This window comes from Pecten maximus, chromosome 14 (genome assembly GCF_902652985.1).
Source record: "Pecten maximus chromosome 14, xPecMax1.1, whole genome shotgun sequence".
Lineage (NCBI taxonomy): Eukaryota > Metazoa > Mollusca > Bivalvia > Pectinida > Pectinidae > Pecten > Pecten maximus.
In genome coordinates, this window is record NC_047028.1 from 12,224,574 (window position 1) to 12,296,662 (window position 72,089).

A 72,089-nucleotide genomic window follows, 5' to 3' on the forward strand; every position below is an offset into this window, starting at 1 on the left:
GCATCAGACCACACCTGTTACATCATAACACACCTGTTACGTCATAAAACGCTTGTTCCGTCATAACACACAACCGTTCGGGCACGTTACCTTGTGCCATCTTGTTAATCTGTTATTTAAACAACGACATTGCACTCTATATTTAAAATAATGATACTCCGGTCTATACTGTATGATTGAATTGCAAATAAATAGAGGAATACGTCTTTTCCATTCATATCTTATCCATTGTAACGACGTCACGATACAATCCCTATCCATATTAAATAATACAATACAATACAGTATTTTATTTATTAGAGTGTCACACATTTTACAACATGGTAAAAACACAGTCATGATAGATAAAAATACCAATTAGAGTAAAAAAATGTCCAGCCATATTTGGCTTACGAGACACTTAAAAAATTGTACCTATTAAGAATATCAAGTATCTTCTTAAATTTATTTAGGATTAAACAACTTTGGGCCGCTACTTCCAGCATAACGTCATACCGCCTATGTCATTATTACTGATCCCAATGTCAGAGTTTATGATCATGTCCCTGTCAGATTTTCGCCTGAAATCCAAATTTAGATATTGCTTTAAATTCAAGCCAGAATTCAAATATATTTACATATTTGTTTAAGGATATAGATTATATCGCCTAATTTAGATAAATTCCTCAGGAATAAAAACCGGCTTTAGTTGGTTTGCACAGTGGAACAGAATTAGAATAGTTTCTTATAAAAATATTTATGCAAATACAGTATTAGGATACCAAACAACGTTAACTATGCCGTTATATAAAACTATTCAAATGCATAATGCCTTCAATTATAAGGTAAAAACACTTTATTCAAATATACATTCAAATACATAATAATATTCCTTTATACAATTTTCGTATCCAGCTGCAGTGATATCCTACAGTTATCAAAAACTCTCCTCTTCAATACATTATATGACTCTTCAACTGTTTTTTTGTTTTTATTATACAGTTATTCAGTATACCAGGATATGTATACCATTATTGCTGTAAAAAGCACGTGGTGTATGATGGGCGTGGACAAGTTGTGTGTTTACCAATAAGATAATAAACATTAAAACAGGTATTTTTAAAATAACATAAAACAACGTTAAAATTGAAAAGAAATGCTGTCACTTTTCACGGTTCGTTGCTGAAATCGTCGCTATCCTTTCGATTTTATCGTGTGATCTCTAAGAGCAGACATTTTGCCAAGATAAACTCCTAAAACAACAGTTTATAGTGTGTCAATCTAGTAAACAAACATTGATCCTTTACCTGGGTCTGACCGTCATACGACATGGGCTTGGACAATAAACTGACATGCGCGATTTCAAAATGTCAGCGTCGTATTTCCTCGAGTTTTACTTACATTCCAGGTGAAAAAATCCCCTAAAGGGGCATTGTCAAACTCCTTACGAAAACAAATGGATCGTTAGGTCACCACGTGACGGGGTGAGAAAGGGAGCCCGGCGGTTGGAGAGCCACGCCGAACTAAGCCCTTGTCTAAACACTTTCTGCCACAAAAAACGAGTCGGGCGCTAATTAGTTTAGTGGTGTCGGCCTATTAAGGGGTCTGAGACCGTGTGAACCCTTTGTAACACCGACTGATAATCCATTTGTATCGTCCGCACGTTATAATTAACGGTTATTGTTTATTTGCGCCGCGGGATCCCCTCCGGACACGTTTTCCGCGCCATCATAGGGAGCCGATCACGTAACAAACAGCATGATGTCGCTACTTCCGGTCCTTATTTGTTATTTTTTACACCTTCTCTTTGCGTCAGATGAAGAGCATTCGACAATTTTCTCCCTTTGAAGAAAACTACCCCGGAATGCAATTAACAGTTTCAATAGGTGTATTATTAAGCATATAGAAATACCTGTATATGATCAAATAATAAATAATATTATAACGCCGAACGGTGTTCAGTCAATGTGTGAAATTTAAAACAGTGCTATCTCAATTATTATTGTTAAATTTTTTTAAAGTCTAAATTCTTGAAAAATTTTGAAATTGGTTATCCTGAATTATTGAGAGTAATGAAAAGTGTCATGAAATACATTAAGAAGAAGCGAAGAGAGGTTATATGTCAATGTTTCCTGACGAACGCATGAAGGGTCATGATTAATAGAGTTTATAAACAGAGATTATCAACAGATCAATACATCGATTTTATGATGTCCCGGTCGAAAGGTAAACTGGCGTCTTCCATTGGAATGTTTAAGATACAGAAGTATCATATTTAAAAACCGTGTCCCTAACGGTATGTATGTTTAGGGAGCTGTACAGGCCAGGATAAAAGGGCGGGGATTTGGAAAGTTAATCGAAGGAATTGTACTGATCAACCCAGAGTTTCTAGAAAAGCGGGATTATTCGCACCTAGGGACTGGTCGGAATGTCAATTACATTTCCGCAGTTGTCTGGGTTCTTTTAATGCACCGTAGCTGCTTGAATACGTTAGTGAAGTACGATTATAACTCTGGTAATTGGAAAGTTAATCGTGGAAACACTAGTCTTGTTAGAAAAGCAAAACAAATTCTAGCAAATATAGCCCCGTGTTACCGTGAAAACATACGTCGATGAATAATTCATTAAATGTCGACTTGCGCGTTAGATTTCTCACTTAATCTGTTTATAACAAGGAATGGCAAAATACACTTTTTATTTATGTCTTTTCTCTTTGAAATATGATCTTATACATACATTGCAAAAGTGTTGAAAAATGGCATAAATATCTTATATTGAAAAGTTTATTCTATCCGTGTGACCAGGTCAGTAATTTGCGATGTATATAATACATGAACATGGCTTATGATATATCTGTGTATAAATCTGATAACAGCAATTATCCCATTATGAACGGTTATGCCTGTGGCATTTTACAATTTGAAAACAATTTTCTAGTTGTAGCTAGATATCTATGATATATAGGTTCCTTTTTTTCCCGTGCGTTCTTCAAAGACAAAATATGGATTTCCCTTTCAATATTAATTAATAATAATTATTATATGTAGCTATAGTATTGTCACTCTAGATGTCCATACATAACTGAACACACGAGAAAGACGAAGTTTATCTTTTCATCTTTTTTTTTTAATTATTATTTTCTTATTCAAATGATTTACGCTTGTGTTAGAGGAATTTGTATATATGGCCTATTGACCTACAGAAATGTTTAACATCGCTTCCTTGCACTCCCGCGTTAATCCTTTTTGGTAAAAGTTTTATATTTTTGCTTGCGGACAAAATTCCCCGCCGAATTCTGTTATGTTTTCATAGCCTTGTTCCTCCAGCTCACACTATTTCCATATAATTTCAATTATAATTTGGGGAATTACAAACAAAGTTTTAGTAAGTTGTTACAAAAACACACCATGAATTTAAATCCTTGGCCGGAATATTGTACGTTGACAGAGGGCGCTGTTGTCTTCGGTAGTTCTCGTTTAAGTCGACTGAGGGCGCTGTAGTTTTCTACCTTGCTTTTAACTGCAGAGGGCGCTGTTACTTTCTTTCTAGTTGATAGTACATTTACACATTTAATGTTTTCATTGTAAGTCGGCAGAGGGCACTGTTGTTGCCCTTTTCGTTTGTAGCACATATCTATACAAATTGAATGTCCCAAATTTGTAAGTCGACAGAGGGCGCTTTTGCTTTCTCTCTCGTTTGTAGAGCAGTGCATATATACAAACATTGAATGTCGACAGAGGGCGCTTGTAGTTTTTTGTTTCTCGTTTGTTGTAAATGTCTTGTAGTAGTCGTGTTTTAAGTCCGCAGAGAGCGCTGTTGTTTTCGCTCTCGTTTGACAAATGAATGTAAGATATTTATATCTTAAGTCGCTGAGTAGATAAGCTGATTACAGGTTGAACCCTAGGACCGCCATCATTATTTCTCGGCATGTCGCATGTAGGTGGCGAAATAAGTAGATCTCTCTCAAGAGCAAATAGCGTATGTAAATAACCAGGGCCCACTCCGATCTCCTGGCTGACCAAATACCATTAGGTAATATGGCCTCTTAGTAGCGGTATACCTGAAGGCTAGATTATTTAAATAAACACCACATTTTATGTACAGTAGCAATTCTTGTCCAAATAGGTATCCATTTCTACGCTTAATGGACGTCTGTGAGTTCCGCCAATGGAAGTAAGGCGATTTCTGTCTATTGGGCCAATACTAAATATGCATTGATCACTGCTTCGGGTTATTTACATACAAGGAACAATGGGGCAGATAGTTTCGCTCAGCCATCATACGGAAACACTGTTAAACTGAACAAATTGAATTATATCATAACTAAATGCATTTGTACTAAATACTCGTTAAATATCATATTCATAGTTAGTTGAATGAATAGCTGTAACGAGCCGAAATCCCGAGCCAATTGTTCGAACTCGCTGGCAATGCTAAGTCCCCCAGTGTTATTGGTGTGCTGGTATTGTATAGAAGAGCGTGAAAATCCATAGACGGCTCTCCATTGAGCTAGTATGAAAAGAATTTTCGCCTATTATCTGGTAGTACAAAATATATTGTTGGGTTTCTGAAAGAGACGTTTCTTTATCTCGTTACATATTACATTGCCTAAGAGAGCCTTCCATTTAAAATGGAGAATAAAAGTTTATTGATAACATACAATTAGCCGCCAAGGCGCTTTATAGGAGAGTATTTTACTAGCATTTGTAGCATTAAACCCGAAACATGTGGACGTTCGAGCCATTGCTAAATGTTGTGACTTACAGGATCTGGATACATTCATATTTGTACAAATGGATATATACATATATAGATATATTTATTTAAAATACTCTTATATTTGATGATGGATTTTAGGTCGGTGTACATATAGCCAGCACTGTTCCGAGTGTAAGGTAAGTCCTTACGTAATAAACATGTGGGTAGAATTATTAGGTAATCATCAATATTTACCATTTTTAGTTACCCAAAATGCTTAGAGAACTTCCGTTAAAACCAACTGACGGTGTCACAACAGTTATAATTATGTTTTCTTATTTTAAAGAATACACAACAGCCTAAAAACTTTTTTTCTGTAAAGGAATGATACTGCAGAAAGTTTATTTATATTTTTATTTTTATTCAGACATCCGAAACCATACCGACGTAAGGGCGAAGTTTTATCAATATGTATACTGTTATAAATACACATGACAAAGATTAATTATATCTATATAAGAAAAATAAGATTTCGATCTTAAAATGTTTAAAACATATTGAATTTCTTTCCGTCGTGTTTCAAACACCTTATCTCGCGGATTTCAATGTGTATATAACTCCGGGTTGTCAGATATAAAATCCAAAATGGCGGCGACTGTCGACCTACTGCTTGTCGAGTGTAGAGTTTTAAACACAAATTCCTCGTGTCGAGCTGAGGTGGCCATGTTCCGCTCGACTGATTTCACAGCCAAATCTCTTCTCTCTAACCCTACCGCTTAGTTATAAAAGTGTGTGGGGATTTTAGGTTAAAACATACCAAGAAGTACTGAATTTCTAAACGGTGTATGTTCACATGACCTCCGCGAACATTTTACTTCATATTATTATGCTTGAATGGGTTTGAAAATTTAACACTCTTTTTCAAAATAAATGACTTCTTAGCACGAGACATACCTGTACCCTAAATGTAAACTCACATCTAGTGCTTAGCTCATATATACCACTAAGTTTCTGCTGGTCATGTCGCTTTATCTAGATTCACGTCTCTTTGTCGTAAATTACGGAGATGTTGATGTCATGATTTTGGAGATTTCCAGTGTAATACTGGATATTGTCCAGTTTGACCTCTTCCGTTGATGACCAATCCTAGTGTCATACACAGGCATGGTTCTGTCAAAATAGGGACAGAATTGTCATTTTAAAGTGTCGGGCTTTGGTCTTTTATTTGGTTATTGGATAAGATGTCTTCATTTCATCAAGGTATATATTTGTTTCTTTTCCTTGTTTTTCATTTCTATTCATCTCAACCACCTGCTGAAAATTTGACAAGACACGAATAGCACTTAAATAAGACACATACAACACTAAACAAGTCACATACAACACTTTAACAAGATAATACAACATTTTAACAAGATAATACAACATTTTAACAAGAAACATACAACACTTCAACAAGACATATACAACATTCAAACAAGACACGCACAACATTCAAACAAGACACGCACAACATTCAAACAAGACACGCACAACATTCAAACAAGACACGCACAACATTCAAACAAGACACATACAACATTCAAACAAGACACATATAACATTCAAACAAGACACATATAACATTCAAACAAGACACATACAACATTCAAACAAGACACATACAACATTCAAACAAGACACATACGATACTTCAACAAGACATATTCAACATTTGAACATGACACATACAACATTTAAACAAGACACACACAACATTTTAGCAAGACAACATTCAAACAAGACACATTCAAACAAGACACATACAACATTCAAACAAGACACGCACAACATTCAAACAAGACACGCACAACATTCAAACAAGACACGCACAACATTCAAACAAGACACATACGATACTTCAACAAGACACATGCAACACATAAAAAGACACATACAACATTTAAACAAGACACGCACAACGTTTTAGCAAGAAAAATACAACACATAAACAAAACACATACAACACTTTAACAAAATAATACAACACTTAAACAAGACACATACTGCACTTAAACAAGACACATACAACATCAAAACGAAACACGTGCAACAATGATACAAGACATGTCTCGCACAAGAACTAGACACGGCTAGAACCAAAACAAGACACTTATCGCCAAAACAAGACATTTACATGATGAACAGATGGACAAGACGCGCCTAATACTAGACTCCAGACCCAGACGTCAGTATGACAGGACAAGAACTATATCTAACGAAACCATCATACGTTAAGTTAAACAAGACAAACCTAACACCAGATCAAAGGCAGCGTGATCCCTTCACGTGGCTTTTCGCATCATTTATGTTAAATATGAAAATAATTTTAACTCGTGCCCTACCAGGGGCTCGAACTCATGACCAGATCCAAGCTTCCTAGCCGAAAACACTTACATTTAGCACCACAACATCACCAGTCCCCTCAAAAAGGATGTATGCTACTATAAAGAAAGGTCTGCTACTTCCGACATGACCATAGCTATTTATAACATTTGTGTATGATTTAAAGAGGATATTGAGGCAGCGTTATAAGTTAACACGTGACAAGGAGAATGATACTGAGAATAGACATTTGTTATTAGGAGTTGGGAAGGGAAAAGGGGGGGGGGGGGCGCGTATATTGGGAGGAAGTGTACATGGGGAGGGGAGAGTGTGATGGAGTGGTTTGAAATGACTAGGGTCGGGTGTTAGATGATAGATATATTGATGGGGGGGGGGGGGGGGGGGGGGGGGTTGCGGAGGTTGTTACGGACTATATAGTTCCTTGGGAGGGGGATAATAAGCTACATGTCTATAAGTGGATGGATGTTGAGTTGAAGTAGATAGGTGTCGTTAGTAGGAATACAATGACCAGGGGTTGAGGCTGGGGTAGGGGGTGTTATGGGAGTGTAGTATTTGATACACGGGGGTGACGGGTAGATATGTAGATACGTATATACGTATGATGATATGTATTTACAAATGTTAAACAGATTGTGAAGAATAGTCTATATACATTAGGGGCATTCCTTACTTAGTAATCACATTTAATACAAGTTGATATGATTCAATAGCCCACGCGTATACACACGAGTCTGTTAACCAATACCAACGTTAACGCCGCGAACTCACACTATTTTAATAGGGTTTTTCGTTGTAAATGATTTTTAAAAGTTTTGTATATAAAACTTTTCATGGTTAATTACTCTGAAACTTTGATAAATGAATGATAACATCTTTTCTAATTGTTCGCACGGTTAATGGTTCAAATGTGAAACAATATAAAGTCATACCTGACATTGATGTTCAATTTCTCGATTTATTCAGAGAGGTAATTTCAGAGATTTGCTCAATTAACCTAAATTATAAATATATGCATACGCCAGTGGTTAATTTGAAATAACCTGTTTAATAATTTAAATTTTAACTGTTAATTCATCAGTTATATGATATTTTTTCATTACCTTACCCAAACTCGTTTGACATACTTCCCATTGATAAGGCTTTTTACCTGAGTTTTTTCTAGATAAAGATGTGTGTCTGTTTACCAACAATCGACTTATGTCTGGAACAACTTGTACATACAAATTAACACGAGTATAAATTTCATGTTTTATTTACAAACAAAGCTGAGAAATGATTGTAGTTGTATATGGACATAAACTCGTTCTGCAGTGTGTCAACATCGTGTAAGGACACGACCGACAACAATCAACGTTACGGCACAGGTGTGATGTTTACATGTACTCGACGGACATGTACCCCAGGGGTCGGGCAGTCGTACCGCTAACGGCCATCACCCACACCCTGGTATGACAAGAAGATGTCATTTTCACCTGTCATCCTTTACCAATTAGCCACCTGAGCACTTTTCTGTAATGACATTTTCTTACCTGTCGCCCTGGTTTGAGTTGAGTACGCCGGGTGATTGTATTGATTTTAACAATGATACGATTTGAATGTAAAATGTAGAAATCTCCGTAGATATTTTCCGTTATTGACAAAATACATTCCACATTATCATGATATTTAATAAAAATTTCAAGATAAACGAGGGTAAAACAAAAATATGAACACTATAGTAACATTTTTTTCAATATACATATTTCTAAATAATAGTTATTTTTTATGACACAATAGATTACTTTTACTGGTTATTAAACACAAACAATTACATATTGTCTTCTCTGCACAATTTCTCCTTTTAGTTTTCACGAAAATCTCTCCCGAAATCCGGATATCTGGTCACGGCTCCTAATTTGTCTTTACAGCATACCCGCCGCCCCTTTAATACATGACGGTATGAAGTGACAATCTCGGTATTTACGGCATCTCGCTCAAAACAAGGAATGAAAGAGCCTCACGTCTATCTTTGTTATACCTATATTTGAATAAACAACACATGAATTTGATTATCAAATAATTATCATAAAAACTCCCACATGTTTAAAATAGGCAAATTTACAACACGTTATTTATTTATTTTTACATTCGTCGAAAACGAAATATTTTATTTCCTCTCAAACACGCAACAGCTTGATCGTTTAGGATTTTCACTCTTCGCGACTTTTCCCTTTCCACTGCACACTGATTTGTCGGAATCCCTCTGCCTGCGCATCTTTCGGTAGCGTCAGAACACGTGCAAGGCTGAGTGATGCACGTGTATTTGATTAATCGTATTATTTTTCCTCGTAAAAATCTGACAGCTGATCCAAAAAGCTTTTAGATAAAATAGAAATAATAATTCCCTCTGTAAGATTCAATTAACAAATTGAAGAAAATGCAATAGTTAAAATACTGTAATCCTGATTGATAATTATGAAATAAATACTAATCTGTTTGAATAATATCAATAAAACATTAAAAAAAATGGAAACCATCATGTATAGATATTTATACAAAAACAATGGAAATCAACATTATAGACATTTATACAAAAAAATGAAAACCATCATTAATAAATATTTATACAAAGACAATGGAAATCAACATTAATAGATATTTATATAAAAACAATGGAAATGATCATTTATAGACATTATACAAAAAACAATGGAAACCATCATTAATAAATATTTATATGAAAACAATGGAAATCATCATTTTTAGACATTTAAACAAAAACATGTTTTATTGTTTATATAAATTTATATATTTTTCATTAACGGTGAAATGAACTATGAAAATCAACGGGCATAGACATTTATAAATTTTCCTGTTATAACAAAAGCTGGTATTTAGAATTTATCAACTTTTACCTTAGTATCGCCTTCTGGTTATCTATTTCATTATAATACGTACATACATATTCAATGTATATTTACCTACAACCCTGCCAGTACAATTTTCCGATACATTATCTATAGATTATTTGTAGCAGATAGTTTGTTTTCTCCTTGTCTATAAGAGATGTCAAATCCAACCGTCTGTTGAAGATGAAATTTAATATTCTAAAATAAAAGTAGTCGTGATGTATGATTGTAGAAACCTCGAGCTCATTCCGTGACAGTGCAGAGAGTTTTATCAATTATGTATAACCCAGAAATACACCAAGGCACTTTGCTAATAATTTTCAGGTTTTGGACTTGTACTATATATTCATGGCCGTTCAATTTCACGGATAGAAAAAATAGGTTCGCCTCATCAATTAGAATGTCTCTCATCATTTCATAATTAATAGAACTTCCGCTCGATACCAATCTGGGTTTGCCAGGTATATCTGTATACTATTTACTTATAAATAATCGAAAACAGTTTGTAGTTGACATCTGGGAGACAGATAAACTTAAATCCCTCCGAGTAAAAAATACTTCAGGTACATGTACATGTATTAAAATTATTTCTTTTCTCGAAACAATGCCCCAAATCCATCCCAAGTTTGGCTGTATGTCCATTAGTTTCGGTTTTTGAAATGTTTCTAATTTAGACAGCTATATAAATATAACTGAAATATGTGCATGACATCTGTGCACGACCTTAATCCCTTCAGTAGTGGGATGACAATCCGTAGGTGTTCCTCAAGAGACAGAGGATCAGGGCCGTAAATAATAGACAGTATTCCGACATATAGTGTAAACAGTTTAAACTCCTACATGTATTCTATAGAAACAAAAGTGTCTTCAATGAATAAATCATGATTTTCTACCAATGAAATGATCCGCTATGCAATTCCATTTCTGAATGAAATGTTGGTATACAGAAGAATGTTATAAATAAACTATAGTAATGATTCCAAATATAACAATACCTTATTGTTCCGTTAGTATTGTATTTTATTTACATGTCAATATATATGTATAAATATATAATCGTTTAATTCCCTCAAATGTACTGATATTGTTGACAAGCTCACTTACCAGTAACACATTTACTATAAAATATGCGTGAAGTAATCAATTTCAGGTCACTTACTCCGTAACTGCAGTCAGACACACATTTCCCATTCATGAATGGCCATAGTTGTTGATTTCATTCAACTCAAATCTTTAGCAGGACACAACGAGGCAGTGAAGTTACGATTGTACACATTGTTTCCTACATACAATGCGATAGATATTACAGTCACAATACCCATTCTTGTCCGCTTTATATCGGGGTAATAGGACCGTGTATAGAAGATGGCGATAGGTTATATTGTAACATTATACCTCTATACAGTTAGGAATTACTCTCTATTGAAATCTAAAGTTGGAGTAGCACAATATGTAACGGTTTGTACGCTCGGCTGTCAGAACTTTTTATTGCATCATGATAGTTGAAAAAACAAATGTTAAAAAGTGTGTTTTCCTAATTGGTTGACCGTTCAGATATAATAGCATTTTAATGCTGAAAGCAAATAAAGCCCACCCCGTTAGTAAATGGGGTAGACCTAAGTGCGATCAGGAGATATGTACATATACTCGGGTTAGACCTAAACTCTACACTATTTACAAACAGGTGTCTGAAATAAGGATCTTTCTTGGTAGAGCTAACTGTTTCCTTCTACAAAAATAATATTATTTTGTTTGATGGCATAAAAATGAAATATGCTATAGACATTTCCCTCCCTCTCTTTCTTTCTTTTTTAAAATGACATGCAATTTACATTTATATATTTTATTTATAAGCTTTATGTGTTTTAGTTAAATATTAAACACATATGTCAATCTTGTAAAGTACATTCCAATATTTTTAACTATTCCGCCTCAAAATTTATTCATTGAATCTTAATACATATGACAGCAAAGATTTTTTTAAAACTTTATAAGAGAACTTTGTAAGTGTCCTTCAGCTATGGTGTGTCCATAGCACAGATGCCTAATGGGGTGGAAAATACAATTTTCAGGGAAAAAATCCCAGATAAAATTTATTAAAAACGTGGCATTTGTGGGGTTTCAAAAAGTATATTTCTGCTATTTGATAACACTACAATTGATTGATACAATAAAATATTCAAAAATGGTTTTATAAGATGATTTTTTTCGGCTCTAATGAAACTAGATCGCTTCATTCAATGGTAATTACAACAAAAGTAAATGTTTGATTATTCTATAACATTTAAAAAAAATCTCTAACCTTTCTTTTGTAAATGACAGAGTAAACTTTATTAAAATATGTATTTGGGTTTGATTGGCATAAACTCTCGTTTCATTCCACAAGTTGTTGTATGTATTTTGTATGACACCCGGTCGAGAAATCTGCATTTCAATTCTTGGCACGGCCCCATTTTCCATGAGTTGAACGAAGTTCAGTTGAAACTATTCACTCAGTTGAGCCGTCGGACAATGCCGGTTACCTGTAAGCTCCGCCCACAATTTTTCTCACCTTGCCCACCACTGAAATTCATTCGTGGCGGTGACACGCAGGACTCAGGAAATTAGCATAGCCTAATTTGATTGGCCGAGAGCGTTTCTGTTTGTTCGCCTCACAATCAATAACCATGTGTTCACTAAAGCATATTAGGCAAAGAAAAAGAGGTGCTTGACTATTGGAGACGTTCTTTTGAAACGCAGAGAAAAGCTGTGGAGATTTATCAATTCTATCTTCTTCTGTTAGACCCGGGTCATATTCATAGGCATTGGACTTCAACAATACCGGGAGTTATAAAGAAGTTTGTGAGGCAGTATTGGAAGCTCCTGTTTATTTACTCGACAAACGTGACTTGTATTACCCGACAAACTCTATCGTGTGTTGTGTGTTTGTGACCCACGGAATATGGAACAGGACATGTCGAAAGCTCAGTTACAACAGACTTTGGCGGGGGTACCGGTATCAAACCCGGGGATGGGGCAACCTCATCAGGCCCACCAGGGTCACCCCCAGAACCACCAGGTACACCAACCCCACCCCCACCAACCTCACTCGCCACCCGAGCAAACGAACATTTCAAACGGACAGAGTGGGGGCCTTACGGCTCAACAGAAGAAAGACTTGGATAGGGTAAAACGCCCTATGAACGCTTTTATGGTGTGGTCAAGGGGTCAAAGAAGGAAAATGGCACAGGAAAACCCCAAAATGCACAACTCTGAAATCAGTAAGAGGCTCGGGGCAGAATGGAAACTTCTGACCGAAACTGAAAAACGTCCGTTTATTGATGAAGCTAAGAGACTCCGTGCTATTCATATGAAGGAACATCCCGATTATAAGTACAGGCCACGCAGGAAGACAAAAACTCTTATGAAAAAGGACAAATACGCACTACCCGGTATGCCGACCGGTGCCCCTCTTCAGCCCGGGCGTGAGGGAGCGGGTATGTATCCTATGAACGGGTACATGCCGAACGGTTACATGATGCACGATCCTAATGCCTATCACATGGCTAACCAAATGGGACTCGCTGGACAATATGGTTATCCTAATATGGCTACACAACCGATGCCTTCAAACCAAATGACCACAGGATCATACATGAACGGAACACAGAGTTACACCATGTCCATGGCGTACGGCGGCATGGCACCCTCCCAAGTCCCCCAATCGTCGATCAAACGAGAACCACAGACCGGAGGGCCGGGACAGCCCGTCCCCACGGGAGGAAGGAACCCAGGCGACCTACGAGAAATGATCAGTATGTATTTACCGGGGGACGCGGGGGATCACCATAGTGCTGCAGCTCAGCAAAGACTTATGCATCAGTCACATTATCAACAGTCTGCAACGGAAAATAGTACCGTTCCACTAACTCATATGTAACTTTTTATCAAACGAAAAAATCCAATTTACATCCTACACAGTATATAAGTTAGTGTGTGTGTGTTTAAATATTATTATGAACTGATTTTAAATCTGTAATCTTCACGAACTTTTACTAGACGTGAATATGAACTAATCTGTCCCATTTGAATCATCATATAATTAGACAAATTAACTGTTTCTATGTTTATATATGATGATTATTATGAACAATACACCATTAAGACGGAATTCCTCAATTTTTACTTGTAGGAGGTGATCAAGTACCGGTACACTACGAAAACCCCTGGAGGGACTGAGAAAATGGTGGCACGATTCTAGTGTGGGAAAAGTTTCAAAAAAGTTTAATAAGTTGCTCATCCTTGAAAGCGGAGACTGAAGAACAAATGTGGTGCTCGCGTGTGTGAAAGTTCGTCTGTACTTTTTCCTGGGACATATATTTGAGGAAACGTTTTACCAGGCAGGAAATCCAATATACAATTGTGCTATTTTACGTTTTATGTTAAATATTGAAAAGTACAGTAGCATTTGTTTATAAATTCAATTTATTGTTTATAACGAGAGTTTTTGCAAACTTATTTGTGGCATAATATGTTGTATGAATGTATATCTGTTGTAAGAATGGCGTAAAAGGGAATTCGTGAGCAAAAAAAATCATCATTCAAACATTTCTGTTTGCTCATTTTGTATTTAGAAAACGAAACTATTTTTGTAATTATACTTTCTAAATTTTGTACAAATAATTGTGTGAGAAGCGTTGTTAGCATTCTACATAGTACAGTTTTTGTTTTTTTCCTAAAAAGATAATGTTAAACCAAAGGTATTTTTATTATATTTAATTTTATACAATTATAAATTGCAGTAAGAAAGTAATTTTGGTATAAACTGCTGATTTTCTTTACTAGTAGAAAATTATTTGGTAACCAAAAAAATAATTATATGTATTTCGAAGTTTGAATGTTTAAAAGTGGCTCAGTATTTTCTATGCGAGAAATACTTAAATTATTATAACTATTTCCTTCAAAAAATATAGAAAATTTTATTAATAGATTTGCATTTTTTATTTTCAAGCTTTCTATAATTATGCTAATTTGTAAATATTTATAGAAGAAATGGCTGTTTATGGAATGAACAGTTTACGCCATGGCGTACAAACAAATAGAATAAATTAAAAAAAAATCTGAACAAAATTTATATCTTTTGGTTTGTTTTAGTGATTACTGTTGATGGTTTTTTGACAGAGGTATTTTCCTTTTTCTTTAACCATAGCTGTAAAACTATTCCACCTTGGTGTTGTTGACGTGTGTGTAAACACAATACAGGGCTGGAGTGCCTCATGTTGACAAATGTAGGGGCTGATTTAAACTGTTTGACAAGTGAAAACCATCCACTTTAGGTAGCGGCCCTCTTATAGATACTAAAATGGCATTCAATTATGGATAAGTTTGTCTAGTTTATACCCAGAGAAAAGTTTCTAAATTACATAGCCAACATTTCACACTTTAAACAAAAAATGATTATATTCCATACTTCAAATAATCTTTGTATTTTCTCATGTATTTCAGTTAAGATTGACATGTCATTCCTTTTCACTTCCAAAAGTCAATACTAGAATTCAACTTGTATTTGAAATTTTGTGTAAACTTTGGTCTCAAATTCTAGGCTTAAAATTAGTTTTGTTTTAAGGCTGTGATAGGTAGTATATATGAGTAAATTCTGAGGAGACTAGAGGGCGGTTTGGACACTAGAACAAATCCACTTAGCCTATAATGGGAGAGATGGGATTTGGTGTTCTAGTCCATTATATGTTTCCTTTCCACACAAACTAATCTAGCCTTAATTGAATGCCATGTCCAGTGGTTTCTTAATACATAGATGTCAAAATACTGTATAAATACTGGTTTGATGCTGCACACAGGGGAGGCCTGATCATAATAATTATACATTAAATAATATAAACCAAACCAGTATTTTTACAGGATTTTTCACACCAAAAGAACTTGAAAAAATGATGAAAAAAAGAAGAAAAATATTGCATGTTTAATTGTATACTTTTTAATGGCAGGTTACATTAACGAATTTTTAAACATTTTTGCAAGTTCTTTTTGTGAATTTAAGAAGTTCATAGTTTGTACATACCAGACTACAGGATGTGACACATACTACTTGATTTATTGGAGGACATTTCAGATTCAACACACCCCATTTAATTTTACCAAGTAAAGAACCGATATTTTTAACATCCTCAAATGAAAACAATACTGCGCTTGTCTTGTTCTGACCGGAGCGGATTTTAGTATCGTCTCCTTAACACCAGACCTCGAACTAATTAATAGTTTAGCCGTCTTAGAAGTTTATGGCGGTATATGGCACCAAAATCTCGTTATCTTAATTCACTTGGCGTGAAACACGTGGTGAGAGATTCCGTAACTGCGACAAATATGATGGAGAGTTTTTACACTGAAAGCGGTATGAGTAAATTAGCCCTGGAATAATTCCTTTTATTAATGTGGCCAGGGGTTCTCCGACTTTGATAACAGATAGCCGTTTAATCTGTTGTAATCTCGTAAATCTTGTTTTGTTTCGTGTAGCGGTTTTCTATTGATAAGGGATACTGGCTAATCTAAAAACCGTTAAAACCTGACCTGAGGGACAGTTACAAAGTTGATGCGAGCAAATTGATTATTATTATTATTGAGAATTAATATTTTCGCGGATTTTCTTCCAAATTATAAGATTAATATTTTACGAACCGTACACATAATCAAAATCGAACAAATTATATTAATAAATAAATGGTTTCAATTTTTAAATAGAACCTATTGGTTATATTTAAAAAAAAATGCACAACTAATTATTAAGGGTATTTCAGCTAGACATCTGTTAGAAGTACACTGGATGCACCCATGTGCGACTCCCTTTGAATAAAGATGGCGGAGGTTAATTGTTTTAATTAGTCATTTATTTCTATAATTAAAATTTCTATTTTTTTCTGGCTCCAACATTTTACATAATGTCTCTGGGATGTTCTGGTCACCAAGTTCAGTAAAACTAAAACAACAGTTTGAAACGTTTTTAGTCAGACATATAAAACTATGTTGAATCCGTGTTTATGAGGAGTGTAGGGGCATTTCTTTGTAGAAGTGATCTTTATTATTTTATTGGGGAATAAGTCCGGTTCTCAATTTCATGTTAAACAATTAAATACATACTTGAAACATTCCCAAGTCCTTCAACATCTATAATATTTCTTTTGGACAAGCTTTTCAATTGTCTTATGAAATGAAAATTCAAAGAATACAGTTATAAACATGTACTTATAAAACACTGCGTTTGATAATTGAACACATATAAGAAAAGGTATTACAAACACTGTTAAATGTTGACAACATGCCTGTGGTTTTTACACTCTGGCTTTGTGAGTACGGAAATCTCGTGGAGCTGTTGGTGAAGGGACCGAGGTATGAGTCAGGCGGCCAGGCCAGGTGTAAACCTGAAATTAAACCAGCCATCGGCTTATTTTCCCTGGTCGTTTGCAAGATGTCTGTTTATAATGTCCAAACCTCGGCGTATAAGGCGACCTAACACTCGCTATTTATACGTCTGTTCAGACCGGTGTTTATTTTAAATTGTCGACAGTTATAACCGGATACCTGTATGTCGAGAACGAGACGGCTACTCCCGACTCTAAAACAAGTAAAACAAGTTTTTATAAATTAGATATCGCCATTTTCCACGAGTTTAACTTGAGCCGCTATAACTCCCTGGTTGGAATATATTACATTAAATATGACACTACCCTCGGGTGATTACCGATGTTAAACCGCCAAGTTCTAGGTAGTAATCTCTATGGCTTTAATAACATACATAGGCATATTAGAGGAAATTTCAGTCTATTTAAACGACCTGAAAGACATCTCTTGATTAAGCACGGTATTTTTTTTTATTAAAAATGATAATAGTTCTACTGGTGGTGAAATCCTGACGGGAATGATAATGATGCATAATTACCGATATTTAAAAACAAGAACAAATGTTATTTAGAGGTTTTCCGAGGCTTTGTCGCTCATCGAACCTGCTTATGGAGATTTGAAAAATGTAAACAAAAACAACATTTGAGGAAGTCAAGTTAGTTTGAACATTTTATTTATTTACCTAAACAATGACTAGAGGATTGGGCACCAGGTATGATAAAAGCATCCACGCTTTCTACATTTACGGAATCACGTATTGTAGCCACAGATGCCCATTAGAGTCTCCCAAAGAGGATATTTTGATAATGATAGATAAAATTACTGATTTAAAAACTTTATTTTTACTCATATAAACGTTCGGATAAGTGTATTTTTATATATTCTTTTAAATTCACTCTAATAGTTGATAGTGGATCCTAAACCCGACACACGAGTTGATCCTCAACTCAACACTTGAGTGGTGGATCTTCAACACGACACGTGAGTCTATACTCAAATCAACACTTAGTTGATTCGTAAATGGTTTGGTTTATTTTGTTTAACCAAACCAAACCAGTTACGAGTCAACTAAGTGTTGATTTGAGTATAGACTAACTGGACACATGACTTGACCTCAACACGACACTTGAGTTGATCCTCAATTCGACACTTAAGTTGATCCTCAATTCGACACTTGAGTTGATCCTCAATTCGACACTTGAGTTGATCCTCAATTCGACACTTGAGTTGGTCCTCAATTTGACACTCGAGTGGATACTCAATTCGACACTCGAGTGGATACTCAATTCGACACTTGAGTTGATCCTCAATTCGACACTTGAGTTGATCCTCAATTTGACACTCGAGTGGTGGATCTTCAACACGACACGTGAGTCGATACTCAAATCAAACCTTAGTTGATTCGTAACTGGACGCATGACTCGACCTCAATACGACACTTGAGTTGATCCTCAATTCGACACTTGGGTCGATACTCAACACGACACTTGAGTGGATCCTCAACATGACGTGTCGATTCTCAACACGACACTTGAATGGGTCATCAACACGACGCGTGAGTGGATCCTCAACACGACATTTGAATGGAAATTCATCACGACACTTGAGTGGATTCTCAACTCAACACTTGAGTGGATCCTCAACACGACACTTTAGTGGATCCGTAACTGGACATATGACGCGACATCAACACAATGCTTGAATGGGTCATAGACACGACAGCAGACACGACACTTGAGTGGATTCTTAACTCGACACGAGTAGAGTTTCAACACGACACGTGAGTGGATTCTTAACTCGACACGAGTAGAGTTTCAACACGACACGTGAGTGGATTCTTAACTCGACACGAGTGGAGTTTCAACACGACACGTGAGTGGATTCTTAACTCGACACGAGTGGAGTTTCAACACGACACGTGAGTGGATTCTTAACTCGACACGAGTGGAGTTTCAACACGACACGTGAGTGGATTCTTAACTCGACACGAGTAGAGTTTCAACACAACACGTGAGTGGATTCTTAACTCGACACGAGTGGAGTTTCAACACGACACTTGAGTGGATTCTCTTCATATGTGACTCGACCTCATGAATAAATCCCCAAGCCGACACGATGTGGAACTGTGATAATATCCTCAAAAGGATACCTAATTGGAACTTCAGCAAATCTTAGCTCGACACAAGAATGAAACCTATGTCGAACAGGGAAGTGAAAGCGTCGTCATTCAGAAATTATCAAAATAATAATGTTTCATATAAAAAAAGTTGTGAACGCATTTTAATCGGTCATTGAATTGAGATACCTGCTGTGTTTTGCTGGCTATGAAATATTACGGTATACGCTAGCACTTTCATTGTAAACATTAATAATTCATTGCACAAGACTGAAGTACTGTGCATGACAGCACAAGGGTTTAATTTACCGTGACGGGTTGTAAATGGATACACGGGCAAAATGGCGGTCATTTAGTAGGAACAGAAATAATTGGACATGCCTACTGTACATTACTTTGTATGGTACACCACAGTCTGTTGACAATCGACATGAACTTTTCCATTTTCTGTTGATTCAGTTCTGTAAATATTGGGGGTATTTGTTTTAATTAAGGACAACCTAAGACATGTACCAAACCCATTGTTTATACACGTGTATACACCTACACGTGTATACACCACGTGTATACACCTACACGTGTATACACCTACATAACACAAATAAATATAGTGTCACATTCTAGAGAAAAGTTTCACACTTGAAGTTTTATCGGGATAAAGTTTCAAATGAAGACATATCAGAAACAACAAAATATTTAGTTATGTTATTAATCATTTACAATTCCATATTCATCTGAGAGAAACATCCAACTTGTTTAGATTCGACCGTTTTCGTCTTAGCAGAGTTGAACACGTCACCTTAATGGACGGATTGACATGCTAATCCATAAGCCTAAAATACCTGTTGAAACAAATACACAAATTACAGGTAGTGGCGGTGGTCAGGGGGTGTAACAGTATCACTTAGACCAAAGGAAATATTCCATACATTTATCAGATATTTAAAAACCTGTCAGGTAGCTGATCTTGCTGGTAATATTTTCATTTTGTTGTAAGATTTTGCCAGAGTTTATCTTCCGAGAGTCGCCGAGAAATGCGTTGTTAGGTACAGTTCCGTATTACTTTTAACGCAGTTTCATACCATGTCATGATAGAGGGGCCTTAATCACACTGACGACTTGATACAACGATCGGCCCCGTCAAACGGTACACAGGGGCCCCACTATGGGAAACTACTTCGTCAAACGGTAGTTTGGGGTCTTACAAAGGGGATTTCCTCCGTCAAACGGAAGTCAGGTGTCTTTCCAAATGGAGACTACTTCATGGAAAGGTAGACAGAGGCCTTAAAAAGGGCGATTACTCTATCAAACGGACGTCAGAGGCCTTACAAAGGGGAAGTACTCTGTGAAAGGGGGCATAATAAATGAAGACACAAACTAGCTAGTGCCTTTCAAAAGATGCACTACTTCGGCTTACGATAGGAGTCTTAAAAAAACTGCACCGTTGAACTGAAATTTTAAATAGTGCAAATAACTGTCTTTTCGAAACATTTGTTTAAAAGTGTTTTTTTGAGTATTGCACAAATAATAGTCTTTTGATGGTTTCATTATAAAAATGGAGGAGATGCTTGTGTTTATTAACTTCCGGTGTCACCATTACGCTACTCTTCTTGTCATCACTAGAACAATAATCATTTCAGTTTGTGTATATATAAAATAATACATACTATTGATGTTTAAATCCACAAACATAGAAATAAGTCGCATGGTAGATGACACATCTAGTATGGTAGGATATCTACGCTGTAACATTGCCCCGAGGTTCCCAGATACCTGTTAAATACTCGTCCTAAAGAACATGATCTAGCGAGGAAGTGTTGCTGCCAGTATTGTTGAACGAGAATGTTTGAAAATCCGAGCATAGGTGTTACATGACAAATACTGGCACGTGCTTTTTGTGAAATAGGGTTGATTAAAAACCATCCTCTAATATTTACTCGGAGTGGAAATATTTCCAGTAACCGATGCGTGCTTCCAGGCGGACCTTTGTAAACACAGTATCGTACCTGGCCAGGCCCCATGTTTGTCAAACAATTTCGATTTTGTTTTTACTCCAGATGATTGCGGTGAGCTGGGCGATCTTGTCTGGGTGTCACTACTTTGTTTAGAGGACAGAACATCACGTGGGTGACCTACTTCGACGACATCTGCCTTCTTATATAAAAAATACTTTATTTCCTTTCGTTTACACTGTGTTGGACGCGTAGAACGTTCGTGTCTGTCTGAAAAAAAGAACTGAACTCGATAGAAGATAGGATTGGTGATGTGTCATAGGTCATAGGGATTCTGTATCTCGTTTGTATTCTAGAATCAGGACTCCCTTTATATAATAAATGTTACTATGGTAACATTTTTAGGATTTGCCTGTGTCTCAAGGGAGACCACTTCTTCGTGAGATGTAACTTTTGCTTATGGTAAGGTTTCCTTAACTTTTGTTTCAGGGGCATAACTCGTTAGTGATATGTTAGTTGTTGGCATGATTATATTATTTTTGTGGTTATGCTCTGTTATAGATCCTGTGTTATGATATGTAGGCTGTTAGTGATGATTTCCTCTTTTGTTTTAGGAGAAGAAACAAATCCTTCAGCATTGACTTTCGTAGATGACAGACGAAGAGATTTATCAACATTTCTCTGAAAATGGTAAGTTGTTTATATTTCAAAGTAAACTGACACTATCCCTACACGTGCAGTGTACTTTACAAGAACTGTTGACATGCTACTCGTGGCGGGGAAAATAACATGTAAACAAGGGCATTAACATGTCTCACAAGTAATACTAACAGGCTACAGGTCACATCAATACGTTGGCTGTGCTAGTTATAATAGGTAAGGGTTTTTTTATATTTCCCTTCGTGAAACATAATTCACTGATACATTTGTTTTAGAATGTGTTATATGGTTTGATTGCATTCAGAAAATGATCACTGTCTAAGTAGTCATTAGCGAGTGTATCGACGTTACTATGGGGATACATCTAGTGGTTCCATTGTCACAAATCTGGTTCTCTTTTTGAGAACATGGCATTACCCAGATTTGACCAGAATTATTGGTGAAGGTAATTGATGAAACAGAAGACGATAACCCCTCCGGAACACCTGGTCTAGTTCAGCTGACTCAGTAGAACTGTTTCCCGTGGGCGCGTGTCTCGAGAGATTTTATACAATTTGTCTTTTTTTCTGGACGGTATCGACATTTATAAGATGACATTCTGTCTAGATGCCAATATTTGAGATCTCAGTTCTGTCTGATGTTTGGTTGAACCAGATGTTGAAACCGTCATAATTTGACGTTATTACGAAAAACTAACAATCAAACAACCAGCGAATGACCCATCTTTGTGAGGCAGCACCTCCACCATGTCTGTACTGTGGTCTGGACGGTGAGGGACTGTTAGGGAGTTATACCAATTCACTCACTGATGTTATTATTGTGATAGATAAACTGTGACTATACCCCTGTGCTTTGCTACTAAGGCTACTTAATCCCACTTATATTTTAATCCGTTAGCCTGTCGTCGCTTAGATACGGGTATAATTTTCACGTGCACACGTGGTTTCTAAAATTAATACATCCTAATCACTCGGTATATGTTTTATCACGGGTGTGGAATTGATAGTGTCATGTATGTACCCGTCCCCCGGGGAGATAAAAATAAACTGATATTAAACAGTCGGAGGGGTATCCCTCCGCAGATCTCAATTCTTATTAATTATTTAAAACAAACGAGTTTAATGGCATGAGGGGCGCCGGTCGTATGTCGAGTAGCTACCCAGATATCTGGGGAATTCCCCCGAAACACTGTCGGTTCGGCGCTCACCTTTGCGCCTTCCCTGAAGCAACACCAAAGAAATACAGGTAAAGCACGTGCAAATATTCCATGTGTTCATAGTCGTTCAAATTACACTATGAAATGGCATGATTCATTTTAAATGGCGTATGAATAATCATAAATAAATTAATCCATTTCTAAATAAAAAGCGACAGTTTTGTTGACGTGAAATGTGACATAATGTAAGCGTTAAATTAAAATGTATGATTTACACGCTTCAGATGTAACCATTTAATATTTATTGAAATTAAAAAGACACTTCACGCTACCATAACCGCAGACCGAGTGCCGGAGTTGTATCTGATAATGTAAACGAGATTTTTTGTTTCACGTTGTGACTTTCGCAGATCGATTTTAAAACCTCATCCGAGACTCGTCGACCGTCGATGTGTTTAAAAATGTATATACTCGTGTTATTATTGTCACGGATGACTTCAGCTTCATGAATCACTCAGTCGTGAACCGTATCAACAGGATTTCTGTACACATTTTACTTGTCTGTCAGACTGATTTGAATGTCTATTTTTAAACTAGCCTATGCAAAATATAAAAAAAAAAATAGAAATAGAAAATAATATCTTACTCACTGGTAGAAAGACGTTTGATTGTGTTTCCTTCCTTTACAGCACTGTCATAATCAGAAACATACTAAGTTCAATTTAATTCAGCTTATTTCCGTAAGTAAATATCGAACAGCGATGTAAAACGATTTAAATATTATCATTATTTAGACGTATCATTTAAATAGTTCTCACGATGGCATGTTTGTCGATCGGAGAAAAGAATTGAGGATAAAGTTTGAGATAGGTAAACATCCAGTTTTAATAACATAAACGAGTACCTGTTAAGTAGATAGGTCTTTTGTAACTACAGATGGTATCACGTTATAGGCAGATTATGTGTACGTACGTACAGACAGACATACACCGATTGACACATACTATAAATATGTACACATACGTACGTACGTACAGACAGACATACACCAATTGACACATGCTATAAATATGTGTACATACGTACGTACAGACAGACATACACCAATTGACACATGCTATAAATATGTACACATACGTACGTACGTACAGACAGACATACACCAATTGGCAAATACTATAAATATGTGTACACATTGACACACATGTAAGTACAGACAGACATTAATTGACACATACTATAAATATGTGTACATACGTACGAACAGACAGACAGACATACACCAATTGACACATACTATAAATATGTACACATACGTCCGTACAGACAGACACACACCAATTGACACATGTTATAAATATGTGTAAATACGTACGTACGTACCGACAGACAGACATTAATTGACACATACTATAAATATGTGTACATACGTACGTACAGACAGACATACACCGATTGACACCTACTTATAAATACTGGTAAGTATACTTGTATACTAATTGATCGTTAAAATCGAGCTTGTGTTTGTTTTAAACATTATGCGTCTGTTATTGTAATTAAGCAGACAGATACCGGTTATATGACTGCGTTTCTGTCCACTTTGTTCATGTTTCCAAGAACAACAGTTGAATTACCTGAAGTCAAGGCCGACCAAAATGTCTGAAAGACAGCCTAGGGGGGAAATGGTTCAAGGGTAGATAATCCAGCCATAGACATAGCGATACCTACTGCACTGCTCACACAAAACTGTGACGTCAGATATGTTTACGTCACCAGTAATGCATTTCTGACGTCATTAAACATGGGGCCACATGATCATGGGCAATTGTTTAGACTCTATGAACAAAAACATCACTTAATAGTATCATAGAATGTTTATATAAAACACACAGCCAACTTGTATCTTATATAACTTTGTTAGGCAGTATAAGTCGTTATACGCTTTCTAGTTACAGTTTATCTGTACGGACTCTCAAATTCTCTAGAATACATCGACATTACAGCATGATATATCAGACATGCGCACATCTACATCACGTGATCGCTTCTCAGTGGAAACGTACAGAAGTGATTCATTAATGATATTTGTCATTAATTGTTTTTTGACGTCATCGTGAGAGCACACAATGTGATGTAATGGGATGCAATTTAATTTGAAGAAAGCATCCGGATCATTTCCGGCTAGGTACATAACAATGGATATGTGTATGTAAATTAGGTCGGAATAGAAGATTACACAATGAGCCACAGTAAAACAGTACCAGATAACGTCTGTGAGCTGAATGAAATACGTCATTATTATTTTTGAACACATAATTCTATATAAAAATTGAAATCATTTGATACATTATTTATTTTCAACATTTTAAAGAAAATATTCCATTAATTGACTGACCGCGTACTACATATTCGTGGCTTAAACATGAATGTCACTACAATGATAATATACATTTTAACTGTGATAGCGGAGACTGCTAACCGTTTCACTATACAATTATTGTCTTTAACTGATGTCAGTAGCGTTTATTAACCCAAAGTTTGTAATATTAACCGGAGTTGATATATACACACACCTTCACTGAAGGTAAGGGAGATAATCATCACGTAGCCAATGGAGGATGGATTCGCTATTCATTGTTTTGTACAATTGAAGCAATAACAATGTAACAGACGTTCGCTCTGTAGTTATTAATGGTTATACATATATCATACCCAAATCGTTTACATCTATCTGTTAAAGTTATCATCATAATACCATTTTAAAACATCCCTCACGATTTCATTTTCTTTGTAAAAGATATAACTTCTAATTCCTCCATAATTCGATCGGGTACCTGATTATATAATTTATTCATTTATATTTTAAGAAAAGTAATATGGCAATATTAATCATATACGTGATCCAATCAATCAGTTTAAAGTGTAAACAAGGCAATAAAGATAGTATCAATAAATAAATAAAATCTCTGGAAATATCTGCATTTAGTTGTAATTTAATGAATATAATATTAAACCCTAAATTTCATTATCAAGCTTATTGTCCAATGATTTTACATTTCATGATAAAAATACTGTTAATCATTTATATATCACGTGTTTTTCGCGTTAATACCCGAGAAGAGTCGATCGCGAATTCAAATCCTTGGCGATTATTTGTACGATAATAACACATTTACATACCAAGCTATCGGTTACCTATATAGGAGTCTTGTGGAGTCCATGATCACGAAATCATGTATTCGCGAATATGTTAAAAGAAGAAAGTTCGCGAAATTCAGTACTCGCGAAATCTACGTGATTTACAGTAACTGATATCCCATTACAGAGTTCGCTAAGTAAGATTCTACTACCATGTATATTAATTGATGTCAACACCCAAAATATTACCGCAATAAGTTAATACTATATGAAGCTGTGTCGTTAATCCAGTAACGATGGCTTGAATCGGAAACAATTTGTCGGAGGTATGTGGATGCTCGACCTGCCCGTATTCAGACTCGTAATTGCTGTAATTATGCAACAATTGGGGCCAGATTGAGACCGGGTAATCGATTTCGGTGTTCGTTTCTCTGCTGATGTCAGTTTCAGCAGCATCGTATCTGAGTGATTGTATGGAGACTTATACAGTGCATGTGAAGATACTGACAGTTCATGTCAGCGAACCTAGTTCGGTGGTTACTGGTGACAAGATACAGTTCGCTCATTCCGTAAATGTAGAACAAACAATATAACACGATACAATGTCAGCAAGTGAGATAATAAGCATTATTGAGATAATTTTGATAAAAATCAAATTAATATCAAGTTATATGTAATTTGTTTATGAGATTATGCCGTGTAATTAGAAGAGGGCAGTGAGTACTCTTTCGGTTCAGTGTAAAGTGCAACCGTATAGATATAGTAATATCTGGTTCTGTGTTTCAAAAATGTATAACGTCTAGTGTTGCTTGACAACTCTACCCGGTAAGTATGGTAGGATAATTCCGCACTGTTTTAGCTTAATCTCGGAAACGCTCTGATATTTTATCACGCGTGAAATAATTCATTTGGACATACATTTTTAATGTAACATAAAAAAGGTCCTCCACATTTCAGGTTTCATGCCGTGCATTATTTATCAGGCCTAAAGAATATCAAATTAACCAGTACAACAGCGAACAATTACAAGTTTCGTTATCCTATGGTAGATCATTAGTACGTGTCATACGAAAATAAGACATACGAATACTAATGTACTACCAACAGGTTTTTGTCTAAATGAAAATGGAAATCAAACATGTGGAATATATAAGAGAAAACGAGTTCAATGTAATATCAATAGCCAGTTACAAGAGTAATCACACATTTGTCATTATCTATACTAAGTTACGGATGAATGAATGAGAGGAATGGCCGATACAAATATGACACGGTATAATGATTCATCAAAAGTAAACGTTCATGGTATATATACTTATATATAGTAAATAGTATAATGATTCATAAAAGTAAACGTTCATGGTATATATACTTATATATAGTAAATAGTATAAAGATTCATTAAACATATACATAAAACTTTGATGTAAATATACTTATACAGTAAACCTTGATGGTATATATACATATACAGTAAACCTTGATGGTATATATACTTATACAGTAAACCTTGATGGTATATATACTTATACAGTAGACCTTGATGGTATATATACTTATACAGTAAACCTTGATGGTATATATACTTATACAGTAAACCTTGATGTTATATATACTTATATAGTAAACCTTGATGGTATATATACTTATACAGTAGACCTTGATGGTATATATACTTATACAGTAAACCTTGATGGTATATATACTTATACAGTAAACCTTGATGGTATATATACTTATACAGTAGACCTTGATGGTATATATACTTATACAGTAGACCTTGATGGTATATATACATATACAGTAAACCTTGATGGTATATATACTTATACAGTAGACCTTGATGGTATATATACTTATACAGTAAACCTTGATGGTATATATACTTATACAGTAAACCTTGATGGTATATATACTTATACAGTAGACCTTGATGGTATATATACATATACAGTAGACCTTGATGGTATATATACTTATACAGTAGACCTTGATGGTATATATACTTATACAGTAAACCTTGATGGTATATATACTTATACAGTAAACCTTGATGGTATATATACTTATACAGTAGACCTTGATGGTATATATACTTATACAGTAGACCTTGATGGTATATATACATATACAGTAAACCTTGATGGTATATATACTTATACAGTAGACCTTGATGGTATATATACATATACAGTAAACCTTGATGGTATATATACTTATACAGTAAACCTTGATGGTATATATACTTATACAGTAAACCTTGATGGTATATATACTTATACAGTAAACCTTGATGGTATATATACTTATACAGTAGACCTTGATGGTATATATACATATACGGTAGACCTTGATGGTATATATACTTATACAGTAGACCTTGATGGTATATATACTTATACAGTAAACCTTGATGGTATATATACTTATACAGTAAACCTTGATGGTATATATACTTATACAGTAGACCTTGATGGTATATATACTTATATAGTAAACCTTGATGGTATATATACATATACAGTAAACCTTGATGTTATATATACTTATACAGTAGACCTTGATGTTAAATATACTTATATAGTAAACCTTGATGGTATATATACTTATACAGTAAACCTTGATGGTATATATACTTATACAGTAAACCTTGATGTTAAATATACTTATATAGTAAACCTTGATGGTATATATACATATACAGTAAACCTTGATGGTATATATACTTATACAGTAAACCTTGATGTTAAATATACTTATACAGTAAACCTTGATGGTATATATACATATACAGTAAACCTTGATGGTATATATACTTATACAGTAAACCTTGATGTTAAATATACTTATATAGTAAACCTTGATGGTATATATACTTATACAGTAAACCTTGATGGTATATATACATATACAGTAAACCTTGATGTTATATATACTTATATAGTAAACCTTGATGGTATATATACTTATATAGTAAACCTTGATGGTATATATACTTATACAGTAAACCTTGATGGTATATATACTTATACAGTAAACCTTGATGATATATATACTTATACAGTAACCTTGATGGTATGTATACATATACAGTAAACCTTGATGGTATATATACTTATACAGTAGACCTTAATGGTATATATACTTATACAGTAGACCTTAATGGTATATATACTTATACAGTAAACCTTGATGGTATATATACTTATACCGTAAACCTTGATGGTATATATACTTATACAGTAAACCTTGATGATATATATACTTATACAGTAAACCTTGATGGTATATATACTTATACAGTAAACCTTGATGATATATATACTTATACAGTAAACCTTGATGATATATATACTTATACAGTAACCTTGATGGTATGTATACATATACAGTAAACCTTGATGGTATATATACTTACACAGTTAACCTTGATGATATATATACTTATACAGTAGACCTTGGTGGTATATATACTTATACATTAAACCTTGATGGTATATATACTTATACAGTAAACCTTGATGGTATATATACTGAAACAGTAACTTTGATGGTATATATACTTATACAGTAAACCTTGATGGTATATATACTTATACAGTAAACCTTGATGGTATATATACTGAAACAGTAAACCTTGATGGTATATATACTTATACAGTAAACCTTGATGGTATATATACTTATACAGTAGACCTTGATGTTATATATACTTATACAGTAAACCTTGATGGTATATATACTTATACAGTAAACCTTGATGGTATATATACTTATACAGTAGACCTTGATGGTATATATACTTATACAGTAAACCTTGATGGTATATATACTTATACAGTAGACCTTGATGTTATATATACTTATACAGTAAACCTTGATGGTATATATACTTATACAGTAAACCTTGATGGTATATATACTTATACAGTAGACCTTGATGATATATATACTTATACAGTAAACCTTGATGGTATATATACTTATACAGTAAACCTTGATGGTATATATACTTATACAGTAAACCTTGATGGTATATATACTTAATACAGTAAACCTTGATGGTATATATATATTTATACAGTAAACCTTGATGGTATGTATACTTATACAGTAAACCTTGATGGTATATATACTTATACAGTAGACCTTGATGGTATATATACTTATACAGTAAACCTTGATGGTATATATACTTATACAGTAAACCTTGATGGTATATATACTTATACAGTAAACCCTGATGGTATATATACTTATACAGTAGACCTTGATGGTATATATACTTATACAGTAAACCTTGATGGTATATATACTTATACAGTAAACCTTGATGTTATATATACTTATACAGTAAACCTTGATGGTATATATACTTATACAGTAAACCTTGATGGTATATATACTTATACAGTAAACCTTGATGGTATATATACTTATACAGTAAACCTTGATGGTATGTATACTTATATAGTAAACCATGATGGTATGTATACATATACAGTAAACCTTGATGGTATATATACTTATACAGTAAACCTTGATGGTATATATACTTATATAGTAAACCTTGATGGTATGTATACTTATACAGTAAACCTTGATGGTATATATACTTATACAGTAAACCTTGATGGTATATATACTTATACAGTAAACCTTGATGTTATATATACTTATACAGTAGACCTTGATGGTATATATACTTAATACAGTAAACCTTGATGGTATATATATATTTATACAGTAAACCTTGATGGTATGTATACTTATACAGTAAACCTTGATGGTATATATACTTATACAGTAAACCTTGATAGTATATATACTTATACAGTAAACCTTGATGGTATATATACTTAATACAGTAAACCGTGATGGTATATATACTGATACAGTAAACCTTGATGGTATATATACTTATACAGTAAACCGTGATGGTATATATACTTATACAGTAAACCGTGATGGTATATATACTTAAACAGTAAACCTTGATGGTATATATACTTATACAGTAAACCTTGATGGTATATATACTGATACAGTAAACCGTGATGGTATATATACTTAAACATAAGAGTTTGATGATTCATAATGGTAGTTATTGAAACAAAGAAAGCAGAATAATTACGAAAATTATTGTATATATATATATATAGGAGAGAGTATACCATTGGTAATCACAGAGTTAAATTGTATTAAAGCAAACGTGTGGAAAAGGAGTGAAAAAAGCAAGTATTTGATATAAAGAATGAATGAGAGAAAAGAAAATATAAATATATATAAGTTATGTGGAGACATGATGGGACTATGATGTTGTAGACAGACAATGATGTTTAGACTGTAAATACTATATAACATACAGGATAATTTTTTGACTGTCTATAATATTAACTTTACCCATATCACGGCCCCATCCTGTTTGATGTGAAATGTTATGATATTAAATTATTCATAGTTTATTTATTGACAGTTCGTTGGTTTCTCGTTCTAACATATAAACAAACACTATATTATCTATACATACACACACATATATATATGTGTGTTTATACTATATATAGTATATACAGTGAAAAGTGCATTAGCAAAGTGCAAGTGAATTTCTAGATAACACTTTATACATTTCTTATATGACTACAGTGTTGCTCTTGACTTTCATCTCCGAACGTGAGAGTCTTAATGGGTTACATGCTTAGTTCGTATAACCCAATCAAGTTCACGCGCCGCTGACTCAAATACTTTATATTTGTCCATAAAAAACTCAAACCGATATCTGATTTTCTTAAATGGAAAATGTATGCAACATCCAAGTTTGAGTATGTAATCTGTATGGCGTTAAAGAAGGCTCCACACCGAACAAACAAGTGGTATATTAACAACACAATGAAGTGATTTGACGAGTGTTCAACTACTTATTCAGTGTAAATGAGACGGAGTTGAATTGATAAAAGATTAATGATGTTTGTAATCTAATAACAACTGACAATATTATTATAGATGGTTATTAAACAAATATATTGGTGTCGCCATATGTAAATTGTTACACCCGATATTACAGTGTGTTTGGGCATATCAACATTATCTGATTTCAGTAAATATCTTACTGTAAATGCTATTATTACGACGTTAAATCTTGCAGTGGCTTTTGACATGTCACATATTGTACGTGGCGATTATATTCAATACAGGAGGATCATACTGTAAATATTGTTGTGACCCTAAATATTTCGGTGACACATTTATTTTCTGTAGGCAACTATTTCATTCAATACATTATAAGTTGTTCTGGATACCTTCTCCCTTATATAAACCAGGTGTTGTATAAACAAGCTGAATTCTGTTTTCATTTCTAAATTAATTATGGAGAATAATGATACAGTATTCTTAATACTTGTGCGCCACTAGCAAATTTACACAATGGTAGTGATTACGCTTGACTTACCGTCAAACATGCACATGTCTGTGTAGGAATACATAAACGGGGCATATCATCAATATGTATTGTATCTATGAAAGCATAAACGTTATTGATATCCTTGCTATTTATTCCTCTTACAAAGAACGATAAATACTGTGCTATTATTTCTTAACATAATCAATTGGGTTTATGACCTGTGTTCGTCTGGATTGTGTCCACAGCTACAATGGGTGAAATCCATGGTTTAGTCGGTGTGTAAAACATAGTACAATGGCTGACCCATTGAAGTATACAAACTGGGTCAAACCTATATCGGTTCTATATAATCCGGCATTAGGGGAATTCCAGTCATACGATTTGAATAACAAATATAAGATACATTATAAACTTACACACGAGACAGATAATACAATGGTTGTACATGTATAAATAGAACCATCAGCCCTACAGTGAACTTTATATAAACGAATAATTCAAATCCCTCATTGGGATTATTATCATTTTATCTATATAGTGGTATAAAAGAGTAACATGATAGGTTAAGGTAACAGGTCCTAATGCATAAACAAATAAAATGTAATGAATATTAATCAGAATCATCTTGTAAAACAGGATGCTGAGGTACAATTTGTCTAATTCTTTGAGGGTGTTCCTGATGGTGTGAGAGAATACCAATTCCATAAACAGTTAAGTTACATGTGTCCTAATAAAAGAATTAAATGCAAATCAACAATTATGGATAGTTTTGCAGAAACAAATAATTCACTGATATATGAAAAGGAAATTATAGAAAATACAAAATGTCACGCTGGAGACATAATTAGGCAAAGAATCACGAATATAGTTATAACTACTGAACGTACCGAATACCAAGGGACAAATAAATCAAAGGGAAATGCGCTAAGGACCATTTGGCAAGTGAAAACATGATAAATGATGGTCGAACGCTTGAGCGATGTAACAAAGAGTTGACGTTTATGTGAATTAACAAACTTGACACATTATGTTGATTTTGCATAAATATATATACACAATCATGTGGCAATTTAACGTTGAAATTAAACTAATTTATATTTAATCAGGATATGTAAATATGTAGTATAAGTTTGTATACTTAAAGATGAAATATAAGACGATATATTTTATGTTTATCAAAAATGGACCTGGGCGTTAAAAAGCAATCCAAAATTAATTTTGTCCTCATTTTGTTTGTCATTGAGATATAATGCGCTTTTTCCACCTTTACAAAGCTATAAAATAGATATCATCAGGTGTTCGCGATACCAATGATAAGCCTTGGAGAAATGTACCTCCCATGTGTATACCTGATTTCTTAGATTATCGTTTTCCTCCGAGTTATATCTTAAAGATCATCGCGTGATTTCTCGCCATCCGAGCCTAGCAGACGATCAGTCGAGATGGCGCCATTTAAATCGGGATCAATCTAGGAGTTGTCTCTTCTCGCTCTGCCAAGGTTAGGAACACCACGACTAAGGTGTACATTCTGGTATATAAACACCACGACTCAGGTGTACATTCTGGTATATAAACACCACGACTAAGGTGTACATTCTGGTATATAAACACCACGACTAAGGTGTACATTCTGGTATATAAACACCACGACTAAGGTGTACATTCTGGTATATAAACACCACGACTAAGGTGTACATTCTGGTATATAAACACCACGACTAAGGTGTAAATTCTGGTATATAAACACCACGACTAAGGTGTACATTCTGGTATATAAACACCACGACTAAGGTGTACATTCTGGTATATAAACACCACGACTAAGGTGTACATTCTGGTATATAAACACCACGACTAAGGTGTACATTCTGGTATATAAACACCACGACTAAGGTGTACATTCTGGTATATAAACACCACGACTAAGGTGTACATTCTGGTATATAAACACCACGACTCAGGTGTACATTCTGGTATATAAACACCACGACTAAGGTGTACATTCTGGTATATAAAACACTTTTGAGACGCGAGAAAGCTGCTCCTATAACCTTTACGGATGTCTTACTGCTTCACGTATAAAGTGAAATAAACTAAAATAGCAGAAATACTGACACATTTGAAGTTGCCGAAACAGACATACCTAGACATCTCGCAGCGTATTGACATACTAAAATCCTCATGTGATTATGTATTGATATAGTTTTCACCTGATGTTACATTCTCTAACTCTTAAATTTGAGATCGCAAATAAAAAAGGTGTGTTGTGTATTTCCTTATTGGTTCATTTCATTGAGTTTTCATAAATATCAAACAATATTATTCATATAATTTGAAACACTACGCCTAAACATGAATATATGTATATAGGTAATATGTTCTGTAGGAGCTTTTAGCAGATATCCTAATTTCTGCCGGTTAAATCTTTAGGGTATTTTGTCTGTGTGATGATGCATATTGTCTACAAATTGTTTCATGTGATCGGCTGTGTATGATACAACAGCAATCACTACAAAGAAACAGTGCTGTCCAATAGTCTTGTTATTAGCAGCAATTCTCTAGCTTCTTCATCTCCGTCATATCCTGGCATCGCCAGCCACTGTGGCCGCCCGAACGAGTCTGATTGGGTGATTGAGACAGCTTTTCTAGAAGAGAATCAATTGCGGGTTTCATATGTCGCTCTCGACGACGATAATTAATAGATGATAAAACAAAGATTGATTCTGACATCGTTAGGACCAGAGAGCTGTAATTATGGCGTTAGGTCTAACGATAGGGGACGGGATTCAGTCGACATCCTCTTAATTCTTAAACTTGTAGGCGGAAACAAGCTTCCCGATGATTTTGATTTCCAACATGGCGACCGCATGTGTCTAACGCATTAAACACTTAAAGGATAATTTGTGCGGATTTATTGCAATATTAAAGCCCAAATAAAGTAATGAAAATCGATCTATTGATAAGGCGGAATAAGGTCGAAATAAGACAATAATGTACCGATATAACTTGTGACGACACCTGCGCTGTCAGCTTGCTGTTGAATAATTATATACATTAGTGTATCATTATGTTATATCCTTGTAAACGAAAATAAAATTAAAATAAACGTAACGCGGTTGTTTATGTCCCTGAAATGCATCAGAAATTTTATTGTGTGACTACCGTTTAATATGGATTTTAAAACAAATAGTGTACATAAAAGTGATCGTTCGACAAATTGATCGCTCATTCCATACCAAGCGCTTTCCTTGTTACAGCCATAGAAAATCTTATAGGAAGAATTGAATTATCGTGGGTACAGTCCGTACTCCATAGCATAGTTTTAAAATGGGGATACATTTTATAGGAAAGTTTATGCTGGGTAGAGTCCAGAGCAAGGCTTATGCTAGATATGTGTCCACAACAAGCAAAGTCCATAGTAAAGTTTATCTTGGGATACAATCCCCAGCTAGGCTGCTTGAGTACTGTCCATAGCAAAGCCTATAGTGGGGTGCAGTCCATTGCAAGGCTTTAGCTGTGGTACCGTCCATAGTAAGTATTATAGTGGTTTGAATCATTTGCAGCACTTATGCTGTAAAACTGTCCATAGCAAGAATTGGTAGGGTAAGGTACCGTCCATAGCAAAGTTTATATCTGGGTATAATCCATTGCCAGAATTATGGTGGGAAAGTGTCCATAGCGATGTTTATTGTGGAAAAGTGTCTATAGCAATGTTTATGGTGGGAAAGTGTCCATAGCGATGTTTATTGTGGGAAAGTGTTCATGTCAATGTTTATAGTGGGATAGTGTCCATAGCAATGTTTATGGTGGGATAGTGTCCATGGCAATGTTATGGCGGAATAATGTCCATGGCAATGTTTATGATTGGATAGTTTCCATAGCAATGCTTATGGTGGGATAGTGTCCATAGCGATGTTTATAGTGGGATAGTGTCCATAGCAATGTTTATTGTGGGATAGTGTCCATGGCAATGTTTATAGTGGGATAGTGTCCATAGCGATGTTTATTGTGGGAAAGAGTCTATAGCAATATCTATGGCGGGATAGTGTCCATAGCAATGTTTATAGTGGGATAGTGTCCATAGCGATGTTTATTGTGGGATAGTGTCCATGGCAACGTTTATGGTGGGATAGTGTCCATAGCAATGTTTATAGTGGGATAGTGTCCATGGCAATGTTTATAGTGGGATAGTGTCCATGGCAATGTTTATGGTAGGATAGTGTCCATAGCGATGTTTTTTGTGGGATAGTGTCCATAGCGATGTTTATGGTGGGATAGTGTCCATAGCAATGTTTATAGTGGGATAGTGTCCATAGCAGTGTTTATGGTGGGATAGTGTCCATAGCAATGTTTATGGTGGGATAGTGTCCATAGCAATGTTTATGGTGGGATAGTGTCCATGGCGATGTTTATGATGGGATAGTGTCCATAGCAATGTTTATGGTGGGATAGTGTCCATAGCAATGTTTATGGTGGGATAGTGTCCATGGCAATGTTTATGGTGGGATAGTGTCCATAGCAATGTTTATGGTGGGATAGTATTTTTTGAAAATTCTCTCATTTCTGTGTACAGTTAACCACTTGTATTACATGATTATAAATTAATGATAAATACATTACATATTAATTAATAATAAAAACCATCAATGATTTTCATACTTTATTATTCATACGAAATATGATATGTCGTTAAATATAATGCACCAATATGAGAATGATAAATGACTTTATAATGATCGGACGCTACTCGACCTATGTCGGTCGTAAGTATAAATATACATATCAAAGAAAAAATATAAAAACATACAAAGAACTTTTTTTTGCGTGAAGAATAAACTATTTATGTACGAAAAGAAATTCTTCTCGTCGTGAAATATCTTCTCGTTCGTTGATACCCGACTTGCTCACTCTACTTGAAGTCAAGTATACAGCATTTTCATATGCACGAGTAATTTAATTTATCTTATAAATTTATCAACCACTAATTAGATATCGATTAGGAAGATAAGATATATGTTAAACCACGTGTGATCGGACCAAAGTTGAATTTACTTTAATTCTGGGGGCTACAAAGTGTAGTCAAGCGAATTCTTGGGGCTACAAAGTGTAGTCCAGCGAATTCTGCATGTGGATGCGAAGTGCATTTTGTCATTATGTTATTTTGAACTTAAACAGATGTCAGTTTTGGAATAAACATACTGTTTAACTTCAGAAGTTGAATGTAACTACTTAAGTATTAACATCTTATCATTACTTTCAACAAAATGTAATGGAATGTTATTGTTTGAATTACAACTCACTGTTGTCAATTTAGAATCAATTAAAAAACAATAATAACAAATTCTCATCAGTGTGCAGATCGGAATATATTGATAATAGGGACGTGTTTATGTCCGTTTGCTTCGTTATCCAAGTCCGAAAACATTGACTTACGTACACTGAAAATAGTAATGCAGACATATTTGTAATGCATTAATACTCCAATCGACAGTCAGTGATGTAGCAGTATGACTTATGTTCGTCTTACTTCGACATGCTTTCTACAGTAAATATCAACCCCTAATCCAGCTACACGGCGTCACAATAATACCAATATTATTATCAATTATATTATTGCATTATATTTTTTAGTCGCATGGCATAATACAATGTTACTTATTTCTACTATTGCTAGCATCCTGTATTTAATAATTTATATTCTATTAACAGTTCTGACATGGTAGAGAGACGAAGGTATTTTTATCAATGGCTTCTGTAAGAATGACTTACTCATTGTCTCTATTCAATTTAATCAGCAATTAATTGATACCACAATTAACTGCACAGTACCGTTAAACAAAGCAAATGATATTTTGAGGGTTAGGGATACATATGGAATGACAATGTATTCTAAAACATCTACATTTGTTAGTATTTTATGAACTATTGTAATGTGTTCTATATAAGTGTAATAATGTAACTGTAATTTTAAATGTATATTTCATTGTTGCCAATACACTTATTAATTATAGAAATACCTTATGGCCATTAGTCAAGTTGTATACATTTTATCATCCCACAATTAAACATATTTAGTTGTCAGAAATATTTTAACAAAGGAGTTTTAGGTACAATATGATATATAAATAAAAAGGGCGATGATGACATGCATATATGAACGGAAAAGATGACAAACAGATTACGCCTACTGCTATATCAGTATATCTGAAAAATTGACACAAGACATTTACCCGTTTTACATTGTAGCTATCACTACAATTTGTGTATTGTAGGACCAGTAGGATTACAAACGAAGAGATAGGTGTAGACTCACTGCTCTATGTTATATCATCATATCCTAAATGGTGCTCTCTCATAGCCATTACACTTATATATAGAGCGATTTTCTGGCTTGTATATATTATGTGTACACGTTTATAGTAAAATTGTTGTGAAATTTCCGGGCCCAGCAAAAATAGAAAAAAAAAGAAAAAAAAAAACAGCGCGTTCAAATTTCAAATTTATTCTTCAGATGAATTACATAGTGTACATAGATATGAATTATGATGTCATATATAAAACAGTTCAATAACGACGTCATAATGACACAGATTTATATATATCTTTGTTGCTACACATTATAGTATGTAAATATACTGTGGACTTTTAAAATATCAAGCATTTTTTTCATGTGAATTTTGAAAATTTATGAACTCGCCAGTATCCGTCAGTAATAAATTACCATTTACCAACAATAATATTTTCGGTTGTCTTTGTGAGTCAACCTACTGCAAAAAATGAACTTAAGTCTCTGAACTTTCACCAGGTTAACACCTATATAGTTGTTTGTGAAATGAGGCATGTCAAATATAATATAATTTGAAACAAGCTTATTGGTATACAGATTTTTTTTAAAAGAAAAGAATAGATAAAAGTGAAAAAAATCACCAAAATCATTATCAAATATTATCTCTTACAGGTTTAAGCACAGTCTTCAATAAACATGAACATACAAATTAATACGATTTCTGTGGTCATTTGAATATTCCTACGAAGACTTTGCATGCTTGGATTCGAGAAATCCCCCTAGTTATCTTACTCATATCACCTATCCACAGGTTTAAATACCCCTCCGATCATTGAGCTTGTCGAAGTACTTTAAAACTAAAATCAGTAAAAAAAATCTATGGTTGAAAAAATATCCTGGCATTTAAAGATTCTGACGTTAAATTGTCACATGTTATGCCGTAAACTCGTGGGAGAGGGGCCGAACTGTCTACCTGGCTGACAGATATGTGTTATTGCGACCTAAAATATACCTCTACTCGTCTCTCTTACCGGGCCCCACCATATCACGTATATCTGTTTTTCTTACAAGTCTTTGTTTTTGGTCAGCTAACCGTGGAGATCATTGGCCATACTACCCCGTGTGTCACAGAATAATGACATTGGGAAAGATTGAATACCTTCTCTTGTTCGCGTTCTGTCATCTAGAATAAACTATGACCCCCGCTTGTTTAAAATGGTTTAAGGCATATTTTCACCACCTCTAAATTGTATATATCATTAAGCAACCGATTAGGATTTTCCCGGTTTCGAAAATATTAAAAAAGCCAATGAGAACTTTTTCTGCTTTACAATTGCATGCTTTCTCCCATTAACTCTGTCACACAAATGGGATTTAGATTCGAAATAAATTTGAATTGATTCATCATCTTGTTTATAAATTAAAGTACGTTCATCAACAGGTAATGTAAGTAATTTTTTTTTTCTGCAGGTAGATTTCGTCGCCAGGGATGAAGCAGGTGGGACCGTGTGAAAATGTGGATTTCTGAATGAGAAATTGGCCCTAACGACAGGTGAGATCATATAGCAGGATTTCCATCATGCCATTGTTCATTGTAATGGTCATGCCCTGCCTTCAGAGTATCCTTATATTTCTCTCTCACGCAAAACATTGGAACATTTTTATTTAATTTTTACATGAACTGGATATCTGATACCTGCATGTATTCATTGAAAACGAATTGGATCGCTTTGGTGCCAAGCTTCATATTTATTTATCTATCCATATATTTTTTTTTTATAGATTTTTAGATTAAATAGTTGCACTTGTTTGCTACATTGCATGTTTCTTTTATTTAGTTTGGAAGCGACACTAAATTTCCTTCCTATCATTAGACAGACAGAGCATATACTATATCTGTCCTATTTATATGTGTTGTTTTGTATACAGATTAGGAGGTCATTTTAATAACAACCCCAATGTCTATTTTGTGTCCTAATAATGTTGTCAATACATATTCTGTGTGTACCTCCCTGATTCATGTTTTGTTTTCCTTTCAGGGAGTCCTATCGATGTACCTCCTTAATTTCTACTTTATTTTTCTGACTAGGGAGTCTAAAATTTCTGCCTTTTTAGACGCCTCCCTCAACATCTTTGTTGTTTTCCGATAAGGTAGTTTATAAGTTCAATTCAATTTAACTTTATTCCGTCAGTTTTACAACTTATTTGATAACATAGTATACAAACATTAAAGGACACAGTGACCCACTCTTACATAATTCATCAGTCATTCTACAAAATAGTACTTACTGTCTTCACATACATTTACAGTCAACAAAAATATTTTTTACAACCGTCTTAAAGAACAATAACAATTGATTTATTATTGATCTAATAAGTTGAAAATGAATATATTTTGTATTATCTATGTCCTATACGTGTATCTCGCCAATTTGTTTTTATTTTGCGATCAGAGAGTCTAAGATCTCGTGCCTAGTTAAACACCTCTCCATTTTCTTTTATTGCCTGATCGACCTTTATGTCCAGTGTTTAAATACCGCAGTGTCGTTGTCCTGCTGAACATTGCTTTGTACATAATATTTCTGGGGTTTTTTTGTTTGTTTTTTATTTTTTTGCTTTTTTGTTTTTTGTTTTTGTTTTTTTGTTTTGCCTTTTTTCGATATTTATATTAACATTGAATTCAATGTTTTTACTCGTCGTAGTTTTGCTGTTAACCCTTAAAATCTTGTTTATCTTTAAAGCTTCTTGGTGTTAAAACTAAAAGTGTTCAAATCGACATTAAAGTTTTGTTCTTATTTAACACAATTATTTTATAAATATTTCCTGTTGAAATTGATTTTCTTTACCCTGTGTTTAACACTTTATCAATAATCAGTATTTTTGTCAATTCTTTATGTCTCTGTTTATGTTTGATCTACAATGTTTACTTTTTGTGTTAATATATTGTAATTTGGTTATACGTAAAAAAATTCTTCGAAGTTTTTCATTCATTCTCAACGTATAAACTTATAAACTCAAATATTATTTTATTTCTTACAAAACAAAGGCGATCGAGTCATTAATCCATAAGTCCTTAAATGTTGTAGTCCTTTTGTTGTCTTTATGACGATGTTCTTTGTTTAAAAAAAAAAACAAGACCAAAAGTTGATACATCATATCCACAATTAATAAGTAACGGACGACTGTTTGTCTACTGTATGTAAAAATCCAATTGATTATAATATACCTATTTCACGTTGTAAGCCTGTAACAATATTTCGACCCCTTAGTCTGTATCGGGTATAACGGTCTGGTCGATTAGTGTACGACTGTTCATGCAGGGTACGACATACATTCGGAATCAATATCCGGTGTTTCTCTGAGTAAATAATGAGTAATTCGACGATTTTCTATTGATTTATCGACACCTGTACATAGAGGTTTATCTGACGGTAGAACGACCCTGATTGTCTAGCCGGCTGTACGCTCGCTCCATCCCATTATAATTATCTACAGCATTTAATACAATTACAAAACTGCATTGTCATGGAGGATATATAATATAGATATTTTATCATATTTCAATTTGTACCTATCTACGCTTTCTGCTTCGTTAGAGAACATAAACGGATATCAATCCCTTTTCTCTAATATATGTAGTTCATTATTTACGTACTGACAATACATTGTATCAACATTAAAACAAAAGTATTTCTTAGTAGACTTTCTTGACATTGGTGCCATTACAGATAATTGTATTAAGTAAAAGTCATTTAAATATTTTATGTTGCAAAATAAATTCATTGAGTGCCACAATTAAATAATAGCAGATTTTTGTAATAAACATAACAATGCAAAAATGTAGTATGAATATTCATACCAAGAATTAATTACCAGAACGAAAAAAAAACCCAATGTAAGGTTGTGATACGCTGTTTTTCACGCTCATTTAACATATCAGCACAACACCAAATGCCATAAAATGATAACAAGCCATTCTTTTATCATCTAATTACTGTATTACAAAATCTGGTAATGATAGATGTCGATGTTTCTTATGTATTTCATGATCTCTTCAATTTGGTTATGATCACATTCATCTGATCACTATTTTCTAAATGAATTTGTCAGACCGACAAACATTTCTCAAATTGCAAAAAAATGCATATAGAACTCTCTATCACCTTGATCAGCATGTCGCTCTCATGTATTCATCCGCGGTTAAGCGATTGGCGTAATAAAATATGGTTATAGTAATGTCGCACAGTCGACCAATATCGGTTTCGTTCGGTGAAGAGCGGTCTCTTGCGGTCATTAGTCTTCCATTGTGGTCCCAATTATGTTTGACTTGCATGATCAGTATCGAAGCGATGTAGGCAAACTATTAGACGCAGATTGTTTTAAACGCCGACGAGGCGAAGCGACAAGCACTCCATGCGGTTTGATTTACGTCCTATCGACAATAAATGGATAGAAAATCAGATTGTGATTTGAAAATAAAGAGAAAGGCTTATTTTATTGACAGACGGTGTATCATTTTGAGTCGCTTGTCAAATAGAGCAATTATGATGTGTGTTTGTCCAAGACAGAGAATATAATAGCATTAGGAATTAAAGCAACAATACCTCATAAAACAGATCTACCGATAGGACTTGAATACAGACCTCACTACATGTCGTTATTTGATCTGTAGGGGTTTTACGACAAATGTGTTGACATTGAGTTATTTGACGACTACCGTAAGTGGGCCAGGACACTCGGCGGTAATCAAATGCGTGCTTAAATATATATGTTTTACTGTTGATAAGGTTGGGGAAGGTGGATGATGGCACTGATATTGATCACGGAGGTGAGAAATATTTATCGGATAATTTTCATATCGCCCGGATTTTTTTTATCAACTTCGAATTTTCATTTAAGAAAATAACTAATAATATACATATATGTATATAAAACTAAAGGTATTTATTCCATTCTTTAAAAAAAAGTGAAAATCCACTTTTTAAACATACCCGTTGATAATTCCCTTGAGGAGCCTCCGTTACAATTTGTGGAAGGACGAGTTACACGCTCCCCCCGTCACTGGTCATGTGTTTGTTAAGTCCAATATCATGTCTGTCCCGGGGTCCCTTCAACTGTTTCCATACCGACATTGTCCGAGTCCATTTCTCTTGGACGTCAAATCATAATATTGACGCGCAATTTGTTAAATGAAACATGGGGCCAAGTTTTAATGTCAAATGTTAAGCTACCTGCCAGTCACTCGATAGAAAATACTATGGACCTTTTAAATAAAATGGTTGTTTTGATTTAATACGACTGGGAGATGCTCAAAATCATTGGGTGTCGCGAGGTTTATCAACTAATGTAAACATCTTACCCGGTAAAATAATAACTTAAAAAAACAGCGCAGTTTATTATATTTGTTTCATGTAATTGTTAGGGAAAATAGTATAACATTATGGTGGTTGCGTTTCATGCTGCAAGTTTACTGTAGATATAATGAACTATTACTTACATAGGACCTTGAACTGTAACTGGACTGAATTCTGAAGCACGCAGTGGTCCGACCTGACATTTTTTGGTAAAACACGTGACTTTTAGGTCCCTTATGGTCTTTAACAAAATTTACTGTAGCAATTTAAATTCAATCTCAATGTCTTAGTTCAAAATTTCAAAAAAAATCTTAATTCCAATATAGATTAAAGGTTGCAATCGTTATTCGTATCTCTTTTTATCTTGGATATTGACTGCAATATAGAGAGTTTCAGTGATGTAATCAGATATGTTGGATCTATTTTACATTTAATCACTTTTATTGGAGATATCGGGGATAAACTATAGAACTAAAGTTTTGATACAATTTTGTGTAGTTTGAATAAAGTCTTTTGATTGATTTTCGATGTCGGGGAGAATTAAATACAACTATTTGTTTTCGCAATTTTGTGATAAAAATTATATGCACTTCGTTTGACATATTTGTATGCCTAACATGTACATTTCCTAGTTACTTTTTATCAAATGGATTGTTTTAAAGATTCCGCGCGTGTGATAGAGTCTCCCCTCAGATTCTCCGCCTGCTTTTTCTTCCATATCCACCCCAACACAATCATACTCACTCCAACACAAACATAAATAAATCGTGTTCTCTCTATATCGTTTTAACGACATCGGTTTTAAGTAACATACATTTCTGATATTCCTGAAGCCATGTAAGTTCAAATGTGCTTAAAATGCCTCTCGGTCTGATATTTCCGGTACGAGCACATGTAATCCCTTTCGTCCTGTCGCTCCATTTCACAGCAGCAAAGCCTCCGTATGAATTAGAAATGAGTCTTTAGGTTCATCGCGTACTTTCCGTATTTCTGGAGCATTCAACAGACTTTGATGAATATTAATTAAAGTGAAAGTGATGACTATCAACGAACAGAAATATGGCGGGATATCCGAGGTCGTATGATACCCAAGGGTAGTATTATTTCTGGGGTCTCCGTGATATTATTAGTGGTGTATGACGACTTGAACACTTTACCCACAAAGTTATGATCTTTACTGACGGAATCAAATTCATCATGTATCACCATCAATTATCAGGTATAATCAGATAAAACATCACCTGTGTTGTCTCATGTCTTTGCGATAATCTAGGGGACGAAAAAGATAACTTTTTGTATTGAATTCTTTGCGATAATATTCGGTGGACGAAAAAGCTCATTTTTTAAAAAATACATCAAATAATTGTATAATCACTTAATTACGAATGCCCATTCTTATCTTTTGTTTTACTGTCCACTGAGTTGCTATCGTTTCGTTTGTTGCGCTTTACCCTCGTTCTTCCTTTTGTTTTTAATCTGTTGACATATCCCCTGTTAAGTGTCCCATACGTTATTGTTTTCTGTCCTCTCTTTTGACTTATTCCCTGTTAAGGGTTCCATACAATTTTGTTTTTCTGCCTTTTCTGTTGACGTCTCCCCTGTTTTGTGTCACTTTCCTTCTTGTTTTCAGCCTTTTCTGTTGACGTCTCCCCTGTTTTGTGTCACTTTCCTTCTTGTTGTCTGCCCTTTCTGTTGATGTCTCCCCTGTTTTGTGTCTCTTTCCTTCTTGTTTTTCAGCCTTTTCTGTTGACGTCTCCCCTGTTTTGTGTCACTTTCCTTCTTGTTTTCTGCCTTTTCTGTTGACGTCTCCCCTGTTTTGTGTCTCTTTCCTTCTTGTTTTCTGCCCTTTCTGTTGACGTCTCCCCTGTTTTGTGTCACTTTCCTTCTTGTTTTCAGTCTTTTCTGTTGACGTCTCCCCTGTTTTGTGTCACTTTCCTTCTTGTTTTCAGTCTTTTCTGTTGCCGTCTCCCCTGTTTTGTGTCACTTTCCTTCTTGTTTTCAGCCTTTTCTGTTGACGTCTCCCCTGTTTTGTGTCACTTTCCTTCTTGTTTTCTGCCTTTTCTGTTGACGTCTCCCCTGTTAATTGCCCCCTTCGTTCCTGCTTTCCGTTAATTCTGTTGACATCTCCTCTGTTAAATGTCTTCTATGTTCTTGTTTTCTGTCTTTACTGTTGATATCTCCCCCTGTTAAGTGTCCTATACGTTCTTGTTTTCTGTCCTCTCTTTTGACCTATTCCCTGTTAAGGGTTCCATACAATTTTGTTTTTCTGCCCTTTCTGCTGACATCCCTTCTGTTTGTTTTCTGCCTTTTCTGTTGACGTATCCCATGTTAATTGCCCCTTTCGTTCCTGCTTTCCGTTATTTCTGTTGAAATCTTCTCTGTTAAGTGTTCCCTACAATCCTGTTTTCTGTCCGTTCTATTGATATCTCCTCTGTTTAGTATATATATCTACCTAGTTTAATGTTCCCTACGTTCTTGTTCTTTGCCCCTTCTGTTTATACCTCTCCTTTTTAGTGTTCCCTACGTTCTTGTTTTCTGTCCTTCTGTTGATATCTCCCCTGTTAATGTTCCCTACGTTCTTGTTTTCTGTCCTTCTGTTGATATCTCCCCTGTTAATGTTCCCTATATTCTTATTTTCTGTCCTTCTGTTGATGTCTCCCCTGTTAATGTTCCCTACGTTCTTGTTTTCTGTCCTTCTGTTGATATCTCCCCTGTTAATGTTCCCTACGTTCCTGTTTTCTGTCCTTCTGTTGATGTCTCCCCTGTTAATGTTCCCTACGTTCTTGTTTTCTGTCCTTCTGTTGATATCTCCCCTGTTAATGTTCCCTACGTTCTTGTTTTCTGTCCTTCTGTTGATATCTCCCCTGTTAATGTTCCCTATATTCTTATTTTCTGTCCTTCTGTTGATGTCTCCCCTGTTAATGTTCCCTACGTTCTTGTTTTCTGTCCTTCTGTTGATATCTCCCCTGTTAATTTTCCCTACGTTCTTGTTTTCTGTCCTTCTGTTGATATCTCCCCTGTTAATGTTCTCTACGTTCTTGTTTTCTGTCCTTCTGTTGATATCTCCCCTGTTAATGTTCCCTATGTTCTTGTTTTTTGTCCTTCTGTTGATATCCCCCCTGTTAATGTTCCCTACGTTCTTGTTTTCTGTCCTTCTGTTGATATCCCCCCCCCCCCCCCCCCCTGTTAATGTTCCCTATGTTCTTGTTTTCTGTCCTTCTGTTGATATCTCCCCTGTTAATGTTCCCTACGTTCTTGTTTTCTGTCCTTCTGTTGATATCTCCCCTGTTAATGTTCCCTATGTTCTTGTTTTTTGTCCTTCTGTTGATATCCCCCCTGTTTATGTTCCCTATGTTCTTGTTTTCTGTCCTTTCTGTTGATATCCCCCCTGTTAATGTTCCCTACGTTCTTGTTTTCTGTCCTTCTGTTGATATCTCCCCTGTTAATGTTCCCTACGTTCTTGTTTTCTGTCCTTTCTGTTGATATCCCCCCTGTTAATGTTCCCTATGTTCTTGTTTTCTGTCCTTCTGTTGATATCCCCCCTGTTAATGTTCCCTATGTTCTTGTTTTCTGTCCTTTCTGTTGATATCCCCCCTGTTAATGTTCCCTATGTTCTTGTTTTCTGTCCTTCTGTTGATATCTCCCCTGTTAATGTTCCCTACGTTCTTGTTTTCTGTCCTTCTGTTGATATCTCCCCTGTTAATGTTCCCTACGTTCTTGTTTTCTGTCCTTCTGTTGATATCTCCCCTGTTAATGTTCTCTACGTTCTTGTTTTCTGTCCTTCTGTTGATATCCCCCCCTGTTAATGTTCCCTGTGTTCTTGTTTTCTGTCCTTCTGTTGATATCCCCCCTGTTACTGTTCCCTACGTTCTTGTTTTCTGTCCTTCTGTTGATATCTCCCCTGTTAATGTTCCCTGTGTTCTTGTTTTCTGTCCTTCTGTTGATATCTCCCCTGTTAATGTTCCCTGTGTTCTTGTTTTCTGTCCTTCTGTTGATATCTCCCCTGTTAATGTTCCCTACGTTCTTTTTTTCTGTCCTTCTGTTGATATCTCCCCTGTTAATGTTCCCTGTGTTCTTGTTTTCTGTCCTTCTGTTGATATCTCCCCTGTTAATGTTCCCTGTGTTCTTGTTTTCTGTCCTTCTGTTGATGTCTCCCCTGTTAATGTTCCCTATGTTCCTGTTTTCTGTCCTTCTGTTGATATCTCCCCTGTTAATGTTCCCTGTGTTCTTGTTTTCTGTCCTTCTGTTGATATCCCCCCCTGTTAATGTTCCCTACGTTCTTGTTTTCTGTGCTTCTGTTGATATCCCCCCTGTTAATGTTCCCTACGTTCTTGTTTTCTGTCCTTCTGTTGATATCCCCCTGTTAATGATCCCTACGTTCTTGTTTTCTGTCCTTCTGTTGATATCCCCCCTGTTAATGTTCCCTACGTTCTTGTTTTCTGTCCTTCTGTTGATATCTCCCCTGTTAATGTTCCCTACGTTCTTGTTTTCTGTCCTTCTGTTGATATCTCCCCTGTTAATGTTCCCTGTGTTCTTGTTTTCTGTCCTTCTGTTGATATCTCCCCTGTTAATGTTCCCTATGTTCTTGTTTTCTGTCCTTTCTGTTGATATCCCCCCTGTTAATGTTCCCTACGTTCTTGTTTTCTGTCCTTCTGTTGATATCTCCCCTGTTAATGTTCCCTACGTTCTTGTTTTCTGTCCTTCTGTTGATATCTCCCCTGTTAATGTTCCCTACGATCTTGTTTTCTGTCCTTCTGTTGATATCTCCCCTGTTAATGTTCCCTACGTTCATGTTTTCTGTCTTTTCTGTTGATATCTCCCCTGTTAATGTTCCCTATGTTCTTGTTTTCTGTCCTCCTGTTGATATCTCCCCTGTTAGTGTTCCCTACGTTCTTGTTTTCTGTCCTTCTGTTGATATCTCCCCTGTTAATGTTCCCTACGTTCTTGTTTTCTGTCCTTTCTGTTGATATCTCCCCTGTTAATGTTCCCTACGTTCTTGTTTGTTGATATCTCCCCTGTTAATGTTCCCTATGTTCTTGTTTTCTGTCCTTTCTGTTGATATCCCCCCTGTTAATGTTCCCTACGTTCTTGTTTTCTGTCCTTCTGTTGATATCCCCCTGTTAATGTTCCCTACGTTCTTGTTTTCTGTGCTTCTGTTGATATCTCCCCTGTTAATGTTCCCTGTGTTCTTGTTTTCTGTCCTTCTGTTGATATCTCCCCTGTTAATGTTCCCTATGTTCTTGTTTTCTGTCCTTTCTGTTGATATCCCCCCTGTTAATGTTCCCTACGTTCTTGTTTTCTGTCCTTCTGTTGATATCTCCCCTGTTAATGTTCCCTACGATCTTGTTTTCTGTCCTTTCTGTTGATATCTCCCCTGTTAATGTTCCCTACGTTCTTGTTTTCTGTCCTTCTGTTGATATCTCCCCTGTTAATGTTCCCTACGTTCTTGTTTTCTGTCTTTTCTGTTGATATCTCCCCTGTTAATGTTCCCTATGTTCTTGTTTTCTGTCCTCCTGTTGATATCTCCCCTGTTAATGTTCCCTACGTTCTTGTTTTCTGTCCTTCTGTTGATATCTCCCCTGTTAATGTTCCCTACGTTCTTGTTTTCTGTCTTTTCTGTTGATATCTCCCCTGTTAATGTTCCCTATGTTCTTGTTTGCTGTCCTCCTGTTGATATCTCCCCTGTTAATGTTCCCTACGTTCTTGTTTTCTGTCCTTTCTGTTGATATCCCCCCTGTTAATGTTCCCTACGTTCTTGTTTTCTGTCCTTCTGTTGATATCTCCCCTGTTAATATTCCCTACGTTCTTGTTTTCTGTCCTTTCTGTTGATATCTCCCCTGTTAATGTTCCCTACGTTCTTGTTTGTTGATATCTCCCCTGTTAATGTTCCCTATGTTCTTGTTTTCTGGCCTTTCTGTTGATATCCCCCCTGTTAATGTTCCCTACGTTCTTGTTTTCTGTCCTTCTGTTGATATCCCCCTGTTAATGTTCCCTACGTTCTTGTTTTCTGTGCTTCTGTTGATATCTCCCCTGTTAATGTTCCCTACGTTCTTGTTTTCTGTCCTTCTGTTGATATCTCCCCTGTTAATGTTCCCTACGTTCTTGTTTTCTGTCCTCCTGTTGATATCTCCCCTGTTAATGTTCCCTACGTTCTTGTTTTCTGTCCTTCTGTTGATATCTCCCCTGTTAATGTTCCCTACGTTCTTGTTTTCTGTCCTCCTGTTGATATCTCCCCTGTTAATGTTCCCTATGTTCTTGTTTTCTGTCCTTCTGTTGATATCCCCCCTGTTAATGTTCCCTACGTTCTTGTTTTCTGTCCTTCTGTTGATATCTCCCCTGTTAATGTTCCCTACGTTCCTGTTTTCTGTCCTTCTGTTGATATCCCCCCTGTTAATGTTCCCTACGTTCTTGTTTTCTGTCCTTCTGTTGATATCCCCCCTGTTAATGTTCCCTACGTTCCTGTTTTCTGTCCTTCTGTTGATATCCCCCCTGTTAATGTTCCCTACGTTCTTGTTTTCTGTCCTTCTGTTGATATCCCCCCCTGTTAATGTTCCCTACGTTCTTGTTTTCTGTCCTTCTGTTGATACCCCCCCCCCCCCCCCCCCCGTTAATGTTCCCTACGTTCTTGTTTTCTGTCCTTCTGTTGATATCCCCCCCCCCCCCCCCCTGTTAATGTTCCCTATGTTCTTGTTTTCTGTCCTTCTGTTGATATCCCCCTGTTAATGTTCCCTACGTTCCTGTTTTCTGTCCTTCTGTTGATATCTCCCCTGTTAATGTTCCCTATGTTCTTGTTTTCTGTCCTTCTGTTGATATCTCCCCTGTTAATGTTCCCTACGTTCTTGTTTTCTGTCCTTCTGTTGATTTCTCCCCTGTTAATGTTCCCTACGTTCTTGTTTTCTGTCCTTCTGTTGATATCTCCCCTGTTAATGTTCCCTACGTTCTTGTTTTCTGTCCTCCTGTTGATATCTCCCCTGTTAATGTTCCCTACGTTCTTGTTTTCTGTCCTCCTGTTGATATCTCCCCTGTTAATGTTCCCTACGTTCTTGTTTTCTGTCCTTCTGTTGATATCCCCCCTGTTAATGTTCTCTACGTTCTTGTTTTCTGTCCTCCTGTTGATATCTCCCCTGTTAATGTTCCCTATGTTCTTGTTCCCTACGTTCTTGTTTTCTGTCCTCCTGTTGATATCTCCCCTGTTAATGTTCCCTACGTTCTTGTTTTCTGTCCTTCTGTTGATATCTCCCCTGTTAATGTTCCCTATGTTCTTGTTTTCTGTCCTTCTGTTGATATCCCCCCTGTTAATGTTCCCTATGTTCTTGTTTTCTGTCCTTCTGTTGATATCCCCCCTGTTAATGTTCCCTATGTTCTTGTTTTCTGTCCTTCTGTTGATATCTCCCCTGTTAATGTTCCCTACGTTCTTGTTTTCTGTCCTTCTGTTGATATCCCCCCTGTTAATGTTCCCTACGTTCCTGTTTTCTGTCCTTCTGTTGATATCCCCCCTGTTAATGTTCCCTATGTTCTTGTTTTCTGTCCTTCTGTTGATATCCCCCCTGTTAATGTTCCCTATGTTCTTGTTTTCTGTCCTTCTGTTGATATCTCCCCTGTTAATGTTCCCTACGTTCTTGTTTTCTGTCCTTCTGTTGATATCCCCCCTGTTAATGTTCCCTACGTTCCTGTTTTCTGTCCTTCTGTTGATATCTCCCCTGTTAATGTTCCCTACGTTCTTGTTTTCTGTCCTTCTGTTGATATCTCCCCTGTTAATGTTCCCTATGTTCTTGTTTTCTGTCCTTCTGTTGATATCCCCCCTGTTAATGTTCCCTACGTTCTTGTTTTCTGTCCTTCTGTTGATATCTCCCCTGTTAATGTTCCCTATGTTCTTGTTTTCTGTCCTTCTGTTGATATCCCCCCTGTTAATGTTCCCTATGTTCTTGTTTTCTGTCCTTCTGTTGATATCCCCCCTGTTAATGTTCCCTATGTTCCTGTTTTCTGTCCTTCTGTTGATATCTCCCCTGTTAATGTTCCCTATGCTCTTGTTTTCTGTCCTTCTGTTTCAGTGCCCCTCCACTCAGTTCATGTCCTTGTCTATCTCGTTGTTTGCTGTCGAGTTAGTGGTTTATCGCCTACCGCTTGCTTGCCTGTTGATGCCTAAAGTAATGGTGGATGGTGTATGTTTGTCATTTTTACTTAACTTGTTTTTATTTTCAACTACATGTTCGACTGGAACCTAATGCAGTTATACAATATATATATATAACTATGATTAAGGTAAAGATACAATAAACTGGCACAAAATAAATTTAATTATAGGTTCAGGCGTATTTTACTGAGACAAACATGACAACTTAAAATCAATTTTATTACAGACTCGATATGGTAGTGAAGTTGTCTATTGGAACAAGCGTTCCTATCGACGGTTTATCTATCTCAGCCTACGATAAACCTAAATCTCGACATATCCCACTAAACATGTCCCGTGGACTGATACACTCAGAAACACGGGAGGTAAAATACCCTAATCAATTTAAAACAGAGGTAGCTGTAGCAGGAGGGATTTCAGATAGAGGGGTAAGGGGTAGGGTTTTCAATTAGGACCAATGGTTTGCCCATTCGTCAATCTTCCTATCCCGACCCAGACCTGAAAGATTATTGCCGTATCCTAGATTCACGGTAATGTTCAAAACACTGTCTACTAAAGTGCATTCGATATTAAATACAACGTTCATATCTGCTCATCATAATACCATATATCTCTATCATAACACTATATACCAAAATAAAGTTTTATCACTTAACATGATGTCTACATTCTATAGATTATGATATAAATGTGTCTGTTCATTTTACAAGTATATTAAAATTGTTAAAACGTTGGAAACATATTCATTTTCAATTCTAGAGCTCAGTCCAACACACCTTAGGTTTCGATACAGGTGTAGCAGTTTAATGTAGACATTGTTTGTTCGAGAATGTCCAGTTGTTTAAGATAAATTGATATGAAATGTGATTGAACGCTCAGAGTAAACACCACCCGTAGACAGCGATAAGTTATTTTGGTACGGAGACATTATATAGATAATTCGGGTATAAATCGAAAGGCTGATGTGATTGGAGAGAGGTGACGTTAACAAATTAGTCGGTACTATTTGATAAGATACTGAATTTTAACACAAGCCTTGACTGTTAGCGAATCCCACACAAACATGACAAAAGTGATGTTTACAAAAAAGATATAAATAAATGTACAAATTATATAAGTAATAATTGTCTATGACTAAAACACATTCATATAATATTGGTTGAGTAATAAATTCTTTTTATATATTGAAAACCTCATTGTTGCATAAACAGTTTTGATATTTTACGGTTAGCATGATTTAAAAGGATTCAATCAGAAGTACGTATATTTGATTAACAGTAAATAGTATTAATAAAGTGTGAATCATAATATTTATTTACACGTATCCATAGTTAACTTTTCGTTTTCTTCTATTTCGTCGATTGTTAATAAGTGTTATTTTCATTATTTTTTTCATTAAGAAAAAAAAAAAAAAAAGACATCGTAAATTTTGCATCACTTCAAATTTTGATATCAATATAAAATTCCGTTAATCTAATTAACTTTCGTTCCCGCTAATAGTGATTCTACATTGCAAGTAACTGACAATCTGACATGTTCGAACCTGATGTCAAAAGAGAGCAAAATGTCTTGAAAGTAAATGTGTTTACCTGTTAATAACAACATATACGAGATTACAGAAATATCATCATGCAAATACAGACACAGAAAAGACAGAAATAATTCGATAACAACAGCCATAGTTATCAAGGAAAACCCAAACAGGACGACTGGCCACGGAGCAACCGAAAAGAAAAAAGTCCTTATGTAGGTATACTTGACAAGAATTCGCGATGTGAATTTCAAAATAAAGAAGAAAATGAGGCATAATTTGCAATCATCCTGCTTGTATTTTGTTTTAAAATCACACCACAAAATCACTTTTGAAATAATCATATTAGATTTTCATACTGCACGTATCTCTGAAATGAAAATGAAATTATTTCTCCATTAAAATATCACGTTAAGCGTTTAGGGATCTATATTAAATACTGCTCAGACGCATTTTACCTATATAAACATTACAAATTGATACCTATTTTAGTATATAATACAACAAAAACGGCATAGACAAACTCTGACAATCACATAAAGATGCATTGCCTAATAAATATGTGCCAAACTAAATACCATTTCAAAATTTTGACATTTTGGAAATGGAAGCTTAACCCTTGTGTTATAAATGGAGAAGTGATGAATGAAATGAAAACGTTCGATGGTAGAGGTACTTCTCAACACTGCATTTTCGCTGACTACTGTTAGTGCTTTCCTAATGCGATAGAATCCCACCTCTATTAGTAGGGTTTAGAAGAAAGACCTTTGTCCGCGGTGGGTATTCGTCCACAGCGACTCACAATAGCCAGGGTATTACAGTCTTTGTAAGAATCTCGTTGATGAGGATCAAGAAGGTATTATGCGTTCTTCAGGGGATTAAGGTAAGGTTGACACTCATTAGTGCGAAGAATGATCTAGGGTAGCTCACGAATGACAGAAAACCATGCTTCTCAAGAAGATAGAAAAACATGATGAGATGAAACGCCCATTTTAAGAATTATATAGAGACCTACATTTCACTCGAAGGACATAGGCACATGTTGATCTAAATTCGTCATATATGAGAAGTACCAGGGGGACTTGGCACTCCTGGAACCTAATAAAACGACCACGGCTTGAATGCGATTTTTTACCGCCCTTTTAGAAATAACGTACTGAGAACAATCGTTATTTTAAATGCTGTCCTCCCATTTTCATTCGATTTCAGCGTAATTACTCATATCTCAAATCGAAAATCCGTACAACGTGAATATAATTTGACAAGATTTCCAATTTAAATATGATTAAATTTTACCGAGTTACATGACCCTCAACTAAATTATGAAAATACATATATTAAAGCACCGTTTTAGTTCATTAACTAATATCTCGCAACTAAATGGATCAGTACTTCATATCACACAGGCGCTATTGTGACGTAAGTATGTAATTTTGATCCATTCTTTTTAGTTTTTTTAAAGAAAAATGTATGTTTGACAGCTTATGATTGATCGCTTTCTAAACAACAAAATGACACCACCAATCGTTTGAGAAATATTCAGACTGTTGATTGTCATCATTTTGGATGATAATGAGTTTATAATACAGAACCCGACTTGTGATGATGTATAGCCGGCATTTGTCATTATCCTCGTACGTTCTAAAGCTGTTTTTACAAACAAAATCAAGACATTAATATTCAATATTTTGTCAGAAATGGTGCTTAATCACGAATACTTAATATAATTTTGGAATAAAATCAACGTGACAAATTTTCATACTTTAAAGTTTAATTTGAATTCAACAAATGATGATGATTCCCATCTTGATTCTCGTTTTCAGGAATTTGACAGGAAAATTCCAGATAATGATTATAAGACATTTGCTTTTGTTTCTGCTGCAACTGCTTTGTCGTATGTATTTCTAAAGCCAGTTGCAGCTTTAAAATAAGCACTTGTTAGTTTCATCTGATTTCATTCGTTCGGCTTCCAATTGCTCTTGAATACCTTTGTAAGGTAAGTATCGTTTTCAATGCCATTCGTTCTTTAGAATTTTTAATGAAACTATTAATCATTATTAAATATCACATAAACTTCTACCACGATGTATTTCTATAAGTTTACATTGCTGAAACACATGCAGATAATTTGAGCAAATAGTGTTTTGCCTTTTAACGGCTTGTAGAAAGTAAGAAGTAAGAATCAGTAAAAGTTTCTCAATCATTAATCTAATAACCATCTTTTTAATTTACATTTTCATTTGGATTTTCAAATAACATATTCAAGGAAAATATTCTGACAACTCAACAAAAATAGTTTGAAACACCACAAAATCATACATGTGACTTGAATGAAATATATGTGAATGATTTTAAGAAAAGGCCGATACTATATTATGGATGAACTCGTCAAATAAGGATAGATTTTAACACCTAATTGATTTCTAAGAGAGTGGTACAGACTACAGTGATTGACTGCCGTGATGTCCTGTTCCATGGTGAGACCGCCTCTAGCTTAATTCATAATGAGTTGGGGTTAGTTTGGATCCATCGAGTTTGACCTTACATCTCGTTCAGCCTTGGGGGACCTCGAACAAGCTTTTGTCCAATTATACAAATATAACATGATAGATAGAACTGACCTCCACATTCTGACCCCTCATTACAGATGTTATAAGTGGGATGGGTTCGTTATACTGAAACATCAGTAACTTTTTATTTAATTTGAGAATTAATGCATACACTAACAGTATACGGAGGTTATTACAAAAACACATTATGGTATCGTTTTATTAATATCAAAATGTTGAATTGTTGTTTTGTTGTTTCGAAATGCTGGACAATTACATCATTTGAAAAGTTCATCAATTCATGATATGTCGTACATTTATATTAATGTTATTTGTAAGACTCGTTAATTGACATTACCGTACAATATTCGATATTGAGACATTATTTGTGTAGACACATGCTACTAATCACCAGAATTATCTTCGGTTAAGATGATGTCACTATTTGTGCGTCATTTTGATGAAATACTAAAGTATGATATTCTTAACCAATCAGGAGCAACGTGTTATTTTGCATATTCACGACAGTGAAAATACCTTATTGTTTTAGCATTGATTGAAATAAAACAAACTGTATAAGATAAACATGCTTAATATTTTAAACTTTTGACAGAAATGAATTTGATTATAAAATGTTTTCACACAAATTAATTAAATGTTACTTTTATATTCCTGATATCTCTGACTAAACATTCGTTCCTACTGTTTATGGCAGCGATTTGTTGGTTTAAATAGTTTAATTCGAAACTAATTCATGAAATATGAGTTTACCGCCGTAGTTTATATATATGGCCCTTGTTAACATACAATTTATTCGATAGCGCCATCGAGGATGACGATATTTATTTACGAAACGTATATATTAACGCAAAACCAAATCAAAATCCTGATGGTAATATGAGCAAAATTATAGATATACACGGAGAAAATTGAAAAGGACAAGACAAAATGTTCATGTAAGGTAAACGTCTTTTGCTTCATCGGCGAAACCTTGTAAAACTTGGTCAATCCTCCAGCTCATGTGAGATCAAAGCATGTAAAAGTATGTCTGCCGCATTAAAACTGCTCTGTTTACAAAGAATTGTAAGATAATTAGCCAATTAAAACAAGAACATATCTTTCCGTCGTCCTTAAAGTATCCTCTTCGTTTGGAATACTGATTTGTTTTCCTGAAATATTTCATAATCATTAAATGTAATTTAATATGCAGTGAAAACTGACTTTACCGACCGCTGACTTAAAGGACATACTGTACCATCTGACCATATCCACCAGAACAGCGACTGTCATTGCCAATAGCGACGTACTGTAATGTCTGACACATTGACAAACTCCCATACAGTGTCGGTAAAAACAGGTTCCTCTGTACATCAATATCACAGATCAATTGTATATTAACGAAGATGCCTGTGCGTATATATATCAATCTTGTTTGTGCAATCAAAGTTTAAATATGTATCATCGGATGTTGATAATCATTAATTTACGTCAGCATAACGTCACAATGACGTTACTACGAATTCATGTCATTATTACTGCCATTTACAGTAGTTAACACCTATTGTTGGAAAACACTATTCTGTGTACATAATACCTGTGGTGTTTTTTCTTGATATAGCCCGTTCATGCACTAGATATTCCGGAATAAGTGACAATGACGTCATCACAAATAGTAGTCACATGAAATTCAGCCAAGCTTTTATCTTCGTGCTTTTTTGCATCACTAATAGCCATCATTCACGATATTAAACATCTCCATGTTTTATAATCAGTTGAAGTCGCAGTGACATGATATCGTTTTATGAAATGGTTGCATGACCAATCGCCATAAATCATAAATATACAAGGTTAGCGTGTAAGATTAGATGCTAGCATTTAAGTAATTATTCAGGGTATATACACTGATTTTGTGTCTGTTGTTTTATTACGAAGGTGATGATATAACGCGTATTGACAGTGAAAATCAAGTTGAGAATAATGTTATTGAAATATACCTTTTTCAGTGTCTAAAATTAATAAATTGTTTCAGAAAGTTGTTGAAATATAATTTATATATGACCGACTCTCCGGCAATTAAAAACACCTTGCAGTAAGAATGTCATTCGGTTTTACTTTCTGTTAAGAGAAATTTATTATGTGATTGATGACATCTTATTGCAGGAATATTGAAAAATGTGAAATTAATAATTACTTAAATTTGATTAATTTTTGAGTTATTGTGTACACCTCAGAGTACGATTGTTGCACTTATTTCACTGTCGGCAAAGACACATATTTATGATAAATAAAAGGTATTTTAGTGTAAATAGTTTCATATTTCGATTTACCTATCGGTGAAGATCTAGTTATTATGCAATTTATGACACATTGTAGTTGGATTTTGTATTATTTTATGATAGGTGAAGATATTGAAACTGTGTCGTCATCTTAAAATAGGATTGTCGTGCTATATTTTTTTACTGTCGATTAAGACAGGCTTAACATGTAATTGAACACATCTTAAAGTAGGATTGTCGCAATATTTTACTGTCGATGAAGACAGACGTATCATGTTTTTAAGACATCTTCAAGCAGGATCATTATACTTGGCTCAACTGTTGCTTAAGACATACTCACTATGTAATTCAGGACACTTAAGACTATAATGTATGCATTGTTTTTAAAGTCTGTTAGGATCCACTGTACTTTTTATATAATTTAATGGGATTGCATTAATTTACTTAAGAGTCGTTTAAGATTCACTGTAATTATGATTGTAATTGAAGAGGATGACATTCATTTATTTAACAGTCGGTTAAGATATACTGTCTTAATATGTTATTTAAGGAGATGACATTAATTAATTTAACAGTCGGTTAAGGTATTCTGTATGTAATGTGTTATTTAAGGAGATGACATTAATTTATTTAACAGTCGGTTAAGGTATACTGTATGTAATGTGCTATTTAAGGAGATGACATTAATTTATTTAACAGTCGGTTAAGGTATACTGTCTTAATATGTTATTTAAGGAGATGACATTAATTAATTTAACAGTCGGTTAAGGTATACTGTATGTAATGTGTTATCTAAGGAGATGACATTAATTTATTTAACAGTCGGTTAAGGTATACTGTCTTAATATGTTATTTAAGGAGATGACATTAATTAATTTAACAGTCGGTTAAGGAATACTGTATGTAATGTGTTATCTAAGGAGATGACATTTATTTATTTAACAGTCGGTTAAGGTATACTGTATGTAACGTGTTATCTAAGGAGATGACATTAATTTATTTAACAGTCGGTTAAGGTATACTGTATGTAATGTGTTATCTAAGGAGATGACATTCATTTATTTAACAGTCGGTTAAGGTATACTGTCTTAATGTGTTATTTAAGGAGATGACATTAATTTATTTAACAATCGGTTAAGGTATACTGTCTTAATGTGTTATTTAAGGAGATGACATTAATTAATTTAACAGTCGGTTAAGGTATACTGTATGTAATGTATTATCTAAGGAGATGACATTAATTTATTTAACAGTCGGTTAAGGTATACTGGATGTAATGTGTTATCTAAGGAGATGACATTTATTTATTTAACAGTCGGTTAAGATATACTGTCTTAATATGTCATTTAAGGAGATGACATTTATTTAACAGTCGGTTAAGGCATACCATAAGTAATATGTAATCCGAGGGGATTGCATTAATTTATGTAACAGTCAGTTCAGGTAGTTTTATTAGATTTTGCTGCGGAATCAACAGCGAGCACGAAACGTCCATGACGTTAGTTCATCTATGATTGCTAGGAAAGAACGCTGGAGAACATCTTAACTATGTGCTGGCAACGATGGATTCCATTTTGTTATGTAGATAAGGAGAATATATTTGAGAGTCATTCCAGTGTCATTTTCCCCGTTTGTGACTTATTCCGGCTTAAACATAAACTTAACATGATTTATTTTTCTATTTCTGAGTAGCAGTTGTCGGTGACCGAGATTAATAAATACATGTTCGATGTCTTCTGTGTTAATGGATATACAACATCCAAATCACTGATGCTATCAAACATCAGTTAAGAAAACAAAACAAATATTACCATAAAAATATTTACAAAAGTACATTTTCTGTTGACGAGTTTTATCATATTGCATAATGGAAGTTAACATCAGTGACTGATAGCACTATTGGAATGCTTTAACTATTCATTAATTTTATAAAGCACGATTTTTTCCTTGTTGCCAATTTAATAATGATTGTTATCACTCTTGCCACTGCAGACGGAGAAAGATTATCATTCAGCAAATATATCACCGATAACATTACCACGTGTAACATGTCAACATATTAAATAATGTAAACTTTATTTAGTGTACAAGAATTATGATGTAACAACTTTATTAACGAGTGAATTCATTCATGAATAATTATACACTGAATTTATAAATGGCGGTGACATGTCTGCGCATCATTAACACAAACCAACATTTAAAAAAGCATAATGTCCCATACATAACCTGCCTTGTTATGTACGGAACATGTCTGTATTATGTGATGTAGTTATGGTATGATGTAGTTAACCGGCGGATGTAATTAACGCTGTTATTCCCCTCATGCTGTTTTTGGGTATACATGTAGTATGATTTATGATGTATTACACTATGAAGTATTGTATTTGCCTGTAATATCTGTCTGGATATATTGAATGTAACGTGAGACAATATACGTGGTATTTATATATATATAGCTGTCCTTGCGAAGGTTAACGTATAAAATAAATAACAAAAAACAAACCTTTGTCGCTAGGCATTTCTGCCCTCTCAGTCAACCCGAAGAAGCCTGAGAGGGCAGAAAGGCCTAGCGACAAAGTCGTGTTTTTGTTATTATATATATATATAATTCATAGTTACTCAAGATATGACCATATTAAAGTAGGCGGAATTTTTTTATGGCAGTATATATCGCCGTTATATATATACTATAACCTTATATGGCAGTTATTTATACCTTATATGCCACGTCTATGTTTGTGGATAGTGGCACCAGTTTAGATTTTTTATGACAGATATTTAAGCAAAGTTTACTAGATAGATTGAAATATGGTGTAAATACATTATTTATTTATCTATATTATATATATATATATATATATTTATTTAGACTATCTTGTGTGTGTTGTGTATAATCTTCATTATCATTCTACATACTGGTGATATGGCCCGCTCATACATTCATCAAAACGAAGAGAATTATAGATTTTAATTATCGTTAGTAAATAATTATGCAGGTAACAGTTTCGTTGTAACAATTAATACTTTGCATTGATTACATATGGTCCTTAAACACTTGTAAATCTGCTCAATAATGAAGATATATCACTTAACAAGGACAGTTGATAAGGGTGTTTTTGTATATTTTGGAAAACCTTTCCTAGTTTGAATATGAAGCCTCTCTGGTCACGGATTTCGTTGTAACTTACGTCATAGTAGATAGCATGTTTAATGATAACGTATTTAAGACCCACTGGTTCATTAAATCTTATGTGTATGTTGACAGTTTTATACACTTGTTCTTGAAATCTCAAATGACATGATCGACGCTTTAGATAATTTTATTCCGGTTGAAATTTCTTAAGTTAAAATTATTAATATTTTTAAAGGAAAAAAACGGGTTGCCTTAGATATTAATAGCATTATAAATGATTCAAACCAAGGTAGTAATTAAAATGACAAGAGCTCATCTACTATGGCCTTTTGGGTCGGAGAGAGTGTATAATTGAAGAGCAAATTCTATGAAGCTTTAGATGAAGCGAGGTTATAACGGCGGAAAATTTTGCATACGTAAAAAGTATTTATTCAAGCATTGAACAATTTTCTAAAGAGTATTAATATACTATTATGAATACATGATAAATGATTTTGTAAATTGATGGCAGTGTACTCTAGGTTCCCGTGTGACATGCCATTCTTCTACAGATAAGAAAGTGTCAGGATCTGAAAAGTGGGTTTAAACTCATATAAGTACCTACTTCACGAGGTGTTTAACACGATGTTAAAGGCCAAGTGCATTTAATTGTTTGAAGAGAAAATAGATGTAGAACTATTAGTGATTTCGTTATGGTGTGATATACGTTTTACTCGCTATTTGGGCACCATATCGTATATCAGACAACCACTGTGTGGGCCTATTGTTGGTACCCTATTGTAGTTATAAGTAAATCATAATCATAATTATCAATTACAGCGAAACAAACTTTGAACGTTCAATTTCAGTAAATATTTTTCCTTATAATATTCATTGATTAAAGTGTTTTATCATGCATATTACAATACCAGATAATTTAGAATCTTTCCCTATGACAACAGGAAGCATGCTGTCTCCTCGGTGTTTTCTGAAACACATTCTACATGTATATCATTATCGTATGCACTGAAATGAAATATATTTTTTTCATATTTTCCGTAGTTTTATCGATTTTAAACTCTAAGTTAGAATTATGGCTATGTTCACATGTCGATATTCCTCTGACATTGATGGTTACACTTGTCGAAGTACTAAAATGGATTATTTTAGATTCTTCCGCCTAGCAAACAGTGTATTGAATTGTATCGATGTGACATGCTAATAAATGTAGAATCATGTGATGATAATAAGATAAAAACCAACATGAAGTTACACAAGACAACTGACACAAATATTAATTAAAACCGGACAAGATTGCATCGTTAAACTGGCCAAAGGTTTATGTATGTACCTAATTATACATGCATATACAATTTTAACAACACTATACATCGTTGATGTATGATACCATTACTACACTATAGAACAAATAACAAAAAGCAATGGAAATTTCTTCTGTTGTTTTTTCTTAGTCAACGTTCATGTTGTTTTGATATAAAATATCATATACTAACATTTGTAAAAGTACAAGAAGCTCAACATTTGACGGCATAAAGAGTTTGAAATGATAATAAATATTGTTTGAGGGATTGTTCTCATTAAAGTCTTAACTATATTTCTGTGATAATTATGATAAAAAACTTAATTAGGAAGATTTCAGCGATAACGCAATCAACAACCACTTTGCGGCAATTTTCGTGATCACAGCTGTAACGCCTAATTCTTCCACATAGATACATATCTCGATTACATCATCCTTAATTGTGACGTCCATTACAGTCGGTGATCTATTTCTACATGCATTCATTTCTCTATCAGGAGGGAGATCAGTCTCAAAATTATCCTTAAAAAGTATACGATATTTTCGAGTATTTGATCATATATACATGAATATAATAACATGAAGTACACAACATTTTAAAGTATTTTAGAATTATCCGAAAACAGTGCAAGCTCTTTTTAAACTTTAATTAAAAAATATGTTATTTCCTGCATCATTTTGAGGTACGAGCAATATTCCTGTGATAGAAATTTAATATTACTGTTACGACAATATCTATTTTGATTTCACTTTTTTACATTAAAATCTCTGTAATGTTATCAATGATTGAATTCGTGTTTTGAATTTGTGTGCGTTTTGTATTATTCCCGTCACAGTAAACCACAGTGTCTTGTTCATTCGTGCCTTGAGATCTAGACAGCGTTTAAAAGTGTGAAAAAGCATTGATGACGAAATTGATGACAGACACGTATTTGCTATTGCTGTGCCGTTTCCGCGCTAAGCTCGGACGTATTTAAAAGATCGAGAGGCTCATATTGATTGATACCATACGTTAGACGTCTTTGGTTAATATAGTGTATTACAAATAAAAGTAAATATTTATTTTTCATTGTATAACCAGCATTTGTATTCAACATCAAAGTAGTATTATGAGAGGATATAGCTCCAAAATGTAACAAATGAGTGAGAATGTGCTATGATCTAAACAATAAATAAAAAATCATCAAGTTTAAAAAAAAATAAAAAGATTGAAATGCATATGATTAAAACTGATATAGAACTCGATTGTTTTCTAAGAGCATCTGCTGTACATTATGGAACACATTTATACACAACTAAGCTTCATAAATACTAAGAATGCTTATTTCGATATCCTTAAATATCTAGGATGCTTTATCGATTTATGAATTAAGTGAACAGTTTTAATGAATATCAGATGAACACATTCAACGACATTAGCAGCCAAGAAAAACAAGAACTGGGTTATACAAAGAGACTGCACTCAATGCCCAAGGTAGCTGGCCGGGTACTTGGTCGGCCAAACTTATTGTACAGAACAGAGTTTCATATTCAGCTCCACGTGTTACAGATATTGTTCATTCAGCCGTTTCAATTCGACAAGAAATCAATCAGAGATTGTGGATGTTGGGACATATTGTCATAGGAGATTTATCTGTTTCATTTTATTTTGGACACTATCTATCTCCAGGGATATCAACAGTAATACGGTGTATTAGGTTCATTAAGAATGGCGTTTTTACGGACGCCATCTTTACTCTAAGACGAGGTACAAAACAATGACACAATCAGAATCCTCATGACAATGTTCAGAGCTGTTCTTTAGAAGTGGCGCGATTCTAAAACGAAAACAAAAACATGTACATTTCAAATACATTCATTAATCTCCTAATAAAGGATATTACATCCCACTTGGGGAAACACCTTTAACAAGGAAATGAAGAGTTTGATATATTGCACTAATCACATATTTTGTCGCTAGAAAGTTTAAGGAACTGGCTATTATTTGACGTTGCCATCAAGGATGGACTAGTTTAGTATCACAGAATGCTAACAATCCATGCTGTTGTGAGATCAAAGGCAACTAAAATGAGTAGAAATGTACATGTTTTAAATTAGTTACACTTTTTTGTAACGTGTTATCAGAGATTGTTTTATCTGTGGTAAGTATATTTTCAAGAACTAATCAAGTCACTCCAAAATTTGACAACTTATATATGTTTGAACAGGCGCTTTCACTGTCTTTGAAGATCTACTCATTTTTTATATTATATATATACAAATGTATATAGTAGTTCGTGACGGACGATGGCACGAGAAGAGTACATTGTTATTGCACTCTATTTGACGTTTCATGTATTACATTTCTGAATTCTCATATCAAATACTTACTTTTGAAATTGCCCAATAAATAATAGTTATTTGTTTTAAATGGAATTGGAAATGAAAAGATGTTTTTTAAAGCTCGTGGATTATCCTACTTACGGATTACAAGAAATGTCAGTTTAAAAGATAAAATAAATCACACGTTTAACCAAAATTTGAAATTTTGAAAAAGTTTTAGAAGAGTTTTCAACCCTTGGCCAATATAACAATTGGAAAGAACGAAATGAACACATTGTGAAATAAAAATGAATGTGACATTCTCTAGATATATATATATATATATATATATATATTGAATATGTGTTTTTTTTTCATTTATCACGCATATTCTATTTCCCCCAGCAAAGATAACTGGGCTACCAGGGTTGGGGAGCCCTGGGCTCAGGCCTAGTACAATAGTTGTCCTCACACAGGCAGGCTTGGCTGTCAGATTTGGGGGTCCTGGGCTCAGTCCCTAATACAATAATAAATGTCCTCAAACAGGCAGGCTTGGCTGTCAGGGTTGGGGATTCCTGGGCTCAACCCCTAGTACAATTAGATGTCCTCACACAGGCGGGCTTGACTTTAAGGTATGGGTGATGGGGGGGTTCCTGGACTTATTACAATTGGTGTCCTCACACAGGAGGGCTTGACTGCCAGGGTTGGGGAGTCCTGGGCTCAGCCCCTAGTACAATAATAAATGTCCTCACACAGACAGGCTTGAATGTCAGGGTTAGGGGATACCTGGGCTCATTACAATTGGTGTCCTCACACAGGAGGGCTTGACTGCCAGGGATGAGAAGCCCTGGGGTCAGCCCCTAGTACGATATTTCTCGTTATGCATTTCATATAGGTATTCGCTAAGACTTTCCCCGCATTATGGTATTACGGTTAAAGGATTCAGTATTATGAATGTGGTATTCAGTTCGGATAATTGGTTTTTGGTGTTTTCTAATCCGTATTCATTATTCGGTTATATTGTATGGCCATTTGGTTCGTGCCAGGTTGATATTCAACGTTTTAATATTTTTTTTTATTTTCTGGCTTTTGCAATGTTTATCGGATTCGCTGTACTGTTATTTACATAATCAAGACTACATATTGCTAATTATCAAGAGCCTCAAACCACCGTATCATATTTAATATTTGATTTATCAGGTTTGATTATTATATGAACGGATACATACATTAAGGCGATACATTAAATAATAGAACAGTGATTGTAAACTACGATTTCATATTTACATCATTATCACATTAATATTATACTTTCAAAAGGTAGAGCAATTAGTGTAAAATACAATTCCATATTTACATCAAATGAAAACATACTTTGAATAGAGAATGTTATTGTAGCACACAATTTCATATGTACATCATTAACATCGTGTTACATAAATATAAACTTATAACAATGGTCGTCACGAGATAGCCATTGTTAACTCCAAACAATTGTAATGCTATATATACTGTATCTATGTTTTGTTGAACGCGCACAAACAATGCACGGGAATACTTCAGTAAATCATGAATGTTAAATGAAGCGTGCTATACTGATGACATCTCAAAATCAAACATTATTTGTTAATACGAGAAAGCCGCCTGCTGTAACGTCCAAAGTACAAACTTAAGTTACACGTAAGTATACGCCATTCCTTCTCAATAGAACACAAAGATATACGTTTGTTGATCAGGCAAGATATTCTTTGATTTAAAACAGTTGTATTGAAGCTTCCATGGGGCTGTGTGATAACAGACTGGTGGGTCTCGAACTTGGGAGTGACATAAAGGCTATTTCTTGTCTTTTTACACGACGGGAAGGTTATTAAGATGGATTCAGCCAATACTCCGTGATTAGTTTAATCCATTAGGGTGATCGAAGTCATAGAGAAGGAAATGTACAAGACTTAAGTGTGGCTCCTACAGAAACAAATTAGAGGATGGAAGAATATCGACTTCTCCCGTAGATAGATGGTGGCTAGTCCTCAACCACTCAGAACGGAAGATAGGAAAATACAAGTTACATTTATAACTAGGGGTGAGAAGCGCCCAGCGTCTAGTCTGAGAAACGCTTAACGTTTTTGATGGATATAAACAACCACTGACGAGTTTTACATGTCTCTCAAATCATCACCAATGATTTATTGGAACGCCTGATGTTGTGTTCAACTACCGTCATATATCCCCCTTTAGTTTGGCAATATTTTATTAATTTTTATTTTCGTAAGCGCCATATTTGTCACCATCGCTGGTTATTTATTGTAACCAAATTGCCGCCGCTCTATAAATCATATATGTTTTATGATACAGGATGTTTACCGATGCCTTTTATTCATTAACTCTTTAACCCTAGTTTGCAGCATTTTTTGTGTTATTGATAAAAAATATTATATTAATATTGTAGTATTAATCTCGGAAGTGAACTGGTATTCTGATTCTGCTGTCCGTCGGGAGACTCGGAAGACATGTTAATTAAACACTATCCAGTATATTGGACTAACTAACACTATAATGTTAGTACACAACCACAAATAGATAATAACGATCAATTATCTTGGGAGACACTAACACCATTCAAGCTAAATCACTTTTTACAACAAACACAAAGTACCACAACAGTATACAGCGATGGTATCACAGTTTAACATCAATACATATACTGTATATGGTCAAGGCTCAATTGGTAACTAAAGACAACTGTTTTTCTTTTTGGTCTAATATTCTAACGTTAATCACTGAAGGAGTAAGCGTTAATCAGATTGATATAAATCATTTCTTACACTCTGATAATTATAACTCTCAGCAATAACTTCCTACAAATGAAATTCGAACAAGGAAATGAGATAATTATTGTAGTAGATAATAACTATATATATAGTATTTCACGTTGTTGTCATGGCATTGAATTTCACAAAAATATGCATATATAAATAGTTGACTCAAGAACTATTTGGTAACAATTGAAAAAGACAATGATTTTCCTTTCTGGTAAATTCTCATAACGTTTAATCTCACAACAATATGCAAATATATAAATAGTCGACTCAATAACTATTTGGTGAAAAAAGACAATGATTTTTCGCTTTGGTAAATTCTCATAACGTTAAATCTCACAAAAATATGAATATATAAATAAATGACTCAAGACCTATTTGGTAACAATTGAAAAAATTCAATGATTTTCCTTTTGTTTTATTTATATGGTAAATAGGAGGATAACAATTATACATGAGTTTGACAGTTAACATTAATTGTTCTTTATCTGATATCAGTACCTCAATGACAATGTTTTCGTATTGTCTGCTGCCTCTGATTAATGAATCCACGCATTATTAATAAATGAAGACTTGGTTATAATGTTTACGGCATACAAAAGCAGAATCAGCTTGATGATTCAATGTGGTAAACATTGTAACACATACATCACTGATAACAAGCTATTGAAACAGGAAACAATACATTTCACCTGTAATGCATGTGTCTTCATACGCTGTGACAATTTTGAAACAATATTCTAAACAACCAGGAAAATATATGGATGTGCTCAGTATCAACAACTGGAAAAATAATAAGAAACAGACATGGATCAATGCTTATTTTAACATACTTATCTTAACAATTAGAAAAATAATAATAAAGGGTTCGAAACATATTTTCATATAATTATCTTAACAATTCGAAAAAGAATAAGAAAGGGTAGGAAACTTATTTTGATATCATTTTCTTAACAACTTGTAAAAAGAATGAGAAACTGCTCAGCGCTTATTTTCATATAATTATCTTAACAAATGGAAAAAGAATAAGGAAGTGCTCAGCGCTTATTTTCATATAATTATCTTAATAATTGGAACAGAGTAAGAAGTGATTCATTGCATATTTTGATATAATTATCTAAACAACTTGCAAAATAATAGGAGCTTATTTGGATATAATTATCTAAACAACAGAAAAATGTTCAGTGCTTATTTTGATATAACTATCTAAAAAACTGATAAAAGAACAGCGAATTAACAAATGCTTATTTTGATTTAACATAACATGAAACATTTGTTTATTCTTCACTTTCTGTAGATTACTATTTCCATTTTCAATACAATTATACAAAACTAAAATCAAATATTCAAATATAGCTTCATCAAAATAATCTGATACATACATTAAAAGGGAGATTATTTATTCTTTTGCAAATGCATTTCAATATTTATACAAATGTTAGGTTAGATACTCATACATGTAATATCATTGGCTTCTTGTGGTATGCAGGAAGACAGGAATACAGCTATGTATGTAAAGCATGTTGCTCCATTCTAATATAATATAGTAATATTATATTATACATATGACGTAATATTCAAACATATGATATGATATTTAAGCATATTAACTCACAATTAAACATATGATATAATATTTGAACATATGATATATTATCAAATGTGATTGGTCGAAAAATTATTTTCATTCTTCTATGAAAGAAATTCTGAGAATGGCGCGAAAAATGTGACGTCACAATACGATAATTAACGTTGCGTATTGATTTGAGAAAAAGAATCCCATTTAAAACCAGTAAAATTGTACATAAAACATGTTTAAATTAGAAAATCATTTTCAAAAATTAATTATAAGCGTTGATGTCAATTTTTTTTTAGTTTCAGACGCGGATTCATACAGTTTGCAAACAAAATTTGTTTCATACCCCGATGAAACTAAAAAAAAATGACATCAATGCTTAACTGGTATTCATGCATAAACTATAATTTTTTAACATAGTGTACCATTTATACATAAATTACAGTTTTTTTTTTTATTTATTTGCACAACATCATTTTCAAATATTCTGCTATGAGTTATTTGTACCTACTCAGTGTTAATCAGATCGGTAGTAATCATTTATTACACTAATTATACTATCACATATAAACACTCACAAATCTGACAAATCAAATAAGGACATTAGTATTATCATTTTATTAAATAATACCTATATTTATAGTGTCTCCCAATGTTGTGTATATGTTAATGACATTTTAATCAATTCTTTATTGTTATATCCCTATAATTAGATATCTGTAAATACTTTATTAATCTGAAATGAAATTAAAATTCATTGTAAGCCTCCCCGTACCTATATGGCCTAAGATGAATGAGTTGATTTACTGTCGATGAACCATTTTATCTGTAATGAGAGGGTATCAGGATTGAAGCTTACATCAGCCATATCTTGTCATTGTTCTTTTCATGATATAACTTTAGGTGTCTATATCGATAGATGTAATAGGTATAGCACAAATCGTTTAGTGTAGAAATATTTAATATGTAGAAATAGAAAATAAGAAATGAAATGAGCATTATTCAAAAGTTATATATTAGATTACTGATCGTTGATACTTATAGACAGGTAGTATACATGTGATAGTTATAGACAGGTGGTAGTTATAGAAAGGTAATATACAGGTGGAAGTTATGGACAGGTAGTATACATGTGATAGTTATAGACAGGTAATATACAGGTGGTAGTTATAGACAGGTTATATACATGTGGTAATTATAGACAGGTTATATACAGGTGGTAGTTATAGACAGGTAATATACATGTGGTAGTTATAGACAGGTAGTATACATGTGGTAGTTATAGACAGGTAATATACATGTGGTAGTTATAGACAGGTAATATACATGTGGTAGTTATAGACAGGTAATATACATGTGGTAGTTTATAGACAGGTTATATACAGGTGGTAGTTATAGACAGTATATCAGATGTAGGTGTATAGACAGTGTATATACAGGTGATAGTTTATAGACGTTAATATACAGATGGTAGTTATTAACAGGTATAATACTGTGAAAGTTATAGACAGGTAGTGTCAGGTGGTAGTTATAGACAGTGATATACATGTGTAGCTATATACAGTAATATACTAGTGGTAGTTATAGACAGGTGTATATAGGTGTAAGTTAGAGAGTAAATAATGGGTAGTTATAGACAGGTAAATATACATGTGGTTATAGAAAGGCTATATACATATGCCAGTTATAGACAGGTATATACTTGTGGTAGTTATAGACAGGTAGTATATACAGGTGGTGTTATAGACAGGTAATAGTACAGGTGTAGTTCAGACGGTACTATTACAGGTGGTAGTTGTAGGACAGGTAGTATACAGGTGGTAGCTATAGACAATAAGTATTTGTGCGATAGTAAATTAGACAGAGGTAATGTAATAGGTGGTAGTTATAGACAGGCATTATACATGTGGTAGTTATAGACAGGTAATGTAAGGTGGTAGTTATAGACAGGTAATATACATGTGGTAGTTATAGACAGGTAGTATACATGTGGTAGTTATAGACAGGTAATATACAGGTGGTAGTAATAGACAGGTAATATACAGATAATATGCATGTGGTAGTTA

The 72,089-nt window shown here is 34.4% G+C and overlaps 1 protein-coding gene and 1 long non-coding RNA gene across 2 annotated transcripts; both read left to right on the forward strand.

Annotated features, from left to right (window-relative positions):
* Positions 1-858: 858 nt before the first annotated feature.
* LOC117341634 lies at positions 859-41,927 on the forward strand. Its single transcript, XR_004535682.1, has 4 exons — positions 859-4,874; positions 22,025-22,100; positions 40,521-40,602; positions 41,090-41,927. It is a non-coding gene; the product is annotated as an uncharacterized LOC117341634 (long non-coding RNA).
* Positions 12,239-15,063, forward strand: LOC117341633 (transcription factor Sox-21-B-like). The gene is made up of 2 exons (XM_033903491.1): positions 12,239-13,744; positions 14,122-15,063. Exons 1-2 carry the CDS (start codon positions 12,892-12,894, stop codon positions 14,166-14,168), a joined length of 900 nt encoding a protein of 299 aa, XP_033759382.1. The 5' UTR covers positions 12,239-12,891; the 3' UTR covers positions 14,169-15,063.
* Positions 41,928-72,089: the final 30,162 nt, after the last annotated feature.

What these genes read in the sequence shown, in the direction of transcription:
- LOC117341633 (XM_033903491.1), top strand. Translation starts at nt 12,892, where the DNA reads ATGGAACAGGACATGTCGAAAGCTCAGTTACAACAGACTTTGGCGGGG. An exon ending in CGACCTACGAGAAATGATCA is followed by an intron (nt 13,745 to 14,121) that starts GTATGTATTTAC and finishes TTTTACTTGTAG; the next exon opens with GAGGTGATCAAGTACCGGTA.